Source organism: Trachypithecus francoisi, unplaced genomic scaffold (genome assembly GCF_009764315.1).
Source record: "Trachypithecus francoisi isolate TF-2019V2 unplaced genomic scaffold, Tfra_2.0 Lachesis_group10, whole genome shotgun sequence".
Lineage (NCBI taxonomy): Eukaryota > Metazoa > Chordata > Mammalia > Primates > Cercopithecidae > Trachypithecus > Trachypithecus francoisi.
In genome coordinates, this window is record NW_022681455.1 from 28,378,979 (window position 1) to 28,445,966 (window position 66,988).

The following is a 66,988-nucleotide window of genomic DNA, read 5'->3' on the forward strand; positions in this document are numbered from 1 at the left end:
AAATAATATTTTAATAAATCAAAATTAATGCAATGAATCCATGATAAGCAAAATATCAAAATTATAAAGTTGGAATTATTACTGGATTTTTTATTTTGCTTCAGGTCTCAATATAGCTAGGCAAAACACCATTACTAATCCTGTCTTTATTTAAACTTTTGATATTTTGTTTGAAACAGGTCTTACTGCTGAACATCCTGCTGGATCAAAGCCTTTGCATTTGTGTTCCCTCCACTGGAATGCCCTTCCTGTATATCAGCAAGGGTAGCTCCCTCATTTCCTGTAGATTTTGATTCAAAGGACACTTTCTTGGTAAGATCTTCCTTGTCCATGCCACCTAAAGTTTTTACCATTACCTGCCACTCCCCCACACATATGTACTTCATATTTATTTTCCCTTTTCAAAAATTTTTCCAATATTTACTACTATCTTACATTTTATTTCAATTGTTTTGGTTTAATGGCAGAGATTTTTATTTTGTTCACCACTGTATCTCCAGTGCTTATAAGTGTGCCTCCACAAAGAACACACATTTGCATGGATGCATACAAGTGAACAGATGGAGAACAGCAGGCAGCTGGTAGTATTATGGGGAGGTGATAAAGGCAACATCTGGAGCAAGCTTGTCCAAGGCATGCAGCCCAGGATGGCATTGAATGCAGTCCAATACAAATTCGTAAACTTTCTTAAAACATTATGAGATTTTGTGTGTGTATGACTTTTTTCTTTTTCTTTTTTAATTTTTTTTTTACCTAACCCTAACCCTAATCCTCTAACCCTAACCCTAACCCTACTTTTTTTTTTCTTTCCTTTTTTTTTCCTTTTAGCTCATCAGCTATCATTAGTGTTAGTGTATTTTATGTGTGGCCCAAGACAATTTCTTCTTCCAATGTGGCCCAGGGAAGCCAAAAGATTGGATACCCCTGTTCTAGAGCTTTACTGCCTAATACAGTAGCCATTAGGCACACGTGACTATAGAGCACTTAAAATGTGGCTCATCTAAACTGAATGAGCTGTAACTAAAAAATACACACTGGATTTTGTAGACTTAGTAGTTTTTGTTGTTGTTGTTGTTGTTGTTAAATACATAATATGTTAATAATGTTTTACACTGACTATATGTTGAAATGATTACATTTGGGGTCTATTGAGTTAAATAAAATATATTGTAATAAGTTAATTTTATTGATTTTTACCTTTTTAAATGTGGTGACTGAAAAAATGTAAAATTACGTATGCAGTCGCAATTGTAATTGACGTTGTATTTCTGTTGGACAGCGTTGGGCAGAGTTATTCAACATTCCTAGAGAAACCTGGAAAATGGCTTAGATGGCTCATCACTGCAGAAGATGGATAAGCCGTGGTTGCAGATCTTTTGTGGTTTGTGAAGGGTCGACGAGGCTCTAAGGACTTGTCTCTCAGCAGAAGCTGAGGCCCGGGGCTCTAGGGAGCCAGGATGCCAGGAGGGACCCTGGACAGGGACTTTGTGGAAGGGGGACCTCTGCCTCAGGGTTCGGTGGACAGTCGGCCTGAGGAATCCCCACCTCCTGCCCACCCGTGGTCCATTTCCTTTCCTGGAGTTGGGATCCTATTCTGCAGTCTGATGACTCCTGGTGCTTGGGAAACTTTGAGTTATAGGCACGGCTAGACAGAGCGGGTTTCAGAAGTCTGGCTTCTTCGACCGCCCCTGGCAAGAAAGGAACTTAAAGGAAAGAATCAAATTTCTTTTGTTTGTCTATCCAGGAACCAGGGTCATCCTGGAGAATCCATCCTGGTTTTTTCCACTCCAAAAGCAGGCTGATTTTATCTGAATCAAGGTATTTTATCTAAAGCAAGAATGTTGAGATTTGGAGGTAGGATAGGTGAAAGATGATGAAAAGTGTATTCTTGTGGATTGCAGAATTATGACAAAGCTCCATCCAGCATCTCAGAGTTGTAAAGATGAAGTGAAGTAACTTCTGAAAAGTGACTACACACACAGTGCTTCAAAGCTGTCAATTTCAGTATCCCACAGCACACTGTGGTTGACTACCAAATGTCTGGTCCCCTATTCTGTCATGTTAAGAGATTCTTTGTTTTTTTTTTTTTTTTTCTGGATAACAATGTGCCCACTTAAAAATATTTACCTCTCCAAACACTTGAAGATAGAGGAAGCCTTTTGACCCAGTTCTAGACAATGAGATGAAAGCAAAAGCACTGAATGGAGTTTTTAGGAAAACTGTATAATTTGTCACCAAAAAAAGAAAAAAAGAATGACTCAACCAGCCCATACCTTTGGCCCTTCTTTCTTCCTAGAATTTAGAGAGGAATCCCTTGGTAGAATAGCCATCTTTTCATGAGGAGGCAACCATGAAGATGAAAGCCATTTGCTGGAGGCAGAAAGTTATTGAAAAATATTGAAGCAGAAAGAGAATAAACATGGAACATTCATGATGTCATGGAGCTACTATAACCACTTTGAACTGCCCCTAAGAAGACACAAATTTTGGCAAGGTAGGGTGGCTCATGCCTGTAATCCCAGCACTTCGGGAGTCCGAGGTGGGCGGATAACCTGAGGTCAGGAGTTTGAAACCAACCTGGCCAACATGGTGAAACCCCGTCTCAACTAAAAATACAAAAAATTAGCTGAGTGTGGTGGCCGGCACCTGTAATCCCAGCTACTCAGGAGGCTGAGGCAGGAGAACTGCTTGAACCTGGGAGGTGGAGGTTGCAATGAGTTGAGATTGTACCACTGTACTCCAGCCTGGGCGACAGAGCAAGCCTCCATCTCAAAAAAAAAAAAAACAGACACAAATTTTAAACTGGTTGGCTACTCCTTGTATTGAAACTTTCTCAGTAAGTTTATCTGAGTGATTCATGTTCATTGGGATACCATTTCAGTAATGATCAGGTCACTAGCAAGGACTTTTTAGAAAAAGTATAAAAATAAATGTCAATGACTTGAAAGTCTTTTAAAGGAGGCATATATTACTCCAAGTTCTTTCTTAGTCTTTGCCAAAATACCCAATTTTTGCCCAGTTTTAATCACTGAACAGACAAAATATTTATGCAGTTTTTAAAAATTTTTAATAGATTTAGTGGGTACAAGTGCACTTTTGTTACATGGATATATTGCATAGTGAAGTCTGGGCTTTTACTGTACCCATTACCTTAATAGTGAACATTGTACCCAATAGGTAATTTTTTTTTTTTTTTCTTGAGGCAGAGTCTCACTCTGTTGCCCAGGCTGGAATGCACTGTCACGATCATTGCTCACTGCAGCCTTGACCTCCTGGTCTCTAGTAATCCTCCCACCTCAGCCTCTCAAGTAGCTGAGACCACAGTTGCATGCCACCACACCTGGCTGATTTTTTATTTTTGCAGCAACGGCGTCTTTCCATGTTGCCCAGGCTGGTCTTAAAATCCTGGGCTCAAGCAATCTGCCTCAGCTTCCCAAAGTGCTGGGATTATAGGTTGAGCCACTGTGCCTCAGCCCAATAGGTAATTTTTCAACCTTCACCCCCCTGCCACCCTCCCACCATCTAGAGTCTCCAATGTCTATTATTCGCCTCTGTATATCCATATGTACCCATGGTTTAGCTCTCCCTTAAAAGTGAGAACATGTGGTATTTGACTTTCTGTTTCTTAGTTATTTCACTTAGGATAATGGCCTACAGCTCCATCCATGTTGCTGCAAAAGACATAATTTCATTCATTTTTATGGCTGATGTAGTATTTTTATTTTTACCTAACCTTATGCTATAAACACTATCCCATGTCAGTTTTTAATTTTTGCTTTTGTTTTAGGTGCTTCAAAATGGTTCTCATTAGTGAATGTCTCATATTGACATAAAGCAAAATATTGCCTTTTTTTTTTGTGGGTAAAGGTCACTAAATATATGTGTAAAGGCAGTCTGAAGTAATTTAGAAAGGAACTGAATTCCAGTTTGTCTCCAGAACTCTATAAATTTGCTTACTAGAAATTTCTCTCTTTCTTTTTTTTTTGAGATGGAGTCTCGAGCTCTGTCACTCAGGCTGAAGTGCACTGGCACAAACTCAGCCCACTGCCACCTCCGTCTCCCAGGTTCAATCGATTCTCCTGCCTCAGCCTCCCAAGTAGCTGGGACTATAGGCATGTACCACCACACCCAGCTAATTGTTGTACTTTTAGTAGAGACAAGGTTTTACCCTGTTGGCCAGGCTGGTCTGGAACTCTTGACCTCAAGTGATCCACCTGCCTCCACCTCCCAAAGTGCTAGGGTTACAGGCATGAGCCACCATGCCCAAGCCAGGAATTTCTTAATAATAAGTATAGATTGGGACAAACTAATGTTAAGTGCCTCCTGGTGTAATGCAATAAGAAATATATAATATCGCCTATGTGATCAGCCAAACAGGATTACCTTGAATTCCACCTTGAAGAAACCATCAGATAAATTTCAATTGTGAGATATTTTAAAAATCACCCTGGACTCTTCAAAACTATGTCAAGAAATTAAAAAAAAGTTGAGGGGACTGTCTTAGTCCCTTTGGACTACTATATCAAAATACTATAAACCGGGTAGCTTATAAACAACAGAAATTTATTTCTTGCAGGTTTGAAGGCTGAGAGGTCCAAGATCAAGGTGCAGGCAGATTTGGGGTCCATTAAGGGCCGGCCCTCTGGTTCATAGATGATACCTTCTAGCTGTGTCCTTACATGGTGGAAGGGGCAAGGCAGCTCTCTGTGGCCTCTTTCATAAGAGTACTAATCCCACTCGTGAGGGACCTGCTCTCATGACCTAATCACCTCCCAAAAGCCCCACATCCTAATATCATCACATTGGTGATTAGATTTCAATATATGAATTATGAAGGGACACAAACATTCAGACCAGGCAGAGAAACTGTTCTAGATTAAGGAGACTATAGTGTTATGATAAATGTTATGCATGATCCTTGAATGGATTCTAGATTTCAAAACACTCACAAAATACCCAGTTCCACCTCAAGGACATTTTTGGAACAACTGAAGAACTTTGAACTTACCTTCTATGTTTTGAGGGTAAGGATGATATTGTGATTATGAAGGAAAATGTCCTTTTTATGCATTCATGACTGAAATAGTTAGAGGTGAAGCATTATAATGTCTGCAATTTTCTTTCAATTGAGTAAGAAACAAAATCTTAACAACTAGTGAATCTAGATAAATGATATATGGGTGTTTGAACTTTTCTGTGGTTTGAAAGTTTTTAAAATAAAAATTGGATGCTGGGCATGGTGGCTTATGCCTGTAATGCTAGCACTTTCAAAGGCTGGATCGGAGGGTCACTTGAGCCCAGGAGTTTGAGACCAGCCTGGGCAACATCTGTCTAGAGACAGGGTCCAGCTCTACCAAAAATTAAAAAATGAGTTGGGCATGGTGGCACACACTGTGGTTGCAGGTACTCGGGAGGCTGAGATGGAAGGATCACTTAAGCCCAGGAGGTCAAGGGTACAGTGAGCCATGATAGTGCTACTCCACTCTAGCATGGGCAACAGAGTAAGATCCTATCTCAAAAAATAATAAAATAAAAACTAGAGGAAAGATTTATGAAAAACAATTTTGAGAAATTTTAAGAAAGATAGTAAAATGTTACCTGTGAGAACAATTCCATTTTAGCTGAGCATTCAACATCTGGTACTTAATGATTAAAATGTATTGTTATTTCAAAAACCGTCCCTATTTTCTTAAAGTTCTTCAAATATATTTCTATGCTCTATACAAATGAATATTTGCTCATCTATAAATAAAATTTAGGAAATAAAAGCCCATCCTCCCATTAAAAAAGGTATGGTAGGCATTTATTTTTATCCCTATAAGCATACTTTTTGCACCACTGCTTTTTCTGCTAAGTCAGGGGTTAACCAACTGCTGCCTAGAGACCAAAATTGCCCCATGGCCTGTTTTTTAATGGTCTGAGTGAGGAATTATTTTTGTATTTTTTAATGTCTGGGGGAAAATCAAAAGAATAATAAAATTTAGTAACATGAAAATCATATGAAATTCACTTCAGTGTCTATAAATAAAGTTTTGTTGGAACACAGCCATGTTCATTCACTTACATATTGTCTATGGCTACCTTTGACCTACAAGCGCAGAATCCTAATTAAGCAAAATGTTATTCATCCAAAAAACAATTTCATTCTTCCCGTTAGAAAATATGCATTACAGAGGTTCCAAGATGGCCGAATAGGAACAGCTCCAGTCCACAGCTCCCAGTGTGAGTGACACAGAAGACGGGTGATTTCTGCATTTCCAACTGAGGTACCGGGTTCATCTCACTGGGGCTTGTCAGACAGTGGGTGCAGCCCATGGAACAGGGCGGGGCATTGCCTCACCCAGGAAGCGCAAGGGGTCAGAGAATTCCTTTTCCTAGCCAAGGGAAGCCATGACAGATGGTACCTGAAAATCAGGACACTCCCACCCTAATACTGCACTTTTCCAAAGGTCTTAGCAAATGGCACACCAGGAGATTATATCCCGTGCCTGGCTCGGAGGGTCCCATGCCCACAGAGCCTTGCTCACTGCTAGCACAGCAGTCTGAGATCAAACTGCAAGGCAGCAACCAGGCTAGGGGAGGGGCGTCTGCCATTGCTGAGGCTTGAGTAGGTAAACAAAGCAGCCAGGAAGCTCGAACTGGGTGGAGCCCACACAGCTCAAGGAGGCCTGCCTGCCTCTGTAGACTCCACCTGTGGGGGCAGGGCATAGCTGAACCAAAAGCAGCAGAAACTTCTGCACACTTAAACGTCCCTGTCTGACAGCTTTGAAGAGAGTGGTGGTTCTCCCAGCATGGAGTTTGAGATCTGAGAACAGACAGACTGCCTCCTCAAGTGGGTCGCTGACCCCCGAGTAGCCTAACTGGGAGACACCTCCCAGTAGGGGCCGACTGACACTTCATACAGCTGGGTGACCCTCTGAGATGAAGCTTCCAGAGGAAGGATCAGGCAGCAACATTTGCCATTCTGCAATATTTGCTGTTCTGCAGCCTCCGCTGGTGATACCCAGGCAAACAGGGTCAGGAGTGGACCTCCAGCAAACTCCAACAGACCTGCAGCAGAGGGTCCTGACTGTTAGAAGGAAAACTAACAAACAGAAAGGACATCCACACCGAAACCCCATCTGTACGTCACCATCATCAAAGACCAAAGGTAGATAAAACCACAAAGATGGGGAGAAACCAGAGCAGAAAAGCTGAAAATTCCAAAAATCAGAGCACCTCTTCTCCTCCAGAGGAATGCAGCTCCTTGCCAGCAATAGAACAAAGCTGGACAGAGCATGACTTTGACCAGTTGACAGAAGAAGGCTTCAGATGATCAGTAATAACAAACTTCTCCGAGCTAAAGGAATATGTTCGAACCCATCGCAAAGAAGCTAAAAACCTTGAACAAGATTAGACGAATGGCTAACTAGAATAAACAATGTAGAGAAGACCTTAAATGACCTGCTGGAGCTGAAAACCATGGCACGAGAACTATGTGATGCATGCACAAGCTTCAGTAGCTGATTTGATCAAGTGGAAGAAAGGGTATCAGTGATTACAGATCAAATGAATGAAATGAAGCAAGAAGAGAAGTTTAGAGAAAACAGAGTAAAAAGAAATGAACAAAGCCTCCAAGAAATACGGGACTATGTGAAAAGACCAAATCTATATCTGGTTGGTGTACCTGAAAGTGACAGGGAGAATGGAACGAAGTTGGAAAATACTCTTCAGGATATTTTCCAGGAGAACTTCCCCAACCTAGCAAGGCAGGCCAACATTCAAATTCAGAAAATACAGAGTATGCCACAAAGATACTCCTCGAGAAGAGCAACTCCAAGACACGTAATTGTCAGATTCACCAGAGTTGAAATGAAGGAAAAAATGTTAAGGGCAGCCAGACAGAAAGGTCGGGTTACCCACAAAGAGAAGCCCATCAGACTAAGAGCAGATCTCTTGGCAGAAACTCTACAAGCCAGAAGAGAGTGGTGGCCAATATTCAACATTCTTAAAGAAAAGAATTTTCAACCCAGAATTTCATATCCAGCCAAACTAAGTTTCATAAGTGAAGGAGAAACAAAATCCTTTACACACAAACAAATGCTTAGAGATTTTGTCACCACCAGGCTGCCCTACAAGAGATCCTGAAGGAAGCACTAAACATGCAAAGGAACAACCAGTACCAGCCATTGCAAAAACATGCCAAAATGTAAAGTCCATCGATGCTAGGAAGAAACTGCATCAACTAACGGGCAAAATAACCAGCTAATATCATAATGACAGGATCAAGTTCACATATAACAATATTAACCTTAAATGTACATGGACTAAATGGTCCAGTTAAAAGACACAAACTTGCAAATTGGATAAAGAGTCAAGACCCATCAGTTTGCTGTATTTAGGAGACCCATCTCACATGCAGAGACACACATAGGCTCAAAATAAAGGGATGAAGGAAGATCTACCAAGCAAATGGAAAACAAAATAAAAGCAGGGGTTGCAATCCTAGTCACTGATAAAACAGACTTTAAACCAACAAAGATCAAAAGAGACAAAGAAGGCCATTACGTAATGGTAAAGGGATCAATTCAACAAGAAGTGCTGACTAGCCTAAATATATATGCACCCAATACAAAAGCACCCAGATTCATAAAGCAAGTCCTTAGAGACCTACAAAGAGACTTAGACTCCCACACAATAATAATGGGAGACTTTAACACCCCACTGTCAACATTAGACAGATCCATGAGACAGAAAGTTAACAAGGATATCCAGGAATTGAACTCAGTTCTGCACCAAGTGGACCCAATAGACATCTATAGAACTCTCCACTCCGAACCAACAGAATATATATTATTCTCAGCACCACATCACACTTATTCCAAAATTGACCACATAGTTGGAAGTAAAGCACACCTCAGCAATGTAAAAGAACAGAAATTATAGCAAATTGTCTCTCAGACCACAGTGCAATCAAACTAGAACTCAGGATTAAGAAACTCACTCAAAACTGCTCAACTACATGGAAATTGAACAACCTGCTCCTGAATGATTACTGGGTACATAACGAAATGAAGGCAGAAATAATGATGTTCTTTGAAACCAATGAGAACAAAGACACAACATATCAGAATCTCTGGGACACATTTAAAGCAGTGTGTAGAGGGAAATTTATAGCACTAAATGCCCACAAGAGAAAGCAGGACAGATCTAAAACTGACACTCTAACATCGCAATTAAAAGAACTAGAGAAGCAAGAGCAAACACATTCAAAAGCTAGCAGAAGGCAAGAAATAACTAAGATCAGAGCAGAACTGAGGGAGATAGAGACACAAAAAACCCTTCAAAAAATCAATGAATCCAGGAGCTGGTTTTTTTTAAAAGATCAACAAAATTGATAGACCACTAGCAAGACTAATAAGGAAAAAAAGAGAGAAGAATCAAATAGACACAATAAAAAATGATAAAGGGGATATCACCACCGATCCCACAGAAATACAAACTACCATCAGAGAATAATATAAACACCTCTATGCAAATAAACTAGAATATCTGTAAGAAATGGATAAATTCCTGGACACATACACCCTCTCAAGACTAAACCAGGAAGAAGTTGAATCCCTGAATAGACCAATAACAGGCTCTAAAATTGCAGCAATAACCAAAAAGAGTCCAGGACCAGATGGATTCACAATCGAATTCTACCAGAGGTACAAGGAGGAGCTGGTACCATTCCTTCTGAAACTATTCCAATCAATAGAAAAAGAGGGAATCCTCCCTAACTCATTTTATGAGGCCAGCATCATTCTTATACCAAAGCAGAGACACAACAAAAAAAGAGAATTTTAGACCAATATCCCTGATGAACATCGACGCAAAAATCATCAATAAAATACTGGCAAATCGAATCCAGCAGCACATCAAAAAGCTTATCCACCATGATCATGTTGGCTTCATCCCTGGGATGCAAGGTTGGTTCAACATACGCAAATCAATAAACGTAATCCATCATATAAACAGAACCAAAGACAAAAACCATATGAATATCTCAACAGATGCAGAAAAGGCCTTTAACAAAATTCAACAGCCCTTCATGCTAAAAACTCTCAATAAATTCGGTATTGATGGGATGTGTCTCAAAATAATAAGAGCTATTTATGACAAACCCACAGCCAATATCATACTGAATGGGCAAAACTGGAAACATTCCCTTTGAAAACTGGCACAAGACAGGGATGCCCTCTCTCACCACTCCTATTCAACATAGTGTTGGAAGTTCTGACTGGGGCAATCAGGCAGGAGAAAGAAATAAAGGGTACTCAATTAGGAAAAGAGGAAGTCAAATTGTCCCTGTTTGCAGATGATGACATGATTGTATATTTAGAAAACCCCATCATCTCAGCCCCAAATCTCCTTAAGCTGATAAGCAACTTCAGCAAAGTCTCAGGATACAAAATTAATGTGCAAAAATCACAAGCATTCTTAGACACCAGTAACAGAGAGAGAGCCAAATCATGAGTGAACTCCCATTCACAATTGCTTCAAAGAGAATAAAATACCTAGGAATCCAACTTACAAGGGATGTGAAGGACCTCTTCAAGGAGAACTACAAATCACTGCTCAGTGAAATAAAAGAGGACACAAATAAATGGAAGAACATTCCATGCTCATGGATAGGAAGAATCAATATCGTGAAAATGGCCATACTGCCCAAGGTAGTTTACAGATTCAATGCCATCCCCATCAAGCTACCAATGACTTTCTTCACAGAATTGGAAAAAACTGCTTTAAAGTTCATACGGAACCAAAAAAGAGCCCGCATTGCCAAGACAACCCTAAGTCAAAAAAACAAAGCTGGAGGCATCACACTACCTGACTTCAAACTATACTACAGGGCTACAGTAACCAAAACAGCATGGTACTGGTACCAAAACAGAGATATAGACCAATGGAACAGAACAGAGCCCTCAGAAATAATACCACACGTCTACAGCCATCTGATCTTTGACAAACCTGAGAAAAACAAGAAATGGGGAAAGGATTCCCTATTTAATAAATGGTGCTGGGAAAACTGGCTAGCCATATGTAGAAAGCTGAAACTGGATCCCTTCCTTACACCTTAGACACAAATTAATTCAAGATGGATTAAAGACTTAAATGTTAGACCTAAAACCATAAAAACCCTAGAAGAACACCTAGGCAATACCATTCAGGACATAGGCATGGGCAAGGACTTCATGATTAAAACACCAAAAGCAATGGCAACACAAGCCAAAATAGAAAAATGGGATCTAATTAAACTAAAGAGCTTCTGCAGAGCAAAAGAAACTACCATCAGAGTGAACAGGCAACCTACAGAATGGGAGAACATTTTTGCAATCTACCCATCTGACAAAGGGCTAATATCCAGAATCTACAAAGAACTTAAATTTACAAGAAAAAATCAAACGACCCCATCAAAAAGTGGGCAAAGGATATGAACAGACACTTCTCAAAAGAAGACATTTATCCCCACAACAGACACAAGAAAAAATGCTCATCATCACTGGCCATTAGAGAAATGCAAATCAAAACCACAATGAGATACCATCTCACATCAGTTAGAATGGTGATTATTAAAAAGTCAGGAAACAATAGGTGCCGGAGAGGATGTGGAGAAATAGGAACACTTTTACACTGTTGGTGGGACTGTAAACTAGTTCAACCATCGTGGAAAACAGTGTGGTGATTCCTCAAGGATCTAGAACTAGAACTACTATTTGACCCAGCCATCCCATTACTGGGTATATATGCAAAGGATTATAAATCATGCTGCTATAAAGACACATGCACACGTATGTTTATTGTGGCACTATTCACAATAGCAAAGACTTGGAACCAACCCAAATGTCCATCAGTGATAGACTGAATTAAGAAAACATGGCACATATACACAATGGAATACTATACAGCCATGAAAAAGGATGAGTTCATGTCCTTTGTAGGGACCTGGATGAAGCTGGAAACCATCATTCTGAGCAAACTAGAACCGAAAACCAAACACCACATGTTCTCATTCATAGGTGGGAATTGAACAATGAGAACACTTGGACACAGGGTGGTGAACATCTCACACTGGTGCCTGTCATGGGGTCGGGGGAGCGGGGAGGGATACCATTAGGAGATATATGTAATGTAAATGATGAGTTAAGGGGTGCAGCACACCAACATGGCACAGGTATACATATGTAAGAAATCCGCACGTTGTGAACATGTACCCTAGAACTTAAAGCATAATTTTAAAAAAGAAAGAAAAAAGAAAATATGCATTACAAAATTATTCTCAATTACAGTTTGAATAATAATATCATTATATTGCATCAATGAAAATGTACTTTTGGGCCGGGCGCGGTGGCTCAAGCCTGTAATCCCAGCACTTTGGGAGGCCGAGACGGGCGGATCACGAGGTCAGGAGATCGAGACCATCCTGGCTAACACAGTGAAACCCCCTCTCTACTAAAAATACAAAAACGGCCGGGCGCGGTGGCTCAAGCCTGTAATCCCAGCACTTTGGGAGGCCGAGACGGGCGGATCACGAGGTCAGGAGATCGAGACCATCCTGGCTAACATGGTGAAACCCCGTCTCTACTAAAAATACAAAAACTAGCCGGGCGACGTGGCGGGCGCCTGTAGTCCCAGCTACTTGGGAGGCTGAGGCAGGAGAATGGCGTGAACCCGGGAGGCGGAGCTTGCAGTGAGCTGAGATCCGGCCACTGCACTCCAGCATGGGCGGCAGAGCGAGACTCCATCTCAAAAAAAATAAAAAATAAAAAAATAAAAATAAAAATAAAAATAAAAATACAAAAACTAGCCGGGCGAGGTGGCGGGCGCCTGTAGTCCCAGCTACTCCGGAGGCTGAGGCAGGAGAATGGAGTAAACCCGGGAGGCGGAGCTTGCAGTGAGCTGAGATCTGGCCACTGCACTCCAGTCCGGGCCACAGAGCCAGACTCCGCCTCAAAAAAAAAAGAAAAAAAAAAAGAAAATGTACTTTTTCTTTTGTTAGATGTATGTAATATACACCATGGAATACTACACAGCCATAAAAAGGGAATGAGATCATGTCCTTTTCAGGGACACAGATGAAGCTAGAAGTCATTATCCTCAGCAAACTAACACAGGAACAGAAAACCAAACACTGCGTGTTCTCATAAGTGGGAGTTGAACAATGAGAACACAAGACAGAGGGAAGGGATCCACACACACCAGGGCTTGTGGAGGGTGGAGGAGGGGAGGGAGAGCAGCAGAACAAATAGCTAATGCATGTGGGGCTTAAAACAAGATGATGGGTTCATAGGTGCAGCAAACCACCATGGCATGTGTATACCTATGTAACAAACCTGCACTTTCTACACATGTATCCCAGAACTTAAAATAAAAATAAAAATAAAAAAAGTTATCTCTTCCCTGGAAAAATTGAACAAATTGTTGATTATACTTTATCCTTTAAAATAAATGTACATTTTGTTTTTTAAAAAGTATGTAATAATATCCTCGATTTTGCCTCTTGGCCCACAATGCCTAAAATATTTACTATTGGCCTTTTGCAGAAAAGGGTTGCCAGTCCCTAGTCTAGGTCATAACTTTTCTAAAGATCAAAAATATATTCTAACTTTAATTTTCCTGTGTGCTACCTGAAATAAGTATTTCATCAATCAGCTTGTTAATTCAAGTCTACATCAGATATGAAATGGCTTAAATTTACGATTATCCAAGTAAGACATATCCATTTCATTGGCCTATCGAGTAGTTTATAACTCCAAAAGAAAATTTTCTTTACTTACACAAACTCTATAGTACTCACCCTATCCATATATTTTCACTATACATGTGACCATTCACATATAATACTCCCTGCTGTTTACCAGTTCCTAAATTTATGCATGGAACCAATTCTTATCCCCTTCAATCAAATTTACTAAAATTCTACTTAGAGCAAATGATATAATTTGGTCTTATGCAATTTAATTTCCCTGATTTTGTTGTTTAGAGTTCTAGCATCAGGAAGACATCATTCTTAAGTTTTGACCTGGCTGTCAAACAACTGAGCAGATCAACTTAATTAGAGAGAACCAAGATGATGTTAATGCCTATTTACATTTTAAGATGAGGGATAAATGATCTTGCATAAAATGTTTGTCATTTCTGAGACTGAGATATAATGTGTATTGAGAAAGTGGTTTCCAAACTACAGTTTCTGAAGAAATCTCCCTAGATAGAAAGATATCTGTCTACAAGATCGAGTGGGATGCTTCTGTGTGTTTCTAGGGTGGAAAAGTCTGTTAATTTAATAATTAAAATCATGACTCTGGGCTGGGCATGGTGGCTCACACCTGTAATTCCAGCACTTTGGAAGGCTGAGGTGGAAGGATCGCTTGAACTCAGAAGTTTGAGACCAGACTCAGAAACAAAGTGACAACCATCTCTACAGATAATTATTAAAAAATCAACCTGGTGTGGTGGCAGGCACCTGCAGTCCCAGCTCCTCAAGAGGCTAAGTTGGGAGGATCACTTGAACCTGGGAAGTCAAGTCGGCCCTGAGCCATGATAGTGCCACTGCACTCCAACCTGGGCAACAGAGTGAGATCCTGTCTCAAAAAAAAAAAAAGTACAACTCCGGCCTGGCCTTCATCTAGCTTAGAGGATGAGCTCAAACTGATTCCAAAAGAAGTTCTGCTTCTTGCTTCCAGTGGTAACAAGGGGGGTTGGGAAGTGATTAAATATATTTCCTCCACGAAGAGGGTGGACAACTTCCACGAGGAGCGTAGGTAGTAGGGATCTTCCACAGAGGGGTAAAGTTAAGGAGGCAGAAATGAAAGGAAAGAACAAAGGGTTATAAGCAAAATGGTAAAAGGCGAAATCGAAAAAGAGAAGTGGCTGTTTCAACAGCAGAGGGAATCATTGACGCAAATTCGTCCTTTTATGTTCCCACACGGCTCAAGTTGGGGAATATAAGCCCTAAAAACAGGTGCGCCCTAATCCTTCCCACCTTCCACAAGAAGCCTTCACGCAGCCAAAGCCCGCGCCTCACAGCACACGCGCGGATTCGTTTTCCGTTTCGTAACTGACAGGAAGCGGAAGCCGTGCATGGGAGGCCGATTCTAGTGCGCCTGCGTGGCCGCGAATCTCCAGCTAGCGTCTGTGTCTGTAGTAACCGCCTACCGTTGAGGCGCGGCTCATGCCCCCAGTATCCCGGTCCAGCTATTCCGAGGACATCCTGGGTTCTCGGAGGCGGCGACGCACCTCCTCAGGGAGCCCACCATCCCCGCGGAGCAGATGTTCTTCTGGGGATGGCCGTTCCCATTCTCACTCCCGCGGCCGTGAGGGCCTCAGGCCTCCTTGGAGTGAATCGGACGTGGGCGCTCTTTACCCCTTTAGTCGCTCTGGGTCGCGAGAGCGGCCCCCAGGGCTCTGCAACTACGCCTACCGGTCCTCTTCGTCGACCTCGTATAGCGGATATCGCTACCATCACCACTACTATGCAGAAGAACGGCAGAGGGCGGAAGACTACGAGAAGGAGAAGGAAGAGAACTATCGGCAGAGGAGGCTGAAGGAGAGAGAGAGGATTGGGGAGTTGGGAGCGCCTGAGGTGTGGGGGCCGTCTCCAAAGTTCCCTGAGCCGGATTCTGACGAACATAACCCAGTTAAGGATGAAGAAGCGGTAATGAATCAGAAAAACAGCAGTTCAGATTCCAATTTGGAAGAACACAGGAAAAAGAAGACCAGTCGTTCAAGAAGCAAGAAAACAAGAAATAAAAAGTCGTCTAAAAGAAAACATAGGAAGTATTCTGTTAGTGGCAGTAACTCAGACTCTGACACAAATTCTAACTCTAATGATGATAAGAAGAGAGTTAAAGCCAAGAAGAAAGAGAAGAAAAAGAAACACAAAACAAAAAAATACAAGAAAATGAAGAATAAGAAGACCAAAAAAGAATCCAGTGACTCAAGCTGTAAAGACTCAGAAGAGTTGTCAGAAGATACCTGGATGGAGCAGCCAAATATGGCAGATACTATGGATTTAATAGGGCCAGAAGCACCTATAATACATACCTCTCAAGATGAGAAACCTTTAAACTATGGCCATGCTTTGCTCCCCGGTGAAGGTGCAGCTATGGCTGAGTATGTAAAAGCTGGAAAGCGAATCCCACGAAGAGGTGAAATTGGGTTGACAAGTGAAGAGATCGCTTCTTTTGAATGCTCAGGTTATGTCATGAGTGGCAGCAGGCATCGCAGAATGGAGGCTGTACGACTGCGTAAGGAGAACCAGATCTACAGTGCTGATGAGAAGAGAGCTCTTGCATCCTTTAACCAAGAAGAGAGACGAAAGAGAGAAAATAAGATTTTAGCCAGTTTTCGAGAGATGGTGTACAAAAAGACAAAAGGGAAAGATGACAAGTAAGAACTTGTTTGTTGTGCAGCAGGACTTTTTTTTTTTTTTTTTTTTTTTTTGAAACGGAGTCTCACTCTGCCGCCCAGGCTGGAGTGCTGTGGCCAGATCTCAGCTCACTGCAAGCTCCGCCTCCCGGGTTCACGCCATTCTCCTGCCTCAGCCTCCCGAGTAGCTGGGACTATAGGCGCCCGCCACCTCGCCCGGCTAATTTTTTTGTATTTTTTAATAGAGACGGGGTTTCACCGTGTTAGCCAGGATGGTCTCGATCTCCTGACCTCGTGATCCACCCGTCTCGGCCTCCCAAAGTGCTGGGATTACAGGCTTGAGCCACCGCGCCCGGCCGCAGCAGGACTTTTAACAAAGTTGTATATGACCGAAAGTGTTATAAGGCTTGGCAGTGCTACTGTACTTACCATATTACTAAGTCCCTCAGGAAAAGCTTCTTTTGAGATACCTTTAGCAGCTTATTTTTTGTTATTTTAACTTTAAAAAGTAATATGTGTACATGGTTTTAAAAATATTCAACCATTACAGGAGGATAGTTCGTAAAAAGTAAATCTTTCACTTTAACCCCTGACACCTTTCCCCCCAAAAATATCTTTTTGGCGTATTATATACAGAATATACATTCTGTGCTTATACAAGGGTATATGTTGCAGCATAAAGGTTAACAGCTATTAAAGTTTTTTTCGCCTGTTACTCCGACTGTTTTGCCATTCATTTGTCCCAGGGGAACCAAAAGAAGCCCAGAAAGAACAAAGGATTCAACCAAGTGTATACCTCTACTTTCAGTTACCAGACTGGCTTGGAAAATAGAAAAGATTTAGTGGTTCTTACAAAGGAAAAGTCTAGACGAAGGATGGATTTTCTGCATGGCTTTAATTGGACTTTGGCTTTCTTCTCCACTTTTTTTTTCCAAGGGTCATTTTCCTTGGGCTGGTTTCCCTTATATAACAAAAGGGCTGCCAAGGCTCTTGAGTTTGGTTATCTTTTTTCCTGGTCCACCTCTGAAGAGAGAACATTTCTTAGTTGCCAATCCGAGCAAGAATCCAGAGATTCACCATAATGGGATAAGCTTGGGTCACATGCCCACTCAAAACAAGTGTTATTGCTTAGGAAATAGAATGGCTTATCTCTGGAGTCATAGACCAGTTGTAGAGGAGTGGATTCTTGACTGAAAATCAGGGTTATTTTGGGCAAGGGGAATAGACAACCAACAAATGCCTACTACAGTTTCGAATTATTTTTTAAAAACATATAATGAAAGTACATGTGCTAAAAGTGGAAATTTTCTTGAAGAAAAGCTTGGCTTTGACTATTAGCCAAATTCTGATTTAAGAGGATAAAAGGTTTATTCATAAAAAGAGATACAAAAGATGATGATCAGAGCGCTTAAGTAGATTAGGGCCACCTAGACTAGCAAGAGAAAGAGAAAATGATAAGGTATACAGAAGAAGACCCAGGCATGATGGCTTGCCTGTAATCCCAGCACTTTCAGAGGCTGAGGTGGGAGAATTGCTTACATCTAGGAGTTCAAGAACAACCTGAATAACATAGCAAGACCTACAGCAAGACCTACTCTCACACATACACACACACACAAAGATGTTAGGTTGTGAAGGGAAGGCAAGGGTTAAAGAAAGACATACACACAGAGGTCAGTTCAACAGGAAATGCAGGCTTTATGTCCAGCAAAACATCCACAGAGGTGGGGAAGCAGCCTAATGCCAGTGCCTACCACTGCTTACAGGCTGGGGTACTTATAGGCCTAGGTGGGAGGGGTCTGGGCAGTATGGCTTGCTGCTACGTACTGCTATGTGTTGATAAGACGCTCCCATGATGAGGCAGTTTGGCTCTTGTTCCCGCAGAATGTGATGTTCCTTGCACTTTTTCCCAGCAGAATATGGTAAAAGGCAGGCTATTTCTCACAGCCCGAACCCCCAGGGAATGTTTTACTTTGATCAAGGCCTGAGAAATTGTGGGAGACTTACAACATGATGCAATTTGAACTAACAAGAGAGAGAACTAGAAGAAGAATAAGGTAGTTGGCACAACTCATGAGGAGGAGACCAGGTCAGGAGGGACCACAAGGACAGGAGAATTAGCATCGAGAGACTGGCTAGCACCAGTCTTGGGGAAACTTCAGAGTGAGCTCCATTCACGGTATGTTAAAAGGCCTTTGTTGTCATTCACTGATGTGTGCGTGGCCCCTGATACTTTAGTTCAACACCAGCCAAACTATCTCATTTTAATAACCCCCATTTCAAAGTTCAAAATACTGATTAGCCCCCAGAGACATGAAGGTGAGGAAATGGGGTTCTAGAATCTGACAGGGCAGTGCGATGTGGAAGGGCACCTTTACCCTTCCACAGGATGTGACATGGCTGACACTGGACCACACCACCTTGAGATTTTTGCCAAAGGGGGTTGTGGCATATTGGTGATAGACATGCTGTTACATGTGCATATTTCGATTTTTGGAACAAACTGTACCACATTATACACAAGGATTGACGCCTTGCTCTTTTCAATTAATACATCCTGGAGATGTTTTATATCAATACATATGAATCTTCCTTTCTTTTAAATAACCTTATAGTATTCCATTATATGAAAGCACCATATTTTGTTGGATGGTTAAGATGTTTTTCTATATTTTGCTATCACAGAGCACTATAGTGAAAGCCTCTGTGGATATGTGACAGTATATCTGTAGCATATCCATCTGAAAATAGATGAATATTAACTCAAAAAGAATCCTTTTGGTCATCTAGAAATGCTAACCTCAAAATAGAAGTATTGAAACAAAGGGAAAATACCAGGTGCTTCCTACGTATTAAAGACTATGGCTGGTACTGGGGATAAACCAAGAAACAAGTTAGACTTGCTCCTTGCCATCATAGAATTTTACATTTTACTGAGGGAGACAGACTTATAAAAGCCAATAGACAAAAATTACAAATTACAGTATGATGTGAAGAAAGTAAGGGGCTAGAGACAGTATTGGGAGGAACTTTTTTGATATAGTGGTCAAGGAAAGTCTAAGAATGTCACATTTAAGCTCTGTGTGCTTTTAATAGATATTGCAACACCACCTTCTGTGTTTACACACTCACCAATATCATCACCAATATTGTATTTTCGAACCTTTTGATCTTTCCCAATCTAAGGTGAAAATGGCGTTTCATTTTTATTTATTGTTAAGAGTAAGGTAGAGTATCTTTTCATAGATGTATTTATGAGTCTTTGGAATTCTTTTGTGTGTATGTGACCTGCTCCCCTGATAACCTTTGTCCATTCTTCTGTAGCGTTATTGGTCTTTTTTTCTTACTGATCATAAAAACTCTTTAATAAATAAATTAGATCTTCATCAAATATCTTGCAAATATATCTCCGTGTTATTTACCTTTGACTTGTTTTTCTGGGAGACACTTGACTATAATGCCCTTTAAAGTCTAAAAAGATTTTCTAACAGTGGTCAAATATCTTTATCTTTCTCGCTTGGAAGAAGATGCAGCTGAGAAACTGTGACTTCTAAGTAAGCCAAGGTAAGATTGGTGAGCTTCTTTCCCAGAAAGATAAAATACACACCATGCAACAAATAGTATATCTAATGCCTACAGTGGAATACTCATGATAGCTTTTTTGCTGTAGTTATGCTTAACTTGCCATTTAATGTTGCTATTAGAGAGGGACTTGGCCAATAAATCTGCCTTAAAAGAGATTTCAAGAGTTGGAATTTGACTGCAGATTACTGTTGTCTCAGGGGAGCTAATAAAAAGGGTTACAACTTTTCCTTTGAAGTAGTTTTGCCCAGAGTATGTAGTTATGGACTGTGAAATAGAAGAAAAATAGCACAACGAAAATTTTGTATTATGTTTACATTTCAAGAAACCATCAGAATCACTTTATTACTTCACTCTGCTCAAGCAGGAAGTTGAACAGATGAAATAACTTGTCTTAGCCACTAGAGTTACGCTGAGTTTTATTCAGTGCTGAGAAACAGCCTAAGAAAGCAAACTAGTGAGGCTACTGCTGATTTACAATTGACGCATTTTATGAAATAGCATTAATGTTCTTACAGACCATTATTAGATGACTTTATGGAATTATCAAAAGTAGTGTTTCACAAAATATAAAAATCTCCCACTGGCATAAGGGATCTAATGTGTATTTCATGTTTGTTTGTTTTAAAGTTCTATAGTACAAGGGAAGGTGTTTCTTAACCTTAGCTACCAGCAATTTAGAGAGTAAGAAATTATAGATTTAGCAAAATTGCTCTTTTTATTTTTAGCCTAATGAATTCAGCTAGATTTTAATCTGAATTTATGGGGGATATGTCTAAGATTTCACCATCAAATATAAGGGATGTTTTTGGTATATTTGGGATGTATTTATTTTTGCCTTATAAAGTAATCATCCATCTATTTATTTTTTATTAGGAATTTCTGCTTTTAGTCAGAAATATATGTTGAGTTTTGTGAAATGACATTGTAGCATTTATGGAGATTATATGATTCTTCTTTATCAGCCTACTAATATGGGTGACTTAAAGTTATAGGTTTCCTAATATTGAACTATAAATTTGTTAGATTCATTTGTAGGCTTTGATTGTTTAGAACAATCACTGGACAAATTAAAATTTAAAAACTCAGAGTAATGAATGATAACTTCCTGTATAGGTACAAGGAGAGAGAAGAGCAGGAAGCATCATTACCAGAAGATAAGAACTGTAAATCTTATGCTGCAGCATGGTGGCATGACTTGTAATGCAATAGCATCTCTACTGATGATATGGAAAAGAAAGTTCTTATCTTGAATATCCTATAAATGGATCTGGTAGAAACGTGATCACTATAGTTTACAAAAATGAGGATAATCCTGGAAAATGAAAACCTCAAGTTTGAAAATTGATTTGTATTTTAGTATTTTGTCTCTTCTGGTGATAATAGTGTTTTGAGCTATTCTCACCTTATCTACCCCTACCCCTCCCAAAAGATACAAACAGACTGTTTAAATGAAAAATGCACACCTTGTAAATTTTAAAAAACTCTTCTTTGTCTAGCTACTTTAAAGGTTTTGATTTTCATGGGCTATCCAATGCAATGCCAATAATGTCAGCCTTGATAATAAAAGTGACAGATTTAAGAAACTAGTCATGGTAGGGAATTTTAGAGGGGCAGTAAATAGGATATAGTATTTACTTTCTATTTAAATTAAATGTTCTTTATCCCTTATGTAATTTTTTTAAAAGTCCTTTTCTAGATATTAAAAAAATAAGATATATGAGTTTTCCCTTCAAGAAAGAATATTGACTTCTAATTAGTAACACATTTATATTGACTAGATTTGTTGGCCTAATGAAAAGTTTTAAAGTAAACATATTTAATTTTTACTTTAAAAATATGCTTTCAAAGATAAATTCAGACACCTAAGAAGAAAAGATAACTGCTTGTGATAATGAAACTGATAGCTTTTTCTTTTCTATTATGATAATTTCAATGCTTGAAACACTGAATAAATTACATGTCATAGTACAATGGTTTGTATATTTAATGGTATTTCAAAGCTTCTATCAACTGATTGGTTAAACAGAAAAGTTTGTTCAGAGTTTTTAAAGAGTTTTTTTTTCTTTCTTCCAACTTTTGTTTTAGGTTCAGTAGGTACATGTGCAGGTTTATTACATGAATAAAGTGCATACTGCTGGGGTTTAGTGTACAAATGATTTCATCATCCAGGTGGTAGCATGGTATATTATAGGTAACTTTTCAATCTTCACCTTCCTGTCACCCTCCACCCTTAAGAAGTCCTTGTATCTGTTGTTCCCCTGTTTGTGTTCATGTCTACTCATTGTTTAGCACCCACTTAGAAGTAAGAACATGCAGTATTTGGTTTTCAGTTCCTGTGTTAATTGGCTTAGGATAAATGGCCTCCAGCTGCATCCTTGTTGCTATAAAGGACATGATCTCATTCTTATGGCTGCATGATATTCCATGGTGTATGTACCACATTTTCTTTATCCAGTCCACCATTGATGGGCATCTAGGTTGATTCCATGTCTCTGCTATTGTGAAAAGTGCTGTGATGGACATACGAATGCATGGGTCTTTATGGTAGAACAGTTTATATTGCTCTGGGTATATACCCAATAATGGAATTGCTGGGTCAAATGAGAGCTCTGTTTTAAGTTCTTTAGGAAATTTCCAAATTGCTTTCTACAGTGACAGAACTAACTTACATTTCCACCAGCAATGTATAAGCACTCAAAGAGTTTATCTTCAAAAACTATAAAAACCCAGTTTGTGATACTGTGGGAAGAGAGACTATTTCTGTTCTCTGTCATAGAATTTATTTTGATAAAGTGGTATCTGTTGCTTTTATTCCCCCTAAAACTTACATTCATTGCAAAGTGTTGTTGATTTATTTTCTCTCACAGTAATAGACTTAATTTCTTATTACCTTAAACCTTTCAATCCAAACATATGTCCATTGTTTAGTTTAATTTTCGAAGTACTTTGACAACTATTTTTGCCATTGTGTTTGATGAATTTTTAAATTGGGAAAAAATGGCGAAGTGTGTGTGTTTTATTTATGTGAGCAAAGTGAAAATGTTGGTTGTTTGTGGTATCACTCAACGGAGCTGGCCTGTTTTTACATGAATAAAATAAACATTGGCTTTGAAATGAGAAAGAAGAAAAAAAAAAAAAAAACCAACAATCTCAGCTCGCAACGAAATGACCCTCCCAGCTATGCTCAGCAGGCGGTACCCATGTTAGTCTCCTTCTGCTATGCCTGAGCAGTGGCACCATCGAGCCACGGTCCTCCAGCCTTCCTAGAGCGGAGAAGAAAGTGCTCCGAAGAGCTAGAGCTGACCCTCGGTGATGCGCTAAGATGGTGTTTCAGAGCGTTTGGCTCCTCTGAGACCCCTTGGCCAGGTGAGCGGACCCTGGAGCTGGGCCCCGGGCTGGAGCGGAACTGAGGCTTAGGGGCCTAGGGAGCAGCTGGTTCTCCCCGGGTGCAGAGAACCTTCCCTCGACCGAGGGGGCGGGGTTCGTGGCAGAGATGTCCGCCCTGGGGCCTGTGAGAGTGATGAAGCTGTGGATCTAGTTAACCGAGTACAACCTTCTGCTGCATATTTTTCATCCACTGAGCGCAATTTTAAGTAGGTATTAAATGTAGGCGTCACCGAGAAGATTAGTAATATTTGAGCAGAAATCTGAAGGAGGTGGGTGGAAAGACCTAAGTGGCTTTTGCGGACAGGAACTTTCTAGGTAGAGGGAATAGCAAGTGCAAAGGTCCTAAAGCAGGAACTTGCTTGGCATATTTGAGGAATAACAGGGAGACCAGAGTGGTTGGAGCAGTGAACAAAGGCGACCTTTGTAGGGAATGATGTCAGAAAGATTGGGGTATGGAGAGAAAAAGTGTAGAGTAAATGATAATTGTATCGTGTAAGGAATTTTGTCTTCATGAGGGTTTTTGGAGGATTTTGAGCAGAAGAAAACATGATCTGACTTACGTTTTAAAGCATCTTTATGTGGAGACTCATGATGATAATAGATTGTAAGTGGGCAAGAACGGAATCAAGAAAATTTAAAAGTTAAGAGTAATTTTTTTAAATTCCAAGTAATTCCGGTGGGAGATAAGGATATCCTGAACCAGTGGTCAGATTATTGATCTGCTTTGAAAATAGAGCCAATAATATTTGCTACTGGGTCAGATGTAGGGTGTGACAGTAAGAGAGAAGGCAAATATAAATTCAGGGTTTTGGGCCTGTGGGTGCAAGAGATACTGGAGGAAAGATCTGAGGTTTAGCTTTGATACCTTGTGTAAATTCTTCAACTCTCCCCCTCTCAATTTCCTTCTCTGCACGATGAAATTAGGAATAGTATCTTCTTTATAGGGTTGTGTGAGAGTTAAATAATTAATATATGTGAAACATGTAATATAGTTGTCCTGGCTCATTGTTTTATTATGCTGAGACATGAAGTGTGAGTGGGCATTAACAAGAAGAAAATTGGAGGGTTGGAGGGTGGTCCAAGCAGAAGGACTAAGCTGTGGAAGGGCCAATGACCAAGAAGGAGTATTGCAAATTTGAGGAAATAAAGTAGTTCATTAGATCAAAAAACGATTTAAACCATATTAAATGTTTTGAACTTAAGCCTAAGGGTAATAATCAGCCATTATATGTAACAGGCATAGCAGGGATATAATAATACTTCATATCCTCCTTAGAATGATCACTGTTTGTGTGTGGAAAATAGATTGATGTGTCAGTCCAGTCTGTTTGTCACAGTAGTCTGGGTAGAAGATGATGGCAAAGGGGATGAGAAGTGGATTGATTTGAGAGATATTTAAGCAATAGAATCAATAGAACTTGATTGATCAGATACATGAGATGTGAAAGGAGGAAGGAATTGTCAGTTTTCTGGCTCAAACAACTGGGTAGATGGAGCTCCTCCCAAAACAGTTTATCAAATTATTATATATTGTGTTTGATATATTTAATCACATTATAGAAATGAACTCACCACTAATTCAGCATCATACCTGGCCAGTAATCCCAGTACTTTGGGAGGCTGAGGAGTGTGGATCACTTGAGGTCAGGATTTCGAGACCAGCCTGGCCAACATGGTAAAACACTGTCTCTGCTAAAAATACAAAAATGAGCTGGGTGTCGTGGCAGGCATTTGTAATCCCAGCTACTTGGGAGGCTGAGGGAGGAGAATCACTTGAACCCGGAAGGCAGAGGTTGCAGTGAGCCAAGATCGCACCGCTGCACTCCAGCCTGGGCAACAGAGGAAGACTCCGTTTCAAAGAAAAAAAAAAACACACACACACATCATACTCTATATATATGTATCAACATCATATCACATATTTATTTATATACCAATACTGATATACATACATATCAGTATATATATATGTATGTGGCATAGATATATTTATATACTGATATTGGTAAGATATCTCTATAGATGTAATAATACAAATACAGGTATATATACATAAATAGTAATATGAATTTTATATATATACACACACACACACACAAATGCCTGTATTTGTATCATTATTTGCATAACTAGGGTATCTATATTGGTAAAGATAGATAGAGATCTAGAAAGAGATTTACTATAGGGAATTAGCATAGGTCATTATGGAGGCTGGCAAGTCCCAGTATCTTCAGAGTGAGTTTTCAAACTGGAGACCCAGGAGAGCAAATGGTTTAGTTCCAGCTCAAGCCCAAACGCCTGAGAACCAGGAGAGCTGATGGTGTAGTTCCTGTCTGAAGGCCATAGGCTTGAGATTCAGGAAGAGCTGTTTTAGTTCCAAGTCTGATGGCAAGAAGAAAGCTGATGATTCAGTTTGAAGCATTTTAGACAGGAAGAATTATCTTAGGAGTGAGTCAGCCTTTTTGTTCTTGTCAGACTTTTAACTGCTTGGATGAGGCCCACCAGCATTATGGAGGGCAGTCTGTTTTAGTCTACAGTCTACCAGTTTAAATGTTAATCTGATTTCAAAAACACCCTCACAGAAACATCCAGAATAATGTTCGACCAAATATCTGAGCACCCTGTGGCCCAGGTGAATTGAGACATGAAATTAACCATTATAATACCAACCTTTTATTTTCTAGCTAATAATCATCACTTTTTTTTGAGACAGAGTCTCACTCTGTCACCCAGGCTGGAGTGCAGTGGCGTGATCTCGGCTCACTGCAACCTCCGCCTCCCGGGTTCAAGTTATTCTCCTACCTCAGCCTCCGAGTAGCTGGCGCTACAGGCCTGTGCCACCACGCCCAGCTAATTTTTTGTATTTTTAGTAGACACAGGGTTTCACTGATAATCATCACTTTCTTGGACTTTTTTACTTATATTAAGAATACTAGGAATTGGCTTTTTAAAGTTTAAGTTCATTTTGACTAAGAAAAATAATTATCAGCTGGGAAGTGTTACTATATACACATTCAGTAATATGTAACAGCAAACTATTTGAAGGCTAAGCCACTGATTAAGTGAGCCTTCCCCCGTTCTGCCACTTACCATATGCACATTGATTCAAAGGCATGTATCAGCAGCTGACAGATGGTATTTCACTGATCTATAGGGACACTCAGGCATAGTCAAAATCAAGAATGCTAAATCTCCACATACCAGGGGCCTGCCGCAAAGGATGATAGGGAATTGTCTGAGTTCATTTTTGACATGTTGGATTTGAGAGGCTTCTGTAGAATATCCTGGTCCCAAATAGGCAGAAGGAAATTCAAGTGTGACACTTGAGATGTCTGACCTGAAGAATAAGGAAATCATCAGCATAAGGACAGTTACTGAAGTCACAAACATATTTATACTCTACATTAGCCCTTTCTAGTTTCTGCCCTATCTCTCTTGTTCCATTCAATGTATTACTTTTTTGAAATTTGTCATTTATGCTCACTCTCTCCATTTTCTCATTTCCTACGGCAGGCTAGCTATTCTTACTACCAAAATTACCTTCACAGAGGTCACTGATGACATCTTTGTTTTTGAATCAAGTATCTATGCCAGGTCTTAGATTAATCCACCATCGTATAGCATTTCACACTCTTGAACACTGTGTTCATATCATTTCCCTTATAAATCAATGAATTCCTCCTGTTCTTTAGAATTATCTCATTTACCTCAAAACTTCTGTGAATTAGGTATTATCTTCATTTTACAAATGAGTGAACTAAGTCCAAAAGGATAAGTAACTTGCCCCAGGTCACAGCATGTAAGTGACAGGGCTGTATTGGAACCCAGGCCTGTCTAAGGCCCAGGGTCTTTCCACCATTCCACATTTGCAGAAATAGACCTCCTTGACCTTCTGGATACTATTGTCTTTTTTCTCCTCCTACCTTTCCAGTTCCATCTCACTTCTCTTTCTTATGTGTAGATGTTTCCCAGGATTCTGGCTCCATATAACGTTTTCCCGGCCATAACTAACTACTACACTGAACATCCAACAGCTTTATGCTGTCTTTTTCTCTGTCTGAAAAAACTTTCCCTATTTCCTTGTCTGACTTTCACTTTTTTCTTTTCTTGTCTTTTTTCTTTTCTTGTTTTCTCTCTTTTCTTCCTTTTTTAATATAGGTCTTGGGGTTGCTATGGTTGCCCAGGCTGAACTCAAACTCCTGGGCTCAAGCAATTCTCTCTCCTGAGCTTCCCGAGTAGCTGGGATTACAGGCATGTGCCACCATGCCCGGTGTCACTATGTTGCCCAGGCTGGACTCAAACTCCTGGGCTTAAGCAGTCTTCCCACCTCAGCCTCCCAAAGTGCTGAAATGAAAGTGTGAGTCACAGTGCCTAGCCTCAGTTATTTTGAGGGCTGCAAAATGGTGATTTTTCAAATCTATTATTCCTTCTACGTTAGAGGATATTCTGTAAGATAATTTTTTCCTTCTGTATATATGTTTAGAAATGGTTGTTTCAGAGAGAAAAAAATGGATAATAGGAAATGTATAAACCCAAGAAAATGTTACTGTTCTTGTTAGCAGTACTATTACTGTTTCTATCATTCTTGCTACTATATTTTTAGGAGTGTCTCTGAAGATACAGTCCAAAGAAAGTTCTCCAAAACAAGGAGAGCAGTCTGAAGCTGGGGATGGCGACAGCACTGGTGAGTGCCCATTCCCTGGCTCCCCTGAATCTGAAGAAGGAGGGGCTTCGGGTAGTGAGGGAGGATCACTACTCTACTTGGGAACAGGGATTCAAGCTGCAAGGAAACAGTAAAGGCCTTGGACAGGAGCCATTGTGCAAACAATTCAGGCAGTTGCGTTATGAAGAGACCACAGGACCTCGAGAAGCACTAAGTCGGCTCTGGGAGCTTTGTCAACAGTGGTTACAGCCTGCGACCCATACCAAGGAGCAGATCCTGGAGCTGCTGGTGCTGGAGCAGTTTCTGACCATCCTGCCTAAGGAGCTCCAGGCCTGGGTGTAGGAGCATCACCCAGAGAGCGGGGAGGACATGGTGGTGGTTCTGGAGGATTTGCAGCTGGATCTTGGAGAAACAGGACAACAGGTGGTAAGGGTCAGATGTGCTTTTTTTCAGGAATGCAGAAATTGAGATTTCTGGCCAGACAGGTGGACATGAGCTCATCAGCGGAAGGAGAATTACTAAGCTTTGATTCAGTTTTTTTCCAGTCTAGCTGTTCATTTCTACACGTCTTCCCTCAACCTTACCTGGCCCTTGCTGGGAGAAAACAATGTGTGCCAGATTCCCCATCTTCTTTTCTTTGCCCCTCTGGGATTTCTCTTTGTTCTCTTTCTTAACATGTAGGTGTTTTTCTGAACAGCAGTTTCCTAAACCCACCTATATCTAATTATGCCTCCATATACCTAATTGTCTCTAGGATCCAGACCAGGCAAAGGAACAAAAAATACTTGTGGAGGAGATGGCCCCTCTGAGAGGAGTGCAGGAACAGCGGGTTCGGCCTGAGTGTGAAGTTACAAAGCCCAAGAAAGAGAAGGGTAAGAACTGGATTGCATCTGCTGTGTGTGAGATGTGGTGGACTGTGCCTTTCCCTCTGAGGTTCTGCTTAGCACCCTTGTCTTTTGTTTTTTGCTTTTGTTTTGAGTTAGGTTTACTGAAGCATAATTTACATGTAGTAAAATTCACTGTTTTTAGATGTACAGGTCAATGAGTTTTCACAAATGTGAAATAATTATGGTCTAATCAGAACCACTATCAAGAGATAAGAGATGTCTATCACCCCAAATATTTTAGTTGAACAAAATAGCAAGGAAAGGGTACAAAGGGAACCTGGACCTTCACTTTGCTCTTCTTCCTCTTACAGTAGGGGTGAATAAAAAAAGTAGTGCTAGGCCAGCTACTTGGGAAGCTAAGGGAGAAGGATGGCTTGAGCCCAGTTCAAGGCTGCAGTGAGCAATGATTGCGCCACTGCACTTCAGTCTGGGCAACATCTCTTAAAAAAAAACAAGTAGTGGCCAGGCATGGTGGCTCTTGCCTGTAAACCCAGCACTTTGGGAAGCCAAGGCAGGTGGATTACAAGGTCAGGAGTTCAAGACCAGCCTGGCCAAGATGGTGAAACCCCGTCTCTATTAAAAATACAAAAATTAGCCAGGTGTGGTGGCGGGTGCCTGTAATCCCAGCTACTTGGGAGGCTGAGGCAGAGAATTGCTTGAACCCGGGAGGCGGATGTTGCAGTGAGCCGAGATCGCACCAGTGCACTTCAGCCTGGGTGACACAGCGAGACTCTGTCTCCAAAAAAAAAAACAAGTAGTGCTCATTTCTTAATCAAGGCAAAGAAAGCCATTTTAAAAAAATTTCCTTCAAATTATTATAAATGACCACTATCTTTCATTTCTAAATGTCACTTGGATTTTTTTTTCTATATTTTCTTTTTTATTGTTGTTTTTCTATTGAGACAGGGTCTTGCTCTGTCTTCAGGCTGGAGTGCAATGGTACAGTCATAGCTCACTATAACCTTGACCTTCTAGTCTCAAGTGATCCTCTCACCTCAGCCTCCCAAGTAGCTGGCACTACAGGTGTGTGTGCCACCATACCTAGCTTTTTGTTATAATTATTTGTAGAGACAGGGTCTCTATATGTTGCGCTGGCTGGTCTCGCACTCCTGGTCTTAAGTATTTCTCCCATTTGGGCCTCTCACAGTGCTGGCATTATAGGTGCAAGCCACCTCATTCAGCCTCCTTTATTTTCTTTGTCACTGAAATTCTTCCTAATTTTTGCTCCTTACATTTTTTCATTTCTTCTTCTTCTTTTTTTTTTTTTCTGTCATAGAACTGATTACATTATATTGTAGTTTCTAGTTTGCTTCTCTTTTTCTCTTGCCAGACTAAAAGGGAAGGGTTTTGTTTTGTTTCCTGAGTCCCTGGCCTAGCGTAGACCCTCAATAAATGTCTATTTGATGAATGGCTGGTTTCATATCTAAAACCATGCTTTACATGCTACCTATTCCTCTGTTCAATTTCCAAGTCACCTTCAAAGTTACCTTTCTTCTGGGAGCATTCTGAATAAAGTAGCTGAAAGAAAGGGGCCTACCTTTTCTCAATAGCCTTGTAGAAATGAATTTGTACCATGTAATCAGTGATGGGTGTATAGTTTAAATACAAAAAGTAAATGTGGCTGCTGTGGTGGTTCATACTTGTAATCCCAGTACTTTGGGAAGTCAAAGTGGGAGGATTGCTTGAAGCCAGACGTTTGAGATCAGCCTGGGCAACATAGTGAAACCCCATCTCTACAAAAAATAAATAAATAAATAAATAATTAGCTAGGCGTGGTGGCATGCAGCTGTAGTCCTAGCCACTTGGGAGGCTGAGGCAAGAGGATTGCTTGAGCCCAGGAGTTCAAGACTGCAGTGAGCTATGTGATTGCACCACTGTACTCCAGCCTTGGCAACAGAGCAAGACCATGTCTCAAAAAAAATGAATGTAACATCAGTAGACTCTTGAAAATGTTCCTTACCCCCTGGATCTGTTGAAAATGTTATTTTATATTCAAAATTCAGGGGTTTTTTGGTTTCATCCTCTCTTGCTTTTTTTAAGTTGTATATGTGATTATGTCATTCCTGGAAGAGTCTTATTCCTTTCCCTTAATCTCTCACTCCTGCCCCTGCCCCTTGTGGGACTGAAGACTTCATTCTGTTGGAGAGGGTCTTTGTATACAGTACATTATTACTTTATTTAATTTCTTCACTCCCCACCTGTGACCTTCCTTTCTCTGATATCTCCTTACTAATCCCTTCACTTGCACTTTTCCTTTTGGCTGTCATCTACTCTCTCCTTTTTAATTATCTGCTGAATTAACTTGCTCACACTGATTAACTCTCTTTTGTTTGTTATTAGTGCTGCTTAGAATCTCTTTCTTCTATTTTCTCCATCCAGCTTTCCTTTTACTCTCTCATTCTGACTTTGCGTCCCCAGTCACGCTCCCAGACTTTAAAGAGTTATCCTTAGCTACAAGAAAAACTGGTAAATAAAAATATAAAATGAAACAAAACAAAAACCTTGACATTCTTCTCACCCGTCTGCTTGTGTATCTGAGCTTAAGTTTTCTCTATTTTCATTTAATTTCACCCTTAGGACACAGGCCATTTATTTAGTAAACATTTGTTTAATGTCTGTTATGTACCAGGCTCTGTGCTAGAGAAAACAAAGTCTGCTCTGCATGTGCTTACAGTCTCTTGGGGCATTGTGCATCAGGGGTGCAGGGAGAGAGATAGACATGAATAAATTATCACAGCGTTGAGATAAAAACTCTGTTGAACCACACAGGAGAGCAGTTACTGTTGTCCAAGGAGATTAGGAAAGCCGAAGGCATTTTTGTGAACTTCATGTTATTGTCAGTCTTATGGTGCAATATTCTTTCTTTATTGATGAGGACACAGAGCGCAGATAATTTACCTTACTTTTTAAAGATTACACAGTTAGTGATAAAATTGGCACCACATCTACATTTCTTCATTTTCAGTTAAAATGCCGTCCCTTTCTTATGGGCCCTGGGGGTCTCAATTAACCTAGCTTTTTTATTTTCCATGTGACAAGTTATCTTCAAGACTGTACAGGCATGCCCTTTTAGACCGTTTATTTGCTTGCTTGCTAGCTTCTCTGTGTGTGGTATCACATGATAAAATTTAAACTATTTAAAATAAGTTACCTCCCACCAGAATTCTCCATCTTTCCCCAAAGGCAGTCATAGTTAACAATGTTTTGTGTACCATTCTGTAACTCTTTTATACAGTCACAAGCATCCACAGTGTTTTTACTTTGCACACATGGCTTCATTAAGTTTTTTTTTTTCTTCTAGTTGCAGATTCCTTTCCCCAAGCATCAAAAGACAAGTAATTGGTGGTATATATTTAATATTGCAGGTGAGGAGACAAGGATTGAGAATGGGAAGCTTGTTGTAGTAACAGACTCTTGTGGAAGAGTAGAGTCATCTGGGAAAATATCTGAATCCATGGAGGCTCATAATGAGGGCTCTAACTTGGAAAGGCAGCAGCCCAAGCCCAAAGAGGAGACTGAGTGTAAATGCTCAGAATGTGGGCAGGGATTCATCCAGCACTCAGACCTGATTCAACATGCGAGTACACACACGGGAAAGAGACTCTGCGAGTCTGATGCATGTCAGAGTTCCAGTCTTACAGGACATAAGAAAGTCCTCTCTAGAGAGAAAGGTCATCAGTGTCATGAGTGTGGGAAAGCCTTTCAGAGGAGTTCACACCTCGTCAGACATCAGAAAATCCATCTTGGTGAGAAGCCTTATCAGTGCAACGAGTGTGGCAAAGTCTTTAGCCAGAATGCAGGCCTTTTGGAACATCTCAGAATTCATACTGGAGAGAAACCTTATCTATGTATCCATTGTGGAAAAAATTTTAGGCGCAGCTCTCACCTTAATCGACACCAGAGAATTCACAGTCAGGAGGAGCCCTGTGAGTGCAAGGAGTGTGGAAAAACCTTTAGTCAGGCCCTACTCCTCACCCACCATCAGAGAATCCACAGTCACTCCAAAAACCATCAATGTAATGAGTGTGGAAAAGCCTTCAGTTTGACCTCAGACCTTATTCGACACCACAGAATTCATACTGGAGAAAAACCTTTCAAGTGTAACATATGCCAGAAAGCCTTCCGACTAAACTCACACCTTGCTCAGCATGTAAGAATCCACAATGAAGAAAAACCCTATCAGTGTAGTGAATGTGGAGAAGCCTTCAGGCAAAGGTCAGGTCTTTTTCAACATCAGAGATATCACCACAAAGACAAACTGGCTTGATGAGGTGTTCTCTCCTTGTAGAACGTCAGAGAGGGCACATTGACTATCAAATAGCACTTTAGGAAAAGTCACCGTAGCCCACTGTGGCATCAGAAAATTCTTGGGGGCTGAGTTGGGGGCTCCCTGCCTCTATTCCCTCTCCTTTGCTTTCCTTGAAGTCAGCTTTGGACCCCAATAATTTCATCCTAGATGATATGATAGGATCAAAGTTAACCAGCATTCTTCACTGCAGGACATCTCAGAGCTTTTAACATAACTGCATGATTATATACTCTAAGCAATAGAGAGCTTCATGACTAAGGGTTTTGAAGTCAGCAGTGAATCAAGTGCCCACAGATTTGCAGGCTTAAGCAGAACAAGAGAAGATTGATATTTTTGCGTATGCTATAGCAACTTACTCCTATAAAATAAAACTGATGATGTTTGCACCTTGAGACTACTCTCAAAGGTGTCTTAAAGTACAGGTTAATGGTGAACATTTTCCCGCAGTGGCTTCACCTCATTCCTCCCACTGGCCTTACCCCTTCCTTCCCCAGTGGAAGCATTTTCAAAAGCAAAGATATTTTTCGCTGGTGAACTTTAGAACTTGCCTTCAGGGTTAGCTTCATGTAATTTTACCACTTCCCCATCCCTACCACATTATGTCAAGATTCAAGTTATAAATCAACGTTTTAGACTTTGAAAGAGATTTCATGAGTAATTTGAATGAACCTTGCTGAATTAATCTGAATAGCAACTGTCTGACTTGATAACTCCAGTGCCAGTCTAGTGGCTGCTGCATAGACACTATTCAGTAAATGTCTGATGAAAGAAATTGGACTTTTGCCCTTTAATATTGATGATGCAATTTTGAAATGTTGCTTGTTCTGGAATACTTTGGAAGTTGAACAATAAAGTCAGCTTGGAGAGGAGATCATGATCTTTATATTGTGAATACCAGAATGTCACAGATGAAGAATATTAAAATTAGGGGTGTCCACTCCAAAACATGTCACCAGAGTGATAAACACCACCTACTAATTGTTAGTAGCTGCAGAGGGTATTCCTTTCAGGAGAAGACTTTTCGGTCTTCCAGTGTGAAAAGATCAGTGAAACCTCATGTAGTGATTGGGACTAGATTGAGCTGCATATTGTTTAAAAACAAGGCATGAGTGACTTCATACAAATTTATTTTTCTGTCTAATAGAAAAGGGCTGGAGATAATTAGTCCATCCTTGATGGCTGCTGAAGCTCCAGTTATCACATGTAAAATGTGGACAAAAGGCAGAGGAACAGAAAGAGGCACCTCCCAGTTGAGTCACCTCCTTTTGAGCAGCCTCCAAAAATCACTTAGCAAGTATGTCATAGGCAAAACCCTAGGCAAAGAAGGCTGGAAAGCGTGTCTTATTCTGGATTGCAGAGTGCCCAGCTGAAAATTAGGCTTCCATTACTAAGGATAAAGGGAAGACTTAAGCTGACCAAAAGCAACAATCAATACAGTTTCTTGGAGGGAAAAGAAAACAAATCTGTCATAGAAGCAGCTATAGCTTCTTTTTTTTTTTTTTCTTTTTTTTTTCAGACTGAGTTTTGCTCTCGTTGTCCAGGCTGGAGTGCAATGACGCGATCTCGGCTCACTGCAACCTTCCCCTCCTGGGTTCAAACAGTTCTCCTGCCTCAGCCTCCCGAGGAGCTGAGATTACAGGCATGCGCCACCATGCCCAGCTAATTTTGTATTTTTAGTAGTGATGGGGTTTCACCATGTTGGTCAGGCTGTTCTTGAACCCATGACCTCAGGTGATCCACCCACCTCAGCATCCCAGAGTGCTGGGATTACACGTGTGAGCCACAGCGCCCATCCTTCAGCTATAACTTTTTGAGACACTAAAAGATTTCATGTAAAATCAGTTGTAGTGGGTTGCTTAGAAAGCCAGAAAGCTATATATATTTTATTCTGCCTTTATAAGTAAAATTAACTTGATGTCTGGAATTTTCCCCAAAGTATTTTGAGCACTATGTTAAGATCAGTATCTAAACATTTAGCACCATCTCATAGTTTAAACCTATTTGATTCAGTTCAGTTTAAGAAAGAAAGTACATAGAATATATTATTATGATGAAAATGAAAAGATTCAAAGTGTCAAGTACTTTCCCTCACAATTATCTGGAAGACGTATATTGGCTTTCTCCATGATGATTTTGTAGAACAGATGTAAACATTCTAAATGTATCGACACCTTACACAACTTAATTCTTCCTTATAGGTCCAAAGGAAATGATGTTCTCGTCATTTCCCTTGGGTCAGACCCATAGCCACATGGGCATAAATGTCAACTGGAGGTACATTAATTAATAATGTCTTCTTACTACTTTATTCTAAAAAGTTATAGAAACATTGAACAAAGGGCAAATGTTATAACAAATCTCAAGGTTTTGCCTGCAGTGTAAGATACCCTGAAAAGTAAAGTAAAAATCCCTATTCAGAGGACAGGAACCCAGGAGGGATGTATTGCAGCAATATTTTCTACTGATCAGGCATTTCTGTTTGAGTAGTATCCTGTAATATCCAAATATACAGTGAAGTGGGAAGTCGCTGTGTCTCCATTTCCCACTCACTCACTTGTTTAAAAAACTGATAAAGTTACTATGTAGTTTGCCATTAAAAGTAGTATGGAAAAATAGGAAAGGGAAAAAATAACCCTAATTGTCTGTATTAATATCTTCATCAATTATTAATTTATACCTGATAGAAGTTCATATCCATTGTTTAAAAAACTTGAAAAATGTAAAGAAAGCAAATCATCTTGTTCATGGTACAGATATAACCTCTTAATATAGATTTGTAGGTAACTGGTCTTTTTCACACATAAACAATTGACTTTTCTCACTGGACTTTATGTCATGAACAATTTTTATGTGTAACAGGATAGTCAATTTACCTATCCTCACACCCCATTCTAATCCACTCCTGCCATAATCCTGAGTGTGCAGCCTGCCATGTGACCTGTCCCCCACCACTGATTGGATCAGGAAGGGACCCTCAAGCCAGGCTTTAGATGCCCATAGGAATTTGACATTGGATCACAGATTCTGATTAATGTTTATTAGGCATGTGAACCCAAAAGTTATATTACTTTGGAGGCTAGGTGCAGTAGCTCATTCCTGTAATCCCAACACATTGGGAGGCCCAGATGGGAGACCAGCCTGGGCAACATGACGAAACCCCATCTCTACAAAAAAGAAAAAAATTAGCTAGGTTGGTGGTGCACACCTGTAGTCCTAGCTACTTGGGAGGCAGAGATGGGAGGCTTATTCAAGTCTAGGAGGTCAAGGCTGCAGTGAACCATGATTGCACCACTGCAGTCTAGCCTGGGCAACAGAACAGGATCCTGTCTAAAATATACATAGAAAAATAGAGGACACAAGCACACACTGTAACAATTTTTGTGGCCACATAAAAACCAAACCAAATTGAGACAAACTGAGAAACAAAAAATGAAGCGGACTCCTGAAGTGGGAATCCCATGAATCAGGTGTGGCGACTTCAGCCCTCAGCCTCTGCAATCCATATATATCCTGGTCTGGGGAGTCCATAGAATACTGTTTCCTTCTAATAAAGGTTTCAAACAAATCCCTGATTAAGACATGCTAATCGTTAAAAGTCTTCATGGAAGATAATTTTCCATATAAGCTGTGCAATATTCTATGGTATATGTCCCCAGTGTTAATCATTTACATCATTTACACTTTGATCACCATAAACAATTTTTCAGTGAACATTCTTGGAAATACAACTTTGCCTACTTACAGAATTTTTTTCTTTGTTCAGTTCCCATAATGAGAATCAATGAGGCAGAAAGCAGGCATATTTTCTAAGGCTTTTGATGTATTTGCGAGAATGCCCTCCAGAAAAGTTATACTAATTTGTATACCTTGTTAGCAGCCTGTGATAATGCCCAATTTTCTATACCCACATAAACTCTGGGAATTATTCTTTTGAATATTTGACAACTGATACATTCAAAATGGATTGCTTTTTTTAATAGACTACTTTTTGGAGCAGTTTTAAGTTCTCAGCAAAATTGAGAGAAATATACAAAAATTTCTCATATACTACTGCTCCCATTCATGTATACCCTCCCCGATTACCAACATCCCGTCCCAGGGTGACATTTGTTACAATTGATGAACCTACATTGACATATTATCACCCAAAGACCATGGTTTACATTAGGGTTCACTCTTGGTATTGTACATTTTATGGGTCTGGACAAATATATAATAATGTGTCCACCATTGTAGTTTCATTGCCCTAAAAATCCTCTCTGTCTTACCTATTATGCATCCCTCCCTTTCTCCAGCCCCTAGCAACCACTGACCTTTCTACAGTCTTTATAGTTTTTGCCTTTTCCAGGATGTCATGTATACAGGTTGAGTACCCCAATCTGAAAATCCAAAACGCATTACCATGTGAAACTTTTCAGCACCAATGTGATGCCACAAGTGCAAAATTTCACACCTGACCTCATGTGACAGGTCATAGACAAAATGCAGTCAAGACTTTGTTTCGGCCGGGCACAGCAGCTCAAGCCTGTAATTCCAGCACTTTGGGAGGCCAAGGCTCCTCACCTGAGGTCAGGCGTTTGAAACCAGCCTGGCCAACATGGCTAAACCCCATCTTTGCTAAAAATATAAAAATTAGCCGGGTGTGGTGGCACGTACCTGTAGTCCCAGCTACTCAGGAGGCTGAGGCATGAGAATTGCTTGAACCCAGGAGGCGGAGGTTGCGGTGAGTCAAATTGTGCCAGTGCACTCCAGTCTGGGCAACAGAGTAAGACTCAATCTCAAAAAAAAGACTTTGTTTCATGTACAAAATTATTTAAACTGTATAAAATTAGCTCTATGTGAGTAAGGTATATATGAAACAAATGAATTTCATGTTTAGCCTTGGGCCTCATCCCTAAGATATTTCATAATGTATGTATATATTCCAAAATCTGAAATTGGAAACACTTCTGGCCCCAAGCACTTCAGATAAGGGATACTCAACTTGTTGAAATCGTACAATATATAGCTTTTCAGATTGGATTCTTTCACTTTCTAGTATGTATTAAAATTTTCTCCATGTCTTTTCATGCCTTGATAGCTCATTTTTTTCATTTTTTTCTTTTCTTTTTCTTTCTTTTTTCTTGTTTTCTTATAAATAGATGTTTATAGCAGCTTTATTCATAATTGCCAAAACTCAGTAGCTAAATGAATAAATAATGGGTCTGTTTTTAAAAGAGTGTTTTATATTTTTACTATTGAACATCTTTTCACATGTTAATTTGTCACTTACCTTGTTTTGTGTATAGTAACGTTCATATCCTTTACTGATTTTTCTACTAAAGTCTCCTTTTACTCTTAAACAGAAGTGCCCTTAAAAATCAAACAGGGAACTTGCATATCAACATTTTAAATGCATATGTCCTTTGGCTGATCAGTTCTAATATGTGGCATTTATCCTAGAAATACATTCTTAAAAGAATATAAAGGTATTGAATGATGTTCCCTCTAGCATGGCTTTTAAAGAAAAAATATAACCTAAGTATGCATCAATAGGATAGTTAAGTAAATTATGGAACACCCATACAATATTACTTAGCTGTTAAAGAATAAGCTGATCTGTGAAGATCTCCAAGCTGTCTTAACCGAAAAGAGCTAAGGTGCAAAATTACATTATGATACCATAAGTGTTTTAAAATGTATAAATGCTTATTCACTAAACAAAATGTTTATTAAGTGCTACTGTGTGACAGGTAGTGTCCTAGATAAATATGCACAAAATACAATGGTTAACTCTAAAGAGTGGGACACTTTTCGTTTTATGGTCCTTCTGCAACTTGACTTTTTTATTGTACATATATTATGTATACTTAAAAAAATAATTTGTACAGCTTACTATAATGGTCTTTTAATTGATGTTTCACCTCCTAACCAGTGATGACCCCGAAGACATTTACCACTCTGTTGGTTTTTAATTGAAATGATGTACATAAATGTGGGGCGTGCTTGCACCGTCCAGATGGGCCTGGGGTCCGGCAGCGGAGAGCGACCTGGGCGGGGCGGGAGGTGGCAGCGGGGGTCCTCCCGGATCACCAGAGAGACGAGCGGCCGTGCTCCTAGAGAGGCAAGGAACCCGCCAGACTCAGCCACTCGGCTGCTGGCGCGGCGAGGGGAGAAGCTTTTGTGCTGGCCAAGCTGCCGGAGACGCCGGCGACACCCATCAGCCCCGACAGCCCGCCAGTAGCACGGCCTGGGCTCTGGGGAAACCGGCGCTCCCGACTGGGCAGCCCCGGGCCTCTGCGCTCCCTCGGGAGCCTTTCACGAGGTCGGCTACGTCTTTGTTGTGCGCGTTCCTGAACTTTTGGTCCATTAACCAACAATTAGACACGCAGGTATTCAGTGCCTGGCGCGGTGCTAGATGCTGGGTGTAATCTCAGAAAAATACATTCTGGGGTGCGCCTGAGGGTGCTGGCTGTGACATCTCAGGTGCTTTACGTGCCTTCTTGAAGAAGTCCATCAGTATTTGTTGAATACCAGGTACGTGCCGGGCTTATAGAGTCTATGCAGAGATAAACTCCTGTCCTCAAGAACCCGGGTGGGGATGGGCTGGGTGATCTGTAATACGAGATGGAGGAGATGAAGGTTGGGTGCAGTTTTCCGTGGGAACACCCATCTCTACCTGTGTGGCTTACTTGTCCTGTCTATATGTTAGGGTTGGGGTGGCCAGGGAAGGTTTCACATAGAACATTTGCGCTGGGCCTTGGGAATTTACCTTTAGAAGGGGGGTCCTGACTGTATAGAGTGGGTGGGAAAAAAATTGAGTACTTAGCATGGCAGTGAGATAAGGAATTTGGGAAGACCATGGCTTTCTTGAAAGTAGGAACTAAGTATTTTATTCCAGAGTTAGCTTTATGCCTGGAAAATAATGAGATGCTCCCCAAATGTTTATTGAGTGACAAATCAGCAAAATCCAGTAAAGATTAGATCCTGGGGAGTTTGAATTTACTTCAACGAGTTTAATGAAAACTTTGTATGTGTTTATGTGTGTGTGAGTGAATATAGTCAGAATTGAATATAGTCAGAATTGTGCTTTAGGGAATATTAATCCAGTGACCATAGAAGCAGGGAATTGGTCAGGAATACCATAACATTATTGTGACAGTGAATGAAAATGATAGTAAAATAATAAGGAAAGAATGGCTGCAAGAGGCGTTTTTAAGAATTGACTTGATTCACTGATTGTATATAGAGGCTGTTTAAAAGACTGAATGCATGGAAGATGATGGTGATGCCAGTAGAAATGGAGAAATACAGAGTGAATGCAGCTTTGAGGGACTCTGATCTTAGTTTGAGATCTGTTGAAATTATAGTGCAGGAGAAGCCCACAGCTGCTGGCATTTCAAGATGTGGGTTTGGAGTGCAAAAAGCAAGCTGGAGCCAAAGATTTGAGTCTTCTTGGGAACAGAGATATATTGAAAGTGTAACTAAGGAGATCACAAAGGAAAAAACGAAGAGAGGGAAGAAAAGAACTTGATGCATTTCTACTGTTTCATTTATGTGTTGTTGCATCAAAAATCAAACTCTAAACTTAGTGACTGAAAACAAGCTCAGTTTATTGTTCCTCAGGATTCTGCAGGTTGACTAGGTAGTTCTACTGGTCTCACCTGGAGTTACTAATAGAGCTGCATTCAGCTGGTGAATTATTTGAGCACTAGGCCCGGCTGGGCTTTAGCTTGGTCATTTTGGTTCTCATCCACATGACCTCTGTCTAGCTAGCTTGGGCCTCTCACAGCATGGCAGTCTTATGGCAGTGAGCCAAGAGCTACAGCAGCACTCTTTCTCTGACAATGTCATTTCTGCCGTATTCCATTGGTCAAAGCAAGTCATAGGCCAGAACAGATTCAAGGGAAGGAAAAATAGACTCCACCCCTTGATGAGAACAGTGGCAAAATCTCATCACAAAAGGTATTTGAGGATGGGAGACTTTGGAAACAGTCTATTACACCTACATTTAAAGTGGAATATTCAGTGAGAGTTACACAGATATAGATGACCTTTGAGACTATTATTTGCCCATGAAGGCAGCCATCTGCCTCCTCAAGGGTAAAATGATCCCTTCTCCCCAGCTAAAGTGCAAGCTACCCGAGCGTTCTTATTGCTGACGCTTCTTCCCTCATATCCTACATCCCTTACCTCTGGACTCAGACTCTTTAGTACTAGTTCAAAATATACTTCTGATTCATTTCACTGATAATTAGAAGCAAGCAGGCTCAGCTTTTGAGCATTACCTACAGTGGGACAAAAATATAAGTAGATTACACACAGTTTTGAAGCTCTTAGAATTTGTGTGTTGCTGATCAATTCTTATGCCTCAGATCTCTATTTCTGAACACAGACCCCAAGCTAAGTGAAGCTTTAGCCTCTAAACTCAACATGTATGAAGCTTTGCCAGGCCCTGTTCCTGAAAATGAAGATGGCCTTGTGAAAGTGAAGGAGGAAGATCCCACCTGGGAGCAGGTGTGCAACTCACAGGAGGGCAGCTCCCACACTCAGGAGATTTGCCGCCTGCGCTTTCGGCAGTTCTGCTACCAGGAGGCTCATGGACCCCGGGAAGCTCTGGCCCAACTCCGAGAACTTTGTCATCAATGGCTGAGACCTGAGATGCACACCAAGGAACAGATAATGGAACTGCTGGTGCTGGAGCAGTTCCTGACCATCCTGCCCAAGGAGCTCCAGCCCTGTGTGAAGACATATCCTCTGGAGAGTGGAGAGGAGGCAGTGACAGTGCTGGAGAATCTAGAGACAGGAAGTGGAGACACAGGACAACAGGTGGGAAGAGAATGTGTGTGGTGGTGCGGGGTAAGAACAGGGGGACATGTATCAGTTTATGTTTAACTTTTTATTTTGAAATAACTTCTAATTTATAGAAGTATTAGAAGAATAAAGAACTCCTGTAAACTCTTCATCCAGATTTGCCAGTTGTTAACATCTGTTTCATGAAGTCCCATCGTTGTGTACACACTTGTGCAAGGAAGTGCATTCCCCCCAATATGCATATGTACATGTATACACACACATACATACATACACACATGCAGTATTTTTTTTTTTCCTCAAACCATTTGAGAGTTAGTTGCAAACACTATATCCCTTTACCTCACTGTTGCCCAGGCTGGAGTGCAGTGGTACAATCGTAGCCTCATTGTGGTCTTGAACTGCAATGGTGGAAGGCTCAAGCAATCCTCCCACCTCAGGCTCCTGAGTAGATGAGGCTACAGGTGTGTGCCACCATGCCTGGCTAATTTATTTTTAATTTTTTGTAGAGGGGGTGGGGTCTTGCTGTATTGCCCAGGCTGATCTTGAACGCCTGGCCTCAAGTTATGCTGCCTTGGCCTCCCAAAGTGTTGGGATTACAGGCGTGAGCCACTGCACCCGGCCATTCACTGTGTACTTCTGAAGAGTAAGGACATTCTGTTGTATAACCAGAATACAAAAATCAAGTTTAGGGAAATTAAAATTATGATACTGTCATATAACCTTAGTCTTTATTCATATTTTGCCATGTTATCCTAATAATGTTCTTTATGATAATTTTCCTCTGATTCAGGATACGAGCTAGCATCACATATTGCAGTTAGTTGCCATGTCTCTAGTCTTTGTGAATCTGGAGTAGCTGCTGTCTTTCTTTGTCATGACATTGTTATTTTTGAATAGTACAGCTAGTTTTTTTGGAGAATATCCCTCAATTTGAGTTTGTCCTATATTTTCTCATGGTCAGATTCAGGCTGCACATTTTGGCTAGAATACCACAGAGGTAATGTTGTGTTCTCAGTGCATCACTTCAGGAGGTGCGTAGTGATGATTTGTCCCATTACTGATGAGGTTACAGTGGTACCTGTCAAATTTCTCCACTAGAAAGTTACCATTTTCCCCTATGTAATTACTAAGTAATCTGTGGGAGACATTTTGAGTTGGTGTACATATCCTGTTCCTCATTAAACTTTGACCAGCTAGTTTATAAACATCCACTTGTTTGTTGTTTTTGTTTTTCTGGGCTGGGATCCTTTGCCTATCTTTTCTGCCTTGTTTGCTGCTGTATCCTCAGCATATAGAACAGTGCCTGGCTCTTAGCATGCAGTCCATATATGCATGCCTTTTCAAAATAAATCTTTTGTTTCCAGGCCTCTGTCTGTATTCAGGGACAGGACATGTGCCCAATGGTGACAGAATATCAAGGAGTCTCTTTGGAGTGTCCGAGCCTCCAGCTCCTGCCTGGGGTAACCACCCTGAAGTGTGAACCTTCACAGCTTCCTCAAGAGAACCCCCAAGAAGTGAGTGGTGAGTGCTAGAGTGAGTTTAGTGAGGACACTGGGAGCTGGCCACTGACACTTGCACAGCCTTTTTGTCCTCAAGTTTGTATACATTGTGAAATGATTACCACAAGCTAACTTACATATCTCACAGTTACCTTTTATGTGTCTGTGGTAAGAATTCCTAAGATCTACTCTCATGAAATTTCAAATATACAATACATTATTACTAACCGTAGTGGCCATTCTGTACGTAGGTCTTCAGAGCTTATTCATCTTATAACTGCAAGTTTGTACCCTTTGACCAACATCAAGTTTTATTTTTTTTGTCTAACCCTGTATCTGGACAAACTTTTAAAGACCTGCTTTATTTTACACTGTGCTTTTTAAGCTGGTTTATTTAGTATATTTGTGTTGTGGTCAAGTACATATAATAGTAAAAGTGAATTGGGGCAAGGCTGTTTTTTTTCCAGCAAACTTTATTCCTTCTAGAAATGAAACAACAGCAATAAAAAGATTCCACAGTGGTCCGTTACGGAAGCAAAGAAAAGCAGAGCAAAGAAAAGTGATGTTCTGTTTTATATTTTGGGTTAGAATTACCACATGTACTCTTCATTTGATAATTTTGTACTCTGCCATGTGCCAGCTGCCAACTGTGTGACCTAGGCAAGTCATTTAATAGGTCATTCAATTAGTCAACAATTATCTGTTTGATCTCTATGTGTACTCTGCACTCAGCTGTGATTCTTCTGAATGTGCCTAGGATTTTGGCAGCAATAATTTGGACCTTTTTGATTATTTTGAGGATTGGAAATAATCTTTTAAAGTAACAGCACAGTGGCTGGCATTGTGCAGTCATCATCGCCATTTTGATTATTGTTGGTTCTTTGGGATCAGTACCTCCTAACAGTTTTTCTAGTTCATGGCTAACATCTCTTCTCTATTTTTTTTTTTAATATCTTTATTTTCCTGTCTCTTTCTTCATCTTCCTTTCTTCTGCTTTCCTGTTTCCCCTCTGTCTCATCTCTCTACTCTCCACATCCTTTCTTTTGCCTCTGTGTTCTCTCCTTGATCCTTCCTTTATCACCAGCTTCTTCCTCCCCTTTATTTTTATCTATGATTTTTATTTTTTCTTTATGTAAAAGTGAATTACTATAAAACACCTTATGAGTTCATAAATCCCACTCCATTTTTTGGGTGAGAGACCCTAAAGCTGTAGAATTTTAGAATTTCTGACAGAATGAAAGCAGTTGTGATGCTCTTTCTCACACAGTAAAATCTACATCTTAGTTCTTGAATGTTTCACAAACATAACATTTGGGAGAAAAGGCTGAGTCTCCAAAAAGGGTACCCTGAAGGCCATCATGTCTCATTTAGGACTCTTACCTTCTCCCTCTACAGGGCCTGTTCCCCACGGATCAGCTCATCTCCAGGAAAAAAGCCCCAGAGACAAGGCTGCGGTGCCTGTGTTTAACCCAGTCAGGTCCCAGGTAAGTAGGATGCCCAAGCTTGTAGGAATGTCAGTAGTGGTCTTTCTCCTTCATTCCATGTTCCTTGCCCTTCTCTTGGCTCACACTCATCGTTCCAAGAGTCATTCAGGTGGCATAGGCCCTCTGCCTTCACCTTGTCACAGAATATCACAAAGTGTGTTGCATCATTCAAGGAGCTTGTATTGATTACATGCCATTGTCTCATTTCATTGTTTAGGAGGCATGTCCAAATCTCAAGGCATGGGAGTGAGGGGTGGAGTGAGGCTCCTGGTTTCAGAAAGTGCTCCATTCATTTGATGTTGAGTAACTGATATTTTCTCTTTTGAAGTCTCTGGTTTATCTCCCCAGCTTTAGAACAAGGGCCCTTTCTCACACTACTTTATATTCAGCACATATGCAATTAATGCTTGGTGATAATAATGGAAATTCTATATATCCAAGGTAATACTTAACATCTTCTTCACAAAATGGACTCTGGTTTTTTTTTTTTCTTATCAGTGGTTCATTCATATTTGTAGTCATTCATTTACAAAAAAAAAAAATAATAAGTCTCTCATTTAAGTCCTCTTCCATGTTGCTGCCACATCAGTTTCCTCAAGATACTTGCTCAGTCCTCTTCTATGGCTTCTAATTGATTTTTAATTCTATCAGACCCAGTGCCTCCTGTTATTAACAAATACTTCCTGAGAAGAAGTGTCTAGAAAATAAAACGTATTCATGCACATTCTGAAAATCAACATAATTCCCTTAAATGTAATATAATGGTATAATGTAGAAACACAAAAGTTATTTATTTTAAAAGTAGCATTTCAGTAGGTGGGAACTGAACAATGAGAACACCTGGACACAGGAAGGGGAACATCACACACCGGGGCCTGTTGTGGGGTAGGGGGAGGGGGGAGGGATAGCATTAGGAGATATATCTAATGTAAATAACGAGTTAATGGGTGCAGCACACCAACATGGCACATATGTACATATGTAACAAACCTGCACGTTGTGCACATGTACCCTAGAACATAAAGTATTAAAAAAAAAAAAGTAGTGTTTCAAAATGCAAGTGCTTGATGTGATTATAACTAAGGAAATAACATAGTCAGGTGTTAGCACTGAAATATCATTAGTAAGTTCAAATGAAGGAGGAATAAGATCAGAAGTCCAAGAAAATCAAAGGGCAATGGTGTAGGTGGACAGTGGAATGAAACTAGTATTGAGTCAGATAATACAAGACTAGACAGAGAAAGTGGGGCCCTTAATTGAAGTAGGGCTTAGATGTTGTAAATTGAATTATGTCCCTCCAAAAGATATGTGAAAATCCTAACCCCAAGTACCTGTGAATGTGACCTGATTTGGAAATAGACTCTGTCTTAGTCCATTTTGTGTAGCTGATAACAGAATTCCTGAGACTGGATAATTTATTTTAAAAAGAGGTTTATTTAGCTCAAAGTTCTGCAACCTGGGAAGTCCAAGATCATCACCCTGTCTGGTGAGGATCTCCTGCTGCTTTAGCTCATGGCAGAAAGTGGAATGATGGAGAATCAAGTGTGTGCAAAGGGACCAAACGTTAGAGGCAGCCATCCTTTAAACAGCCTGCTCTTGGAGCTGAGGAAGAATAGAAAGCTTATTCAAAGAAATAACAATAGGCCGGGTGCAGTGACTCTCACCTGTAATCCCAGCACTTTGGGAGGCCATGGCAGGAGGATTGCTTGAGGCCAGGAGTTCGAGACCAGCCTGAGTAACACAGCAAGACCCTGTATCTATTAAAAGAAGGAATAGGCTGGGCATGGTGGCTCACGCCTGTAATCCCAACACTTTGGGAGGCTGAGGCGGGTGGATCACGAGGTCAGGAGTTCGAGACCAGCCTGGCCAACATGGCAAAACCCTGTCTCTACTAAAAATACAAAAAAAAAATTAGCCAGGTGTGGTGGCAGGCACCTGTAATCCCAGCTACTCGGGAGACTGAGGCAGGAGAAGTGCTTGAACCTGGGAGATGGAGGTTGCAGTGAGCTAAGATCATGCCATTGCACTCCAGCCTGGGCAACAAGAGCAAGACTCCATCTCAAAAAATTAAAATAAAATAAATTTAAAAAGAGAAATAATAACAAAAATCTTCACAAAACTTGAGAAAGATATAAATGTCCAGGTACAGGAAGATCTGAGAACACTGAACAGAATCATCCCAATTAAGATGACTACAAGGCATATAATAATCAAACTCTCAACTCTCAAGGAAAAAGAGAGAATCTTAAAAACAGCAAGAGAAAAGAAACAAACGCTGCACCTCATCTGGCAACAGACTTCTCAATGGCAATCATATAGGCCAGGAGAAAGTGGAATGATGTTTTCAAAGTACTCCAAGAAAAAAACTGACATTCAATAATATTGTACCCAACAGAATTATCTTTCATTTATGATGGAGAAAGCGTTTCCTAGACAAACAAAAACTGAGAGAGTACACCACCACCAGACACATCTTACAAGAAATGCTAAAGAATTCTTAATCTAAAAGGAAAGAAGACTAATCTGCAAAAAGAAAACTTTTGAAGGCATAAAAGTCACTGATAAAATTAAGTACATGGACAAACCCAGAATACTTTATTACTATAATAGTAGCATACAATATACTCACAACTGTACTGTGAAGTCCCAAGACATACCTATCAAAAACAATAATAGGACTGGACACAGTGGCTCATGCCTGTAAACCCAGTTCTTTGGGAGGCTGAAGTGGGAGGATCACTTGAGACAAGGAGTTTGAGACCAGCCTGGGCAACATGGTAAGACCCTGACGCTGTACCTGGAGACAGGAGACAGAGTAAGACCATATCTTTAAAACAAAACAAACAATAATAGCTAGCAACCTGTCAAAAGATAGGTAATATAAAGATATAAATTGAGACAGCAAAAAGTCAAAATCTAGAGGAATGGAATTAAAGCATATAATTTTTTTCTGTGTGTTTCTGCCTTTGTTTCTACTCTTGTATTTGAGATCTAAGATAAGTTGTCATCTCTTTAAAATAACTTATTATATCTAAAGGTCTTCTTTGTAAGCCTTATGATAACCACAATGCAAAAACCTATAATAAACACACTAAAAATAGCAACAAATGAAGGCATACTATAAGAGAAAATCACTTAGCCACAGAGGGTTTTTATTGTTGTTGTTGTTGTTTGAGATAGGGTCTCGCTGTCACTGAGGCTGGAGTGCAGTGGCATCATCTCAGCTCACTGCAACCTCTGTCTCCCGAGCTCAAGTGATCCTCCCACCTCAGCCTCCCAAGTAGCTGGGACCACAGGTGTGTGCCACCATGCCTGGATAATTCTTTGTATTTTTTATACACCTGGGTTTTTGCCATGTTGCCCAGGATGGCCTTGAACTTCTGGCCTCAAGCAGTCTGCCCACCTTGACCTCCCAAAGTGCTGGGATTACAGGCATGAGACACCGTGCCTGGCTGTATATAACAATTATAAATACCTATGCATGTAACACCAGAGCTGCCCAGTATATAAAGAAAACATTAATAGGTCTAAAAGGAGAGCTAGACTGCGATACAATAATAGTAGGAGATTTTAATTACCCCATTCTCAGTAATTGACACATCATCCAGACAGAAAGTCAACAAAGAAACAGTGGAATTAAACTACATACTAGATCTAATAAGCCTAACTGATATTTACTGAACATGTCACTCAACTGCTACAGAATGCACATTCTTTTCATCAGCATGTGGAATATTCTTAAGAATAAACCATATCTTAGGCCACAAACAAATCTGAACAAATTTTTTAAAACTATAAATCATATCAAGTATCTTTTCTAATCGCAGTGGAATAAAACTAGAAAGCAATAACAAGAAAAACCTTGGAAACTATACAAATGCTTGGAAATTAAATAGCATGCTTCTGAACAACTAATTTGTCAGGGAAGAAATTAAAAAGGAAATCTAAAAATGTCTTGAAACTAATGAAAATAGAAAATGTGACATATCAAAATTTGTGGGATACAGCAAAAGCAGTACTAAGAAGGAAATTTATAGCAATAAACACCTATATTAAAAAAGTAAAAAGACATCAAATGAGCAACCTAATGATACACCTCAAGGAACTAGAAGAGCAACAACTGACCAAACCCGAAATTAGTAGAAGAAAACAAATAATAAAGATTAGAGCAGAAATAACTGAAATTGAGACAAAAAAAAAAAAAAAAACAAACCCAGAAGAACAGTGAAACAAGAAGTTGGATTTTTCGAAAAGGTAAACAAAATCAAGCCTTTAGCTAGACAAACAAAAAAGGAGAAGACCCAAATGAATAAAATCAGAAATGAAAAAGATGTAACAGCTGAGACCTCAGAAATACAAAGAACTATTAGAGACTATTATGAACAACTATATGACAATAAATTTGAAAACCTAGAAGAAATGGATAAATTCCTAGATACATGCCAACTACTAAGATTGGACCATGAAGAAATAGAAAACCTCAGCAAACCAATAACAAGTAACGAGATAGAATCTGTAACAAAAAGTTTTCCATCAAAGAAAAGCCCAGGACCTGTTGGCTTCCCTGCTGAATTCTAAACATTTAAAAAAGAACTGATACCAATCCTATTCAAACTCTTACAAAAGAAAAAAAAAAAAAGAAGAAGAGGTACTACTTCCAAATTCATTCTATGAGGCCAGCATTACCCTGATACTAAAACTAGACTAGGATACAAGATAAAAAGAAAACTACAGACCAATATCACTGATGAGCATAGGTGCAAAAATTCTCAGTGAAACACAAGCAAACTGAATTCAGCAACACATTAAAAAGATCATTCACCATGATCAAGTGGGATTCACTCCAGGGATACAAGGATGATTCAACATATGCAAATCAATAAATGTGATATATCACATTAATATCAGGAACAAAAACCATATTATTATCTTAATAGATGCTGAAAAGCATTTGATAAAATTCATTGCTTTTTGATAAAAACCCTTGTCAAAATTGGTATAAAAGGAACATACCTCAAAATTAGGGCCATATGTGACAAACCCACAGCTAACATCAAACTGAAGGCCTTTTCTCTAAGGACTGGAACAAGACAAGGATGCCCACTCTCACCACTGTTGTTCAACATAATACCCAAAGTCCTGGCCAGAGCAGTTACGCAAGAGAAAGAAATAAATGGCATCCAAACTGGATAGCAAAAAGTCAGGTTAGTCTGTTTGCAGATGATATAATCTTATACCTAGAAAAACCTGAAGACTACACCAAAAAAAACTGTTAGTGCTGATAAACAAACTAAGTAAAGTTGCAGGATAAAAAATCAACACTCAAAAATTAGTAGCATTTATATACTCCAATAGTGAGCAATCTGAAATAGAAATCAAGAAAATAATCGCATTTACAATAGCTACAAAAAATGTAAAATACTTAGGGAATTTAAATACTAAAAATGTAAACACCAAATTAAGTTAAATTTAGTGTTTAAATTCCCTAGGTATTTAATATTTTTTAGTATTTTATAATTTATAATTTAGTATTTAAAGACTGAAGAAGTGAAAGACATATAAGGAAAACTAAAACTCTCATGGAACAAATTGAAGAGGACACAAAAACAATGGAAAGATATTTCATGCTCATGGATTGGAAGAATTTATATTGTTAAAATAATATAAATTATTATAATTTATATTATTAAAATTACTTCCCATACAGATTCAGTGTAATCACTATCAAAATACCAATGACATTCTTCACAAAAATCAGAAAAAAAAATTCATGTGGTGAGCCCTAAATCTAATGACTCGAATTCTTATAAGTCCATATTTGCAAATTTACCAAAGGGTTGAAAAAAAAGAAAGAAAAATGCCCAAGTGAAAAACACACACAGGGAGAATGCCATGTAATGACTGAGGCAAAGATTTGTGTAACACATCTGCAAGCCGAGGAACACCAAGAATTACTGACAAACGCTAAAAACTTGGAGAGAGACATGGAAAATTATCTCATAGAACTTTTTTTCTTTTCTTTTCTTTTCTTTTTTTTTTTTCTTTTTGAGACAGAGTCTTGCTCTTTTGCCAGGCTGGAGTGCAGTGGCATGATCTCAGCTCACTGCAACCTCCGACTCCCTGGTTCAAGCGATTCTCCTGCCTCAGCCTCTAAAGTAGCTGAGATTAAAGGCAGGCACCACCACGCCCAGCTAATTTTTGTATTTTTAGTAGAGACAGATTTTCACCATGTTGGCCAGGATGGTCTTATCTCCTGACCTAGTGATCCGCCCACCTTGGCCTCCCAAAGTGCTGGGATTACAGGCATGAGCCACTGCGCCCAGCCTCCCGTAGATCTCTCAAAGATAACATGGCCCTGCTGATATACTGATTTTGGATTTCTAGCCTCCAGAGCCATGAGAGAATATAATTCTATTGTTTTCTGCTATTGAGGTTGTGGTACTTTGTTACGAGAGCCGTAGGAAAGCAATATAAGTTACAAAACAAATTGTGGACAGATAGAAAGGGAGAAAATAAGGAGGTGTGATATTACAGATATACCTCCTTTATTGTGTTTCGCTTTATTGTGCTTTGCAGTATTGAAGGTTTGTGATGACCCTGTGTGGAACAAGTCTGTCAGCACCACTTTTTCTAACAGCACGTGCTCACTTTGTGTCTGTGTGTCACATTTTGGTAATTCTTGCAGTGTTTCAAACTTCATTTTTATATCTGTCATGGTGATCTGTGATCAGTTATTTTTGATGTTGCTATTGAATTTGTTTTGGTGTGCCACAAACCATGCCCATTTAAGATGGCAAACCTAATCGATAAACATTGTATGTGTCCTGACTGCTCCATTGACCAGCTGTTCCCCCATCTCTTTGCCTTTCCTTGGTCCTTGCTATGTCCTGAGACACAATAATATTGAAATGAAACCATTTATAATAATACTACTACAGTGACCTCTATGTGTTCAAGTGAAAAGAAGAGTCACATGTCTCTCAGTTAGTTAAATCAAAAGCTAGAAGTGGTTAAGCATAGTAAGGAAGGCATGTTGAAAGCTGAGATAGGCCAAAAGCTAGGAGGCCTCTTGTGCCAAACAGGCAAGTTGTGAATGCAAAGGAAGTGTTCTTGAAATGAAAAGTGCTGGTGAATATACAGATGATAAGAAAGCAAAAAGCTTTTCGCTGATATGGAAAAAGTTTGAGTGGTTTGGATAGAAGATCACACCAGACGCAGCATTGCCTTAAGCCAAAGGCTAATCCGGAGCACATCTCTTACTCTCTTCAATTCTGTGAAGGCTGAGAGAGGTGAGGAAGCTACAGAAGAATTGGAAGCTAGCAGAGGTTGGTTCATGAGGTGTAAGGAAGAAGCCGTCTCCATAAAATGCATCAGCAACAAGTGCTGATGTAGATGCTGCAGCAGTTTATTCAAATCTAGCTAAAATCACTAATGAGGTGGCTACACTAAACAACAGATTTTCAATGTAGATGAAACAACCTTATATTGGAATAAGATGCCATCTAAGACTTTGATTGCTAGAGAGGAGAAGTCAATGCCTGGCTTCAAAGCTTCAAAGGACAGGCTGACTTGTTAGGGGCTTATGCAGTTGGCGACTTTAAAGTTGAAGCCAGTGCTCATTTATCATTCTGAAAATCCTAGGGTCCATAAGAATTAGGCTAAACCTACTCTGCCTGTGCTCTAGAAATGGAACAACAAAGCCTGGATGATAGCACATCTGTTTACAGCATGGTTTACTGAATATTTTAAGCCTACTCTTGAGACGTAGTACTAAAAAAAAACATTTCTTTGAAAATATTACTGCTTATTCACAGAGCACCTAGTCACACAAGAGCTCTGAAGGAGAGGTACAAGGAATATTAATGTTTTCAAGCCTTCCAGTACAATACACATTCTGTAACCCATGGATCAAGGAGTAATTTTGACTTTGAAGTCTTATTTTTTGAGAAATACATTTTGTAAGGCTATAGCTGCCATAGATAGTGATTCCATAGATAGTGATGGATCTGGGCAAAGTAAATTAAAAACCTTCTGGAAAGGATTCATCATTCTAGATGCCAGTAAGAACATTTGTGATTCAAGGGAGGAGGTAAAAATACCAACATTAACAGGAGTTTGGAAGAAATTGGTTCCAACACTCATGATTGTCTTTGAGAGGTTTAGGACTTCAGTGGATAATGTAGCCGCAGATGTGGTAGAAAGGACTAGTATTAGAAGTGGAACCTGAAGATGTGACTGAATTGCTACCATCTCATGATAAAACTTGAACAGATAAGTTACTTCTTATGGATGAGCAAAGAAAATGGTTTGAAATTGAATCTACTCCTGGTGAAGCATTGTTGTAATGACAACAAAGGATTTAGAATATTAAATAAACTTAGTTGATAAAGCAGCAGCAGGTTTGAGATGATTGACTACAATTTTGAAAGATGTTCTACTGTGGGTAAAATGCTATCAAACAACATCGCATGCTACACAGAAATCTTTTGTGAAAGGAAGAGTCAATCAAGGTGGCCAACGTTACTGTTGTCTTATTTTAAGAAATTGCCACAGCCACTGAAACCTTCAGCAACCACCACACTGGTCAACAGCCTCCAACATCGCAGGAAGGCCCTCTACCAGCTAAAAGATTACAACTCTCTGAAGACTCAGATGCTTATTAGCATTTTTTAGCAATAAAGTATTTTTAAATTAAGATATATACTTTTTTTTAAGTGTAAACATAACTTTCACATGCATTCGAAAGCCAAGAAATGTATGCGGCTTGCTTTGTTGTGATATTTGCATTATTGTGGTGGTCTGGACCTGCAATATCTCTGAGGTATGCCTATGTTTAAATGAGGTGGGCTTTGCCTTTTATTATCAAAATAATTATCTGTTTGTAGTTTGGGATATGGTGATGATGAGTTAAAGAGAAAATATCTTCTGTCTTGAAACCCCCTCCTTGTCAAAACAGACATTCATTCTGTAAAAGACTGGCACTGTATCCTTTTTCAGGCAACAAGAAAGAGAAAGTAAGATTGGAAAATGAGAGAAAATCAAGAGGTTAATGAAACCATGTGGTAGCCCTTTGGAACAGTGTCAGAGAGATAGAAAATCTCAGACAGTTTCCAAAATAAATAATGTCAGTGTGTGATTTTTCTAGCCTAAATATCATGACTAGCTTTGAAATGTTTTTAAACAATCTTTGTTCATGAAATTTAGTGAGATTTCTGCATTTACGTTAGATTCCAAGTCTGTTTAAAGGAGTCTGAAAACTCCATTATGTATTTGTAGTCAGTTTAATTGTGTTTGTTATAACTGCAATATTATATTGAAGTGCTGTTCAACCAAATACGTAGAAAATGCTGTAAAACTGTGTAGAACAATCTAAGTGAGTCAACTTTTGTGACAATATCTTTAATCTATGTAAGCTTCCTTCTCTAACTTTCTTGAATCACTGATTTTTTTTTCAGTATCATCCTATAAAAACTCTTAGGATTCCTATGTTTCAGTGCAGCTGATTTATATTGATTGTAGGTTTGATTCAGGAAGACACTCAAAAGTCATGCAGGATGTGGAAGAATTATTTGTAGTGTGGGACTGTCCCACATATTGCAAGATGCCTAGCATCTCTGGCCTCACCCTCTGAATGGCATTGGCTTGGAGTGGTGGTGGATTTCATTGTTATAACCAGAAAGATTCCCACAAATTTACTTAATGCCCTGAGGGGCTGGAACTACTGGTCTACAGTGTAGTATTCAACACCCTTCACAACTGGATTCCTTAACCATGTGAAAACAAAGAGGCTATTTTCTTTTTTTGACTTTTTAGACATTGGTGAAGACTGAGGAAGAAACAGCCCAGGCTCTTGCTACAGAGAAGTGGCCACATCTGAGTCTGGCTCAGAGGAACCTCTGTGGGAACTCAGCTCAGAAGACAGTTACAAGCCTCAGTCTGATGAGTAAGGCCAGGCCTCTGACTGGACCCCTGTCTGGACTCTCATTTTCCCTTCACTCACCCCGGCTTGGCCCTTGGGAGCCCACGTTTCCTTCCACAACCTTCCATTCCCTTCATCTAGCCTGTGCCTCCAGACTTCTAGGCCTTATCACCTTGCATCCTTCCCAATCACATTTTCTTCTGTTGCTAATCAGCTTACTGATTCTTATAGTTATCTTCTCTGATCATCCCTCCCAGTTCCCTGTTTCCTTCAGTGACTCCTTTGCATCCTTTTCCCCTTTTTTCTTCCCTATCAAGGATTCCATATAACTTGTCTTTCAGATATCCCGTCATACTTGGAAGCCCCATGAACACCTCTGTCTGATCTTGTCTTTACCTCAGAGGAGGTCGTCTTCACTCTCTAAGAACACTACGGTTCATATTTATTTTACTTTTTTAGTTTTTTTTAGAGATGGGGTCTCACTCTGTTGCCCATGCTGGAGCATAGTGGCATGATGATAGTTCACTGCAGCCTCAAACTCCTGGGCTCAAGCGGTCTTCCCACCTTAGCCTTCTAAACAGCTGGGGCTACACCCAGGTAATTTTTTGTAGACACGGAGGCTTGCTATGTTGCCCAGGCTGGTCTTGAACTCCTGGCCTGAAGCAGTCCTCCCACCTCAGCCTCCCAAAGCACCCAGTCTAATTTTCTTGAAATGTGCTCTGCCCTGTTGGGATCTCTGTCCAGCTGGGCTTTGTTGCCTTATTTAACCTTTCTTACCATTTTCCCATACCATGCCACATTTTGTAGGATTGCTGAAACTGTGCACCCTTGAAACACCAATATGACTTTTTGTTTGTTTGATTTGGAACATCTGTTCCCTACCTTGGAAGTTGTTTTTTTTTTTTCAAAATTCACAGAACAGATGACATTTAAATCATTAATACTGTATTTTAGCTGAAGAAATTGTAACTAAAGATACATTGTTTAATGCAAAGCAAGAAACTTCTGAAGAAACAGAACAAAGTGGAGAAGCCTCAGGAAAGCCCAACAGGTGAGTGTCCATGGTCCTCAGTGAGTCAAATCCTACAGATATAAGAAACTGGAGTGGAATCAGAGAAACCAATTGGTCAAAAGCCTGCTTCCCTGGAATAAGATATGATGACTGCCACTCACTTCTGTGGTCATAGGAGGTCCATGCCAAGAAAGTGACCTATTCAGAATGTTCAATATGCAATAAATATACAAAACCTTCAGTTGACACTCAGTTGCCTCCAAGAAGCCAATCCTCATCCAGTCTGTCTTTGATTACCCTTCCCTGGGCTCCATTACATTTCTATGGAGCTATAGAGAAGCCAGAAGGCAGATAATTTAACAAGAGTGAGGGCTATAGATGAAGCTGCCATGACAGTTAAGAAAGAAATGTCAGAGCAGAAGAGGACAAGCAGGGTACAGCTTGAGCATTCCAAATCTGAAATGTTCCAAAATCTGAGCTGTTTTGAGCACCAGCATGATGCTCAAAGGAAATGCTCATTGGAGCGTTTTGGATTTCAGATCTTTGGTTAGGGATGCCCAACTGGTATAATGCAAATATTCCAAAATCTGAAAAAATCCAAAATTCAAAAATATTCTGGCCCCAAGCATTTCAGATAAGGGAAAATTAACCTGTATTTTCAACCGCCATTAGACCTGAACAAGGTATAGGTCAAAAGGAAAGTTAGCTGATGAAGTGGAAATGAATGACAGTGGTGGGCGCTTCATAAGTGCTGGTTGTGGGAATGAATGAACTTGTAACACATACTCCTATGCAAATCAAGAAACTTCTGAAGAAATGGAACAAGGTGGGGAAGCCTCGGGAATGCCCAACATTCCGAGGCTTCTCAGGATTGCAGAAAGAGAGGGAGCAAATCACAAGCAGAGGGTTGGCTTCTGGTGAGGCCATTTGGTCCTCAGAGACTTGAGAAAAGAGAGAGGAAGTAAGGTGGGATACTTGGCTAAAGAGCAGAGAAGGGGTATGAATTTTCCTTTTTGACATTTGTTCAACTTAGAGAAACTGGGAGCTAAATCTCAGCTAAAGTAGAAATGTCTTAAAGCTTAAGAAGTGAAATTTTGCATTGAGATTAGTGAAGACTGAGCCAGCCTCCACTAAAGGGAGAGAAATGATGTTCAGTAACTTAGAGCAGAGTTATACAGCTGGAGAATAGGAATCTGTTGTTGTGTCTGTGAGGTACATTTATTATCAGGCAACCATCAGGTAATTCACAGTGCCTATAAGAATAAAGATATCTTATTCATATAACAAAAAGTCTGAAGGTAGGCTATTTCAGGTTTGGTGCAATAGCTTAACCATGGTATCAAAGGTCTAGCCCCCTGCCCTCCTTCTAGTCCCCCTCCCTCACCTCCACCCCACTTTCTTAGCTCACTCTTTTTTCCCATTTCTCATTCCCATTTCTTTCCCTCACAATATTGGGCTTAATGCACTGTAGCTATTAGAGTTTAGATGTCAACAGTAGAAAGACTCAGTGTGATCAAGGAATGCACATATCTAAAAATTAAAAAGTTTGTGTAAAATAATACTTTTCAGCCAGGCACAGTGGCTCACACTTGTAATCCCAGCACTTTGGGAGGCCAAGGTGAGTGGATCATGAGGTCAGGAGTTCGAGACCAGCCTGGCCAACACAGTGAAACCCTGTCTCTACTAAAAATACAAAAATTAGCTGGGCATAGTGGCACGTGCCTATAGTCCCAGCTACTCGGGAGGCTGAGGCAGGAGAATTGCTTGAACCTGGGAGGCAGAGGTGGCAGTGAGCTGAAATCATGCCACTGCACTCCAGCCTGGGTGACAGAGCTAGACTCTGTCTCAAAAAAAAAAACACAAAAAAAACAAAAAAAAACTTTTCATCTTTGTAACTTTAGCTTACTTCCTTGTAAACCCCATAAAAATCAGTCCAAGTGCAATGAGTTGAGAGTTGAGTTTCATTTGTTCTTCCCCAGACTAGTATGTCCGTCAGATGAATGTAGAACTAGCAGGGGCTAAGTCCTTCCATATTCAGAAATTCTGTGAGAGGTGTGAGGAGACCTGGTAAATAATAACCTTTTTTTTCTTGTTCAGGTTCAGAACCAGTTGACAGGGTCGCAGGAGTAAAACAGATGGTTCTGGAAACCTCAGTTTCTTACTGACAGAAGTTAGACTGGATAAAAACGGCTTAAAGGCAGAGCTAAATAGGCTTGTACTGGCAGAGGAGGAGTGTAGCAGATGTCCCTCTGCATAGGTCTTCTCAATGCAACTTGGGGCACCAAGGAGCATGGGATGACTGCATCCTGCTCCTAAAGAGGACAGAGAGAGGGGTGTACCAAGGATACCCAGTTCTTTCTCCCAGGCTCAAGAGTTAGTTCCATCCTGAGGAGTGAGTAAGAGGTGGAGAGAGGCCAGAAATGTTCAATCTAGCCAAAGTCCTCCCCATGGAAACATAAGAGAAATAAGTAAGTATCTCCTCCCCACCCCAAGCCACGAAAGATTTAAGCTTCAGCAGATTTATCATGTGTGAGAGAATATGATTGAGAATTTTTATAACATGTTCTTTTCTTCTTTCCCAGAGAGTGTGCACCCCAGGTTCTTTGTAGTACTCCTGTCCCTACTGAAAGGACAGTTACACATTTGAACACTCTGAAGGACCGTCACCCAGGTGATTTGTGGGCCCGGATGCACATCTCATCCTTGGAATATGCTGCAGGAGACATTACCCGAAAAGGGAGGAAAAAAGACAAAGCTCGAGTGAGTGAACTGCTCCAAGGTCTCTCATTCTCTGGTGACTCAGATGTGGAAAAAGATAATGAGCCTGAGATCCAGCCTGCTCAAAAGAAGTTAAAGGTGTCTTGTTTCCCAGAAAAGAGTTGGACCAAAAGAGACATTAAACCCAACTTTCCAAGCTGGTCAGCACTGGATTCTGGACTTTTGAATCTCAAGAGTGAAAAGTTGAACCCAGTAGAGCTTTTTGAATTATTTTTTGATGATGAAACATTCAACTTAATTGTCAATGAAACCAATACTTACGCTTCTCAGAAAAATGTCAGCTTGGAAGTCACAGTTCAGGAAATGAGGTGTGTGTTTGGTGTCCTACTTTTGAGTGGATTTATGAGGCATCCTAGAAGGGGAATGTATTGGGAAATCTCTGACACCAATCAGAACCTGGTTAGAGATGCAATCAGAAGGGACAGATTTGAATTGATTTTCTCAAACCTGCACTTTGCAGATAATGGCCACCTAGATCAAAAAGATAAGTTTACAAAGTTGAGACCTCTCATAAAACAAATGAATAAAAATTTCCTCTTGTATGCTCCCCTGGAAGAATACTATTGCTTTGATAAGTCAATGTGTGAATGTTTTGATAGTGAACAATTCCTGAATGGAAAGCCTGTTAGAATTGGATATAAAATTTGGTGTGGTACAACCACACAGGGTTATCTGGTTTGGTTTGAGCCCTATCAAGAAGAATCAACTATGAAGGTAGATGAGGATCCTGACCTTGGGTTAGGTGGAAATCTAGTAATGAACTTCGCTGATGTTCTTTTAGAGAGAGGTCAGTATCCCTATCACCTGTGTTTTGATAGCTTCTTTACAAGTATCAAATTGTTGTCAGCCTTGAAGAAGAAGGGGGTGAGGGCAACAGGAACAATTCGTGAGAACAGGACCGAAAAATGTCCCCTTATGAATGTAGAACATATGAAAAAAATGAAGAGAGGGTATTTTGATTTCCAAGTAGAAGAAAACAATGAGATAATTTTGTGTCGTTGGTATGGGGATGGCATTATCAGTCTGTGCTCCAATGCTGTGGGCATAGAACCAGTCAATGAGATAAGTTGTTGTGATGCTGATGATGAAGAAATCCCTCAGATAAGTCAACCATCCATAGTAAAAGTGTATGATGAATGCAAGGAAGGTGTAGCTAAAATGGATCAAATTATTTCGAAGTATAGGGTGAGGATAAGAAGCAAGAAATGGTACTCAATTTTGGTGAGCTACATGATTGATGTAGCCATGAACAATGCATGGCAACTACACAGAGCCTGTAACCCAGGTGCTTCTCTAGACCCCTTGGATTTTCGGAGATTTGTTGCACATTTCTACTTGGAACACAATGCTGATCTGTCAGATTAAGGCACATAAAATGGACATAGTGCAGACATTAATAAGACATAGAATAATAATTGTACATGCTGTTGTACCCTCCCAAAGTAAATCTGATATATGTAATGAAGTTATTAAATAATTAATACTTTTAAAAATCAGACATTTATATAGAGTTTCAAGGACTATTGTAACAATGTTAAAAATTATCTGTGAAAATGTTGAACTAAAGTACCTTTCTCTATGTCAAATTTTGTGTCAGACATGGGAAATCCTTTATTTGTTCAATTGACTATTTTGTGCATTCATTTATTTATTTTTTGAGACACAGTCTCGCTCTGTGGCCAGGCTGGAGTGCAGTGGCATGATCTTGGCTCACTGCAACCTCCAACATCCTGGTTCAAGCAATTCTCCTGCCTCAGCCTCCCGAGTAGCTGGGATTACAGGCACGTGCTGCCATGTCCACCTAACTTTAGTATTTTTAATGGAGATGGGGTTTCACCATGTTGGCCAGGATGGTCTCGATATCCTGACCTCGTGATCTGCCCACCTTGGCCTCCCAAAATGCTGGGATTACAGGCGTGAGCCATCACGCCCGGCTATTTTGTGCATTTAAAGAATGAAATCCTACCTCTTAAGGCCGGGCGCGGTGGCTCAAGCCTGTAATCCCAGCACTTTGGGAGGCCGAGACGGGCAGATCACAAGGTCAGTAGATCGAGACCATCCTGGCTAACACGGTGAAACCCGTCTCTACTAAAAAATACAAAAAAACTAGCCGGGCGAGGTGGACGAGGTGGTGGGCGCCTGTAGTCCCAGCTACTCGGGAGGCTGAGGCAGGAGAATGGTGTAAACCTGGGAGGCGGAGCTTGCAGTGAGCCGAGATCCGGCCACTGCACTCCAGCCTGGGTGACAGAGCGAGACTCCGTCTCAAAAAAAAAAAAAAAAAAAGAAAAAAGAAATCCTACCTCTTAAAAAAAATTCTCTGAAGACGGCCATTTTAAAGATGCAAGCAATGTCATAGTAACCGTAGAATGATGCTGACTCCATAGTTCAAACTAGTGACACAGCTTATGAAGTAAGAATGGTCTAAACAAAATACAGGTGGTAAGAGACTAAAAACCTTAGCATTAGTGTAAAACTGGATTGGATTGTGTGTAAGTGAGAAGGGTCAGGCATGGATATTGAAGGAGAAGGCTATAAAGGAAAAACCAGAGGTGAAGCCGTGCCTTTGAATATTGAAATGATAGGTGTATCCTGTGGTGACGGTGTGAGTTGGCAGCAGAAGTCAGGAGAGTAAAGAAAATCAAGGAAACATGAAGCAAATCAGGATAATAAGTAACCAGGAGAGTTAAGGAAAAGATAGGCATAAAGTCAACATAAAGACCATGTTGAAATCACCTGATTAGATGTCTAGGCTTAAGGTCATCAGTGATAGGTAACTGAAGGAGAAACACTTGGAAAAATGAATGATACGGACTGTAACTCCTTAGTGTTGAAGTCTAGTATTGGTAGATTAGTCTGGAGGGTAGAGAAGACAGGCTTCACCTCATTTCTGTGGGCTGTAGCCACAACAGCTCCTTGCCTTTCTTTCATATCCTAATATTTACAGTCCCTTTCCTGGCTGGAAGGCAAGTGGTCAGGTTTGGATTCTTTCAACAGGTATGTTTATTATGTGGATGACTGGTGAAAGTGTAAGCCATGCGTAATGTCACAGATTCACCGATTCCATGCAAGATGTTCAAAGAAAATATAAGTTCATTACTTCCTGTAATTGATATTCTCTGAAATACATCACCAGGGTGGGTTGGTTTCTACTTTTAAATGATGAAGTGTCTGGTTAAGTACGTACCCACAAAAGGATATTAATAGAGTGCAGGTTTTAGTTAAATGATGAGTGAGTGGTGCAGATAGTAATTGCTAATATAGGCAGGAAATAGTTACAGAATAACTTCTTATTTCACTTTCATGTCTGCCCTGATGTTTAGAGCCCTGTAGGCGTCCCCACTTGGCAGTTATCAAAGGCTGCACTTTGTATCTCCCACATTCTAAATCTGCTTTTCTCTTCTCCAGGGTTCCATAATTATGCAAATAATATCACTGACCACCCAGGTATCAAACAAGACACCTAAATGTTACCTGTCACCCTCTTCTACCACTCATCTCTAATATCTCTTGAATCTATTCACACCATTCAACCTCTTTGCCATCATTCAGACCACAGTTCTATGATGTTGCTTGACTGCTCACCAAACCCTTCCTTGACCCTCCCCAAACCTGTCTCCAAATAATGACCGTGAAAGTTCTGAAAAGCAAATCTGAGCATCAGCTATGCAGAAGATAGAAACAGTATGTTATGAAAAAGCATAAATAGTGGACTGTATGTGGGTCTTGGCACCAGAAAGTCTTTGAATTTCAGCCATGTAACCTTGGGCAGATTAACTCTCTGAGCCTAACCCACACTCTCCATGGTGCTCAATATACCACTCTACAGTTAAGAAGTAAATGTGGAGCCCAAGAAAAATGGGGAGTGATACCCTAAGACTGGAGCAGAACTGGCCCATGCTGTACGCACCAGCAGCTGCCCAGGAAGTGAAGTAAGCTGGAAGGAACCTGATTCCCTGAAGACTGGAATAGAGTCTTGAAAATTGCCTACGGCTGAGATTTACATGTGAGGGCAAAAACCTTCTATCTTGGTGAATTCATTGTTACTGGGGGTAGGGTAGGGGTATTTGTTATTCCCAGCTGAACATAATTCTAAGTGATAATCACTGATCCATGTCAGGTCTCCTAGGTTAGATGAAGTTGGATACAGGAGAACAATTTTGGATGACTCCTATTTCACACCCACATATAAATTGAACAAAAACTTGTAGCATTTGCTACGTATGACTGTTCTAAGAGTTTTACAAATATTAAGTTAATATCCCCATTCTATGCATGAGAAAACAAACATAGGTTAAGTGGCATTTTGTAAGTCACAGAGTTAGTAAGTGGTGTAATCCTTGCAGCCAATATTGAGTGCCAATTTGTTTTATGGTTTTTCCTTCTAGTTTTTTTTCCTTTTGTTCTTCTCTCTAGAAAACCCAAAAAAGATCACACTGCAGGAGAGGTCAACACCTTTGTTATTGTGAAAGGGTTAGGAAAAGACATTACAAAAGTTCCTGGAGATCTGTACCAAGAGAATGACTGTCTACCACACAACTGTACTGAACATCTATGGTACTTCTGCACACACCATGTTCATGGTGCTCCTTAAATACTGCTGCCTTACATGGTCGTTGTTTTTGTTCAGGGCATATCCTTTATTAGACAGCAAACTTACAGGGCATCTTTTTTGCAACCCTCCTTGCAACCAAAACAGGACCTGAAATTTGCTATATTACTTATATTACTCAGGATACTTAGAATACACTGCAATTTGATGGGAAAATTTAACTATCCAAATATATAGCTTTATCTTTAAAGTGTACTATAGAACAGTGGAATATGAGAGTAACCTTGGAAACAATACAGAATAATTTGGAGTGAGAGATAATGAAGACAAATGGTGACTTTGAAACATTATTAAGTAAAGTTTTGCCTTAGGAGAGGCCCCAGCATCCTTTACTAATCTGACTGGCTTCAAGGAACTGTTTCCAACTGAGTCATAGGACAGTGACTTTTTAGGGCAGGACAATTCTTGAAGGCAGGACAAACATCATGATTAAGTTCTCCTGTAGTCCTTACATTGAGTTATCTAATTAGGGATTGTCTGATTATTAATAACTGGATACCAAATTAACATCAGTCTGACTTGCATTTGTGCCTAAACATTCTGACTTAACCCCCAGGCTCAGACTGAACTTTTCCCCTATTTTAAACTATAAAGTTCATTCTTTTAAAATTTTATGTATTTCAATAGGTTTTTGGGGAAAAGGTAGTGTTTGGTTACATGAATAAGTTCTTTAGTGGTGATTTTTGAGATTTTGGTGCACCCATAACCAGAGCAGTGAACACTGTACCGAATGTGTATAGTCTTTTATCCCTCACCCCTGCTCCCATCTTTTCCCCCCAAGTCCCCAAAGTCTATTGTATCATTCCTACCCTTGCATCCTCATAGCCTAGCTCCCACTTATGAGTGAGAACATACGTTGTTTGGTTTTCCAGTCCTGAGTTACTTCACTTAGAATAATGGTCTCCAATTCCATCCAGGTTGCTGCAAATGCCATTATTTTGTTCCTTTTTAATGACTGAGTAGTAGTCTATATTGTTTATATGCCACAATTTCTTTATCTACTGTTGATTGATGGACATTTGGGTTGGTTTCATATTTTTACAATTGTGTATTATGCTGCTATAAACTTATGTGTGTAAGTATCTTTTTCATTTAATGATTTATTTTCTTCTGGGTACATACCCAGTATTGGGATTGCTGAATCAAATGGTAGTTCTACTTTTATTTCCTTAAGTAATCTCCACACTGTTTTCCATAGTGGTTGTACTAGTTTACATTCATCCACCAGCAGTGTAAAAGTGTTCCCTTTTCACCACATCCATGCCAACATCTATTATTTTGTTATTATGGCCAATCTTGCAGGAGTAAGTTATTGCATTGTGGTTTTGATTTGCATTTCCCTGATAATGAGTGATGTTGAGCATTTTTTTATGTGTTTGTTGGCCATTTGTATATCTTCTTTTGAGAATTGCTTATTGATGCCCTAGCCCATTTTTTGATGGGATTGTTTTTTTCTTGCTGGTTTGTTTGAGTTCCTCGTAGATTCTGGATGTTAATCCTTTGTCAGAGGTATAGTTTGTGAAGATTTTCTCCCATGCTTTGGGTTGTCTGTTTACTCTGCTGATTGTTGCTTTTGCTGTGCAGAAGCTTTTTGGTTAAAGTCCCATCTATTTATCTTTGTTTCTGTTGCATTTGCTTTGGGGTTCTTGGTCATGAACTCTTTGCCTAAGCCAATGTCTAGAAGGGTTTTTAAAATATTATCTTCTAGAGTTTTTAAGGTTTCAGGTCTTAGGTTTAAGTCCTTGATCCGTCTTGAGTTGATTTTTGTATAAGGTTAGAGATGAGGATCCAGTTTCGTTCTTCTACATGTGCCTTGCCAATTATCCCAGCACCATTTTTTGAATAAGATGTCCCTTCCCCACTTTATATTTTTGTTTGCTTTGTTGTAGATCAATTGGCTGTAAGTATTTGGCTTTATTTCTGGGTTCTCTATTCTGTTCCATTGCCCTCTGTGCCTATTTTTATACCAGTACCATGCTGTTTTTGTGACTATGGCCTTATAGTTTGAAGTCAGGTAATGTGATACCTCCAGATTTGTTCTTTTTGCTTAGTCTTGCATTGGCTATATGAGCTCTTTTTCGGTTTCATATGAGTTTTAGGATTTTTTTTTCTAGTTCTCTGAAGAATGATGGTGGTATTTGCATAAGAACTGCATTGAATTTGTATATTGCTTTTGGCAGTATGGTCGTTTTCACAATATTGATTCTACCCAGCCATGAGCATGGGATGTCTTTCCATTTGTTGGTGTTGTCTTTGATTTCTTTATTCAGTGTTTTGTAGTTTTCCTTGTAGGGGTCTTTCACCTTGGCTAGATATATTCCTAAGTATTTTATTTTATTTGCAACTATTGTAAAGGGGATTGAGTTCTTGATTTGATTCTCAGCTTGCTGGCTGTTGGTATATAGCAGAGCTACTGATTTGTGTACATTAATTTTATATCCTGAAACTTTGATGAATTCATTTATCAGTTCTAGGAGCTTTCTGGAGGAGGCTTTAGGGTTTTATAGGTATGTGATCATATTATCAGCAAACAGCAACAGTTTGACTTCCTCTTTATTAATTTGGATGCCCTTTATTTCTTTATCTTGTCCAATTGCTCTGGCTAGGACTTCAGTGCTATATTGAATAGAAGTGGTGAGAGTGGGCATCCTTGTCTTGTTCCAGTTCTCAGGGGGAATGCTTTCAACTTTTCCTCATTCAGTATTATGTTGGCTCTGGGTTTGTCATAGATGGCTTTTATTACATTAAGGTATGTCCCTTCTATGCCGATTTTTCTGAGGGTTTTAATCATAAAGGGATGCTGAATTTTGTCAAATCCTTTTTCTATGTCTACTGAGATGATCATGTGATTTTTGCTTTAATTCCGTTTATGTGGTATATCACATTTATTGACTTGCATATGTTAAACCATCCCTGCATCCCTGGTATGAAACCCACTTGATCATGGTGGATTATCTTTTTGATATGCTGTTGGATTTACTTAGCTAGTATTTTGTTAGGGATTTTTGTATCTATATTCATAGGGTCTATAGTTCGCTTTTTTGTTATGTCCTTTTCTAGTTTTGGTATCAGGGTGATATTGGCTTCATAGAATGATTTAAGGATAATTCCCTCTTTCTCTGTCTTGTGGAATAGGGTTAATAGGATTGGTACCAATTTTTTGAATGTCTGATAGAATTCAGCTGTGAATCAATCGGGTCCTGGACTTTTTTTTGTTGGCAGTTTTTAAAATTACTGTTTCGATCTTGCTGCTTGTTATTGGTCTGTTCAGAGTTTCTATTTCTTCCTGGTTTAATCTAGGAGGGTTTTATATTTCTGAGAATTTATCCATCTCCTCTAGATTTTCTAGTTTATGTATATAAAGGTGTTCATAGTAGCCTTGACTGATATTTTGTACTTCTGTGGTATGAGTTGTAATATCTCCCATTTGATTTCTAATTGAGCTTATTTGGATCTTCTCTCTTTTCTTCTTGGTTAATCTTGCTAATGGTCTATCAGTTTTATTTATCTTTTGAAAGAACCAGCTTTTTGTTTCACTTATCTTTTTATTGTTTTTTGTTGTTTCAATTTCATTTAGTTCTGCTCTGATCTTTGTTATTTCTTTTCTTCTGCTGGGTTTGGGTTTGATTTGTTCTTATTTCTCTAGTTCCTTCAGTTATGACCTTAGATTG

The 66,988-nt window shown here is 39.9% G+C and overlaps 3 protein-coding genes across 6 annotated transcripts; all 3 read left to right on the forward strand.

The window, feature by feature from the left end:
* Positions 1-15,089: 15,089 nt before the first annotated feature.
* Positions 15,090-19,782, forward strand: NKAPL (NFKB activating protein like). 2 transcript variants are annotated; one of them, XM_033216511.1, is made up of 2 exons: positions 15,090-16,439; positions 16,758-19,782. In XM_033216511.1, the coding sequence occupies exon 1, from the start codon at positions 15,194-15,196 to the stop codon at positions 16,412-16,414; it is 1,221 nt and encodes a 406-aa protein (XP_033072402.1). In that variant the 5' UTR covers positions 15,090-15,193; the 3' UTR covers positions 16,415-16,439; positions 16,758-19,782. The 2 variants fall into 2 exon arrangements, with proteins under 2 accessions (XP_033072402.1, XP_033072401.1); XM_033216510.1 differs by having other exon boundaries at positions 15,090-16,436; positions 16,755-19,782.
* A 3,397-nt stretch (positions 19,783-23,179) lies between these two features.
* ZSCAN26 (zinc finger and SCAN domain containing 26) lies at positions 23,180-34,091 on the forward strand. The gene is given in 4 exon segments (XM_033216515.1): positions 23,180-23,340; positions 27,965-28,450; positions 28,779-28,896; positions 32,277-34,091. Coding segments are annotated over 3 exon segments (1,440 nt in total). The 5' UTR covers positions 23,180-23,340; positions 27,965-28,030; the 3' UTR covers positions 33,179-34,091.
* A 4,303-nt stretch (positions 34,092-38,394) lies between these two features.
* PGBD1 (piggyBac transposable element derived 1) lies at positions 38,395-60,335 on the forward strand. 3 transcript variants are annotated; one of them, XM_033216513.1, is made up of 7 exons: positions 38,395-39,736; positions 41,575-42,028; positions 43,381-43,537; positions 44,911-44,999; positions 54,813-54,942; positions 55,873-55,969; positions 58,513-60,335. In XM_033216513.1, the coding sequence occupies exons 2-7, from the start codon at positions 41,633-41,635 to the stop codon at positions 60,071-60,073; spliced, it is 2,430 nt and encodes an 809-aa protein (XP_033072404.1). In that variant the 5' UTR covers positions 38,395-39,736; positions 41,575-41,632; the 3' UTR covers positions 60,074-60,335. The 3 variants fall into 3 exon arrangements, with proteins under 3 accessions (XP_033072404.1, XP_033072405.1, XP_033072403.1); XM_033216514.1 differs by having other exon boundaries at positions 41,595-42,028; XM_033216512.1 differs by having other exon boundaries at positions 38,395-42,028.
* The last annotated feature ends 6,653 nt before the right edge of the window (positions 60,336-66,988 follow it).

Bases quoted from the DNA above. Each gene is read 5' to 3' on its own strand.
- NKAPL (XM_033216511.1), top strand. From the start codon at position 15,194: ATGCCCCCAGTATCCCGGTCCAGCTATTCCGAGGACATCCTGGGTTCT.
- PGBD1 (XM_033216512.1), top strand. From the start codon at position 41,633: ATGTATGAAGCTTTGCCAGGCCCTGTTCCTGAAAATGAAGATGGCCTT. The intron at 42,029-43,380 runs GTGGGAAGAGAA...TTTTGTTTCCAG, and splicing joins GTGGAGACACAGGACAACAG to GCCTCTGTCTGTATTCAGGG. The intron at 45,000-54,812 runs GTAAGTAGGATG...TTGACTTTTTAG, and splicing joins TTAACCCAGTCAGGTCCCAG to ACATTGGTGAAGACTGAGGA.